A 72,089-nucleotide genomic window follows, 5' to 3' on the forward strand; every position below is an offset into this window, starting at 1 on the left:
ACTGAAAGGCGGGATGCGGTACAGAACTGTGGGGATGGGTGTGATGGAATGGAGTAATGGTTGGGTTGGCTAAGATATCCTGAGATGAAATTGAGGTAGAGTAAGGCTGGGTTGGATGGGGTGAAGTGGAGCAGTGACAGGCTAGGTGTTAAGGAGTTAAGTAATCGCGGTGATATGTGGGATGGAGGAGGGTAATGGCGGGGTTTGGTGAGATGGATTGAGGTAGTGATGGGACTGAGTGGGGTGTAGGGAGATAGTGGTGGGTATGGGTGGGGTGGAGCGAGGTAATGGTAGAGTTTGGTGGGGTGAAGTGGGGTAAAACTGAGGTGAGATAGGTGAAGGCAGGTTTAGGTGACTTGGAGTGGAGTAATGGTGGGTTTGAGTTGAGTGGAGAGTAGATATGGTGGGGTTGGGTGGTGTGGAGATGGGTAATGACGGGGCTGGGTTGGATGGAGTGAGGTAAGACTGGAAAGTGATATAGGGCGGAGTAAGGCGGGGTTGGGTTGGGTGTAGTGGAATTATCGTGGGATTGAGTGGTGTGGAGAGGAGAATTGAAGGGGTTGGGTCGTGTGGAGTGGGGCAGTGACGGGACTGGGTTGCGTGGAGCGGTGTAATGGTGGAATCGTTAGTATGGAATGGGGCAGCTTTGATAGATGATCCAGAGTAGAGTATAACAAGGTTGGATGAGATGGAGTGGAGTAATGATGACAGGTGAGGTAGGGAAGATTATGGCAGGGGGTGGTGGGGCTGTGTGGGGTATTAGCGGGGTTGGGTGGGGTGGAGTGGAGTAAAGTTGACAGATAATGCAAAGTAAAGTATGGCAGGTTTGGGCAGGGTGGAGAAGGGTCATGGTGGGGTTGGCTGGGATGGGGTGGGGTAAAACTGATAGCTGAGGCAGGGTAGAGTAAGCCAAGGTTGAGTGGGTCGGAGCGGGGTAATGGTGGGGTAGGGAGCGGTGGAGTGGGTTCGTTTGCCAGGTGAGGGAGAGTAGTGAGGGGTTCATTGGGGTGGATTTGGGTAATGATGATGATAAGTGAGGTGGCGTAAGGTAATGGGGTGGGTGGGAGGGATGGGGTGTGGTAACGGCAGGGCTGTGTCGGATGGAGTGGAGTATTGGCAGGACTGAGTGACGTGGAATGAGATAAAATTCACAGGTCGGGTAGGTATGTGTATGGTAGGATTGAGTGAGTGAGGTAAAACTAACAGATACGGTAGGTTAGATTATGGCGGTGTTTGGTTGTAAGAAGTGGGAAAATGGTGAGAGTGGGTGGGGTGGATTGGAGTTAATATTGCCAAGCGAGGAAGAATATTAGTGGAGTAGGTAGAGGTTCACTTGGGTGGAGAGGGTTGATGGTGTTGTTGTGTAGGGAAATAGTGGGGTTGGGTCAGGTGGGGTGGCCTAAATTTGAGAGATGAGGTAAGGTTGTTGTTGCTTAGCCTCGGTGTGTCTGGCCAGGCAAATTAGTCAACAGGTAAGTAACTGGTTGTGTAGGGCCGTCCTATGTCCTACAGTATGCTGACCATGTAGAGAACCATCACACCCTTGAGGTTGACAACGCCCCGCCAGTGATGAAAGAGGGTACTTCCCCAAGGCAATGTGCAGTACAATATGAGGAGGTTTGGCTCCCGAATGGACGTTGCAGCTGAATAACCCTAAGCAGGGAACACACTGTCATCATGTGTAGGCTCCTCAACAGCATGTGCATTGGACAGTATATTCAGCTCAGAACTGAGACAACACGAGTTCGCTTCTCCGGTGAAGCAGAGTATGGCACTGTTGGGTGGCGTGGAGTGTGGCCATGGGGGGTTGGGTTAGGTTCAGTGTGATAAGTGTGAGGCTGGGTGTGAAAGCAAATAATATTGGGGATGGAGAGGTGGGGTGGGTACCATTAAAACTGACAGATGAGTTGGGGCTGAGTATGACGAGGATGAGCGAGGTGGAGTGAGGTAATGGCAGGAACTGGTCAGGTGGAGTGGCCTAAACTGACAAGTGAGGCGGAGTAGATTATTACGGATCGAGTCAGGTGGGGAGAAGTGGCGTAATGATGAGGTTCGGTGGGGTGGAATGGGGTAAAGCTGATGGGCGAGATGAGGCAGCATATGGCCGTGTTGTGTCGGTTGGTGTGGGGTATTGGCAGGGTTGGTGGGGGGAGGAGGGTAATGATGGGGTTGGGTGGGTGAAGAGGAGTTAAACTGAGTGGTGAGGTAAGGAAGAGTATGGTACGTTTGGATGGGGTGTAGTAGGGTAGAACTGGCAGAAGAGGTAGGGTAGAGTATGGCAGGGTTAGGTGGGGTGTAGTAAAGTAAAACTGAGTGGGTGAGGCAGGAAAGAGTACGCCGGGGTTTGGTGGATTAGGATTGGGTAATGGTGAGGTTGGCTGAAGTGAAGTGGGGTAGAGTTGTAAGAAGAGGTATGGTACAGTATAGTGGGTCTGGGTGGTGTGTGGTGGCGTAATAGTGAGGTTGGGTGGGGGGGTTGTTACGTAAAGCTGACAGGTAAGGTAGTGTAGAGCATGGAGGGGCTGGGTAGGATAGGATGAGGGCAAAACTGACATACAAGGTATGGTAGAGCGTGGTGGGGGTGGCTGAGGTGGAGTTGGGTAATGATTGTCCTGGTTGTGGTGGGGTGAGGTATGATCTGGATGGATGGGCTGGTGTGAAGTAAAATTGACAGGTGAGGTAGGACAGTGCTGGGTGCGACAGAGTGGGGTCATGGTGGAGTTTGGTGGGATGGAATGAGATAATGGTTAGGTGCGGTGGAGTGGGATAATGGTGGGGGTTAAGTGAGGTAGAACTTTTAAATTAGGTAAGATGGAGTATGGTCGGATTTAGTGAGGTGGATTGATGTAATGGTGGGACTGGGTGGAGCTGAGTGGATAGTAGTGGAATTTTGCCGGATGGAGTGCGGTAATGGCTGGGTTTGGTGGGGTGGAGTAGGGTATTGACAGAGCTAAGTAGGGCGGTGAGTTTGAGTAAAGTGTATCGGGACTGTGTAATGGCGGGATTTGGTGAGATGGATTATGGTAGTGGTGGGGTTGGGTAGGGTGGAATGAAGTTTAATTGACAGGTGAGGTAGGGTACAGTATGAGGGGTTCGGGTGGGGTCAAATGGGGCAATGACGGGGACGGGTGGGATGGAGAGGGTTAAACTGACAGGTGAGGTAGGGCAGAATATGGGGTGACTGGATGGAGTGAAGTGGGATAATGGCAGTCGGTATAGCACAAAAATACCACTTCAAAACGTTTCAGATTGATAAAGTGGGGGCGATCTTAATTTCCCAGGCACTGCAAACACCAGTGATTATCGAGCAGCCAGTGAAACTGTGACACAGGGAGTTACTTTTAATAAGCACAAATATCAAGATTATGGAATAATAGGTTAGTTCTCTTCTGCATTAGGGATGACCATTATACCGACATTGAGTTTTGTAGAATAAGATTGGACGACAAAAAATTATTACTCGACGAAACTTCCTAACCAAGCTGTTTGGTGTATGACAATCACAAGAATTGACTGGCAATGAAAAAACACGCATTAGTAATGTCAGCATAAATATTTGAAATTTCTAAGATTATGTATACTATGTGTATGCAGTTAAATCATAACATGAATTTCGTCTTAGATACGGACCACAATGCATGAAGGTCTACATATCGCGGCAAATAGATGTGTATGAACAAATAAAATCGTGGAAAAAAAATTAACAATCATGTGGATTTGTCCTGTCATATAGTTTATGCCTGTATGTGTGTTTCTTGTTCAAATCAATATTTCTATTTTTTTTTAAATGAATATTTTTAATTTCCATGATCTTGGGTTGAGATGGCTTAGCTTAGCTTAGCTTGTCGTTAGTAAGGTTATGTTACTTTTGTTAGGTTAGGTTAGGTGGCAATCAAGAGATCCCGTAGAGTTAGAAGGTAAATAAAATTGTCATAGTCATTTGCACAAAAAATGAGGCCTCAAAACACTCAAATGAACTAAAAAAAAAAAAAAAACTCATTTTGGAAGAAAAAACCACCAAAAAATAGGAAACGGCAATAAAGGAAATATTTTTGGAGTTAATCCAGAGAAACTACCACCTATATAAAACAAAACTGAATTAGGAGGACAAGCAACGTTACAACAAACTAACCGAAACCGAATTCAGTATTGCCGTAACAAACATGGTAGTCCTATATACACATCGTGGTTTTGGAGAAGATTCTGACGGTAATATTTTTTGATTTGTAGCCTTCAAGTTTGTTGGTACAACCTAAGGAAGGTCAGCAGGATGACTTGTGCAGTTGCTTATGACTTTGGACGTTGCTTATGTTTTATATAGTATATTTTTGAAGTTGTGAACTGGCCTTCCGAACTCCATTGCCATTCTTTAGTTGTTGATTTCCCGGTATCCTCGATCTGTGAGAACGAAGTCATTAGGTACCATAAATTATAGTTCAGTTTCTGTCGTAGGCCCTGTTTAGGAAAAATCTGGGAGCTGGATAAAAGAACCTAAGGTGAAAACTGAAGTTTCACTGGAGTTTTGGTGTTTTCTGCGGCAACGTACGGTATTAGCAATAATTTTTGAGGGAAAAGGTCAAATACATGGTCAGTTTTCAGAAATTGCCTTGTTTAAATAATAATGTGGTTGTAAGTCCTTTGCAATTTAGGTAAAATTACAGAAATACTCCCCATCCCCCCCGTTTTTTGTATTATTAATATAGAATTTATTTCATTGCTTGTACCGTACTCTGGGGGTTCTACCTTAATGATATGCAGCCTTTTTTTTTTTTTTTTTTCAATTGCATCATTCCAAGTTTTTTTTCCTTATACCACTACTGGCAATACCGGTATTTATATAGTTTATATACCAGTACCGGGTACCTTATTACTTCTGCCAACGAAGTTGGAGGAGGTTATGTATTCACGTATGTTTGTCAGCACAGTATCTCCAAAAGTTCATAATGAATTTCAATGGTCAATTTTTGGAAAACTACAATTCTCCATTTTGAAACCAAAAATATCTTTTCTTGCCAATTTTAGTGTGTTTCGAATGAATTTGACCTTCATTTTTGTTGGAAATCACTCGTTTGGGAGATAAGCCTACCCAAGCCTATCTCCAAAACTAGTGATTTCCGGCAAAAACGAACGTCAAGTTAATTCAAATCATACTAAAATTGACCAAAAAAGAAATTTTTGGTTTCGAAATTGAGGATATGGGTTGAACCGTAAACCCTAACTGGGAGGGCTTTGCCCCCCAGACCCTCCCATATTATTAACCTAACCTAACCTAACCTAATTTAACATTAACCAAACCCAGCTTAACCTTACCTTAAATATTGTCGGAGGAGGATGAGGTGGAAAGCTTTGGCTTAGTCCTTGGCGAGTCAAAGGAAGGCTAAAGTTTTGCAACCCGTAGAAGGAAGCTGTGGAGGAAGCTCTCACCCTTCTCGAATGAGTGGATAAAAAGGTAGCTACCAGGAGAGGTATTCGTGGAAGTATTCTCCCTGAATACCTGATCTGATGACCCAAGACTTGAGATCCTCCTACAGCCTTTCAGTATTCTGAGAGAGGCAACCAGTCTCCGGGTCTACAAAGGATGTCTTGTGGCACACCATCTTCTGTTCATGGTCAAGGGAGCTCAACTTCTGGTATGTCCTCTACTCGTCGCTTTGGATAAATGTCCCTGGTAGAATAAATTTCTGGCACAAAGGGATAAGCGTGTCAGCATCGTGCCTCAGATTTACAAGCGGCACGATAAACCTCCATCTACTTCCACACTCAGTCCTGCCAAAAACCCAAATCTGAGACAACTGTCTGCCACGTCTGAACTTTGACTTGCCAAAGCAGCTTTCGTCTATCTTGACGATTTTCCCTTGCCCACCAATGGGCGCTTGGTTGTTAAACCAAAAATCAGTCACTTCACTGCAATACGACCTCCAATTTACACTTGTTTCTGGACTTATGCCCAGGTTTCGCATAACAGTATCATGATTCCAGACTTTTAGAAGCCAGTGGTTTATGAACAATAGCACCTTCCAGGGGTCAAAATGGCAGTTTTCAAGAAAAGTTCCCAAATAATCTGATACACTAAACCCACATGCCCTCCGCTTCTTTAAATTTGTGTAACTCTTAAAATTCTTACAGTTCCACTGATGAAGGTCCTGTCTATAATGTAGGTCACTTGCACACTTCTTACACTTCGAGGAGGAAGGCAGAACACCGTGACTGCATAGGAAGTTCACACTTTCCTGAATATTCTTAAAAAAACGAGCGATGGCCTCGTATTAACTCACAGCACACCCACTACAAGATAACTGTATCGTAGAACAGAATAAAGCAAGGGATGTTTGAAATTTGAAAGTCTCCTAATGCTATCAATGTTTTGATTGGCTCTCCTTTTGGCTAATTTTAATTTCGTTGGCCATGACATCCGAGCATGCGCTGTAATGCAGTGACACCACACTTGGGAGCTGCTGTGGCTGCAAGAAACACCAACACGAGAGTTTGAAACAGAGGGGAGATCCAAGGTAATATTATATAGGATTTTTAGGTTAAATATACATTTCCAAAAACAAATGTTTAGTGGAATAGATTCAGAATAACATGGTCTACAATGTGGTTGTGTCTGATTTCCTGGATTGAGAAATGTAGTTTTCCAAAAATTGACCATTTCAATGAAATTTTGTGGAAGGATGGGCCATGGGTCAAGAAAGAATTGATTAAATTTTTGGGTGAATCTGGACCCTATATATCCCCACCATATAAGTTCCCAGTGAAGTTTTGTGGGTGGGTGGGTCATGGGCCAAGAAAGAATTGATTAAATTTGGGGGCAGATCCGGATGTGGCATTGGCAGAGGTAGCCATGTGTTCTTTGAGTGCTTTCTAGATTCTCCTTCTGGTATAGCGGTATTTTGGTTGCCACCTGTTACAGTATTTTAGTTTCGGTTAAACAAACCTAGTGCTGTTTTAGCCTCTTATACCTTGGACACCACCAAAAGAACAATAATATTAGCACACATTTCTACTGAAGTGCAGGGAAATAGGCTGGGAACCATCATATAACCCCAAAATACCAGTATCTTAAAAATAGAGAGTTTATGCACCTAATCCTGTGCCCTAGTGCGGTATTTAGTAGAACAGTATCCCATGACAGGAGTTCATTGTGCGAGTTTGGTGTTGTAACCCATATTCATGTACAGTACCCTCGTGTCCAACACTGGTGCTGTGTTGGACCAGAACCCGAATTGGACAAATAAAAGAACTTACCTGTATAGGAAAAAATAATATTGTCAGTAAGCCACGGAAAAGTGCTCCTAAAAATAAACCCCCAAATATTTTGATACTATGAATAATCTACTTACTATTAAGGTGAGTTTTGGTGTGCATGTTGGGAAGGACAGGTGTTTTCCAAGCTTGTAGGTAGTCCTACTGACCCCCTGGAGGAGGGTTGTTGGAGTCACTAGGTGGTAGTGGCTGCTTCTCCTCCTCAACCTCACTCATAAAGCCTTCAAAATCACCCACAGAAGCTTTATCGTCATCAGGGAAAGGTGCTGCTCCTGCTTGTTATTCAGCTTCCTCTGCCACACTTCTCTCGTCCTGACGACACTGAAAAAACTTAGTGATGAGTGACTGACTCCTTCGGTTGATATGCTTCCTGTGCAGATCAGCATAATCACACATTTCTCTATATTACTGAGCACCCCTTAAGGGATTATGGCGTCTGGCAATAGATAGATAGATAGATAGACTTCCTGACAACGAATTTCGTTTGGTTCCTTGTTGACTGCTTCTTTCAGGATCTCAGCAGCATATAGAATCTCAATGACATGCTGCATACTCATGGGAAGGTCCGGAGGTGGTGAGTTGGTGCCAGCAGCAGCCAGCCTTGTCTCCTGCTCTACCAGTGCCTCGTTGATTGTTGCGACTCGCCGCATTGCATTCTCCATTGCTGTCTCCTCTCTCCACTGCACTAAGGCTTTCACGTCCTCCTCAGCAACTCCTTCACACCCAGGAATCCTGCGAAGCCGAGATTTGATTCGATGGCATCACAAACACAGGCATTGGGGCCGAGCTCTGCGTGTTTTGATTGGTTGGTGTCAGTAGCACAGGCATTGGGTACCATGTTGGACTGAGTATCACCATGCAAGGAAAGAACACAGATTACTGCCACTTCTTGGGGTTGGTTCCTCATTAGCTGCGAGGCACCGTGTTACAATAAAAAATATCTATCTATCTATTGCCAGACGCCTCAATCCCGTACGGGGTGGCCACAAACATATCGCCTCCACGTCGCCCTGTCCGCCGCCATTTCACTGCCCTGCTCCCAACTCACACCCCCTTGTATGTTAATACCTGTACTGTATTTTTTCTGGTGACCTCGTTGGACCCAAAATGAATTGGACAAATGCGTGTTGGATGTGAGCCTACTGTAATAATTAGGTAGAAATGTAAAAGAATATTAGGTTAGGTTAGGTATCCAAATAATAAGAGGCCAAAACAGCACTAGGTTGTGTACCTGGAACTAAAATAACAGGTGGAACCAAAATACTGTACGCCGGGTTTTGGGTAGACATATAAGTTACAATAGTGCATGATGTTTTTTTTTCTTTTACCTTAACAAAATGGTGCAATTTGCATAAGCCAGTCAGATTGTACTATAGGATGCAATACCTGTATACTCTCTTATTTTCAGGTGATAGCTACAGATTTGGTTTTGTTGTTGTGTTTGTAGGTTATTGCTTGGTCTGTTTCAGTTTCACCTTGAATATTTGGTACCGGTATCTGTGTATTTTTCCAATGTTTTTTCATGTGTTCTGAATGACATTTAACTTTGTTGGAAATAATATCTTTTCAGTTTTTCATCTTCCTGTAGAAATTTTAGTTGAAATAATTAAAGTTAAAAAAAAAGAGTAAAACTACATTAGAGCTTGCATGAATAGAATTTACAGTAATACTTTCACAGTTAACTGTACTGTAACATAATTCTTGTTGTGATAGCAAGATTTAAAAAGTTGTGGAAATATATACTTTTGAATATACTGTGTCAAGTATACAACCTCATCAGTTTTACATGCAAACCTTGGAAATTGGCCACCGACCATGTCGGATTTTCAGGTTGATTCAGCTCCGAGGTCAGTCTTCCACTGATCATTCATCTCACTTAACCCAACCTGATAGCTACCAGTGTGACCTAACCTAACATACCACATCTTAAGCTAACCTAACATAATTTAACATAACAATTTAATCCTATGAAACTAAGTGGAACGATTTGAAGACGAATGAGTTTCAGGACTGAACTGACCTATTGCCTCTTGTAAGATGCTATCACCAACATCAGTAAAGCTTACTTGGTGCTCATTAGCAACATAAATGTAATTTCGGCAGAATTTTGGTGTCATAAATGAGGTATCCAATTATGAATGATAATCTGTGTCAAAAAAATTTTCATCATTTGTTAATGGAAGCCCTCCTGCAGTTTGTCCAAAGAGAATAAAGAAGGATTATTCAGCATAACCTAGCCAAACAACAGAACCTAATAAAGAACCTGGGCATTCTGCCAGTCCAAGCCATTTTTTTAACTCACCCAGATTAACCTATTAGCACACTGCTGAGGTGTGATTGGTTGAAATAATTATGAATCTCATTTTAGCCTAATGACGTAGTGTCATCATGCCTGAGAGTGTGTAAGAATGTTTTTTTTTATTTTTAAATAGCTACTCAACTTTGTTCATGCTAATAATAGATGTATTTGCTCTGCTTTGAGGAGATCCCTAGGACTAAATAAATTAAAACCTCACACCTTTATATTGTTGCCCTTCAAAAAATATTTTCTTTATGGCTTACCCTGTGGTAGACATGTGGATAGATTGATACTATAGTGCTGTTTTGTGTTGTGCCTAGTATTAGCCACCATTGATTGTGGCAAGCAGCAAAATACATACAGTACTGTCACTGGCTGGTGCTTGCAGTTTTAAGCTTTCTAAAAGTATATACTGTACATGTAATTGAACATTCCATGTTTAAGGGTTTTTAAACTTTTTTGTCAGAAGTACTAATTTCATCCCTGCATACACTTAAATTGTAGATTATATAGTACCCAGTGTCATTGTGTGATAGAATAGTTACAGAAAGTAGAGTAGCTGTGGTCTTGATGTTACAGGTGCCTTCATAATCATTTAAGACTTGCTCTGCACTGAGTTGCTTGACTGTTGTGTTGCAGATGATGGTTCATCCAACAATTCTGACTCGGATAGTAGCTCTGGGTCAAGCAGCAGCAGTAGCAGCAGCAGAGCCAGCAGTAGGGCTGGCAGTAGGTCCCCATCAGGTACAGTAGCCATTTGTGCTGTTTTCAGTTCTTGGGAGAACAGTTTAATGGGTAATGTATTGTTATAACACCTGTTTATTAGTTGCTGTGTATATATTATTTAACATTAAAAACTCTGTTCAGTAGCATGTAATTTTCCCTTGGACATGATACTGATTTTTAATTCTTTGTAGAGAATGAATGGACTTTGTATTTTGGATGTAGATACACCATAGTTTTGACAGTCATCATGCACTCACGATGTAGTGCTGCTTCTTCCTTCACCTTAATCATTTTTTCTGTGTCTGCCCTCTCTCTTTGTATTTCTCGTGTCTCTCCTGTCACTTTTTATTACTCCTCTCCTTTTCAGGTGGATTTACATTGAGTGACAAGCCAAATTATTTACTGTAAGCCAGGAAATCATTTACATTCCTGAGTGGTAACCATATAACCAACCCTTATGTGTTCCCTGTGTGTCAGCAAGTGGGTTGGCGGAGGGTTAGTGCCCCTCCCTGTAAAATAACTAACTCAGAGACAAATGACCACCCCTTACAGGATTATGGTGTCTGGCTATAGGTGGATAAGTAGTGAATAGTATGTTAAATGGAGTAATATATTACTGTATTACTGGTTTACTCGGTTGTCTGTTAATCTAGCTGAGGGGTACCATGCAATAGGATCCTGTGTACATAGAGACACAGTTTCCCATTGTAAAATTTGATCTGTCTACCAGCCCCCAGTCCTGGCCCCCAGTTGCATAAAGATTTCGTTATGAAGGGTTAGCGCCCCTCCCCATCAAACAACAAACTCAGAGACAAACGACCACTTCCTAAGGGATTAAGGTGTCTGGCCATAGGTAGATAGTAAATAATCTGTTAAATGGAGTAATGTATCATTGTATTACTGGTTAACTTGATTGTGTTTTAACCTGGCCTAGGGGTACTGTGCAGTAGGGTCCTGTGTACATAGGAACACAGTTTCCCATTGTAAATGTTGATCTGTCTACCAGCCCCCAATCCTAGTCCCCAGTTGCATAAAGGCCTCGCTGTGATCCCCAACTAGAGTACAGATATGGTTCTTATGGGCATAGGCTATACTATATACTTAATATATATACTATCTATCTATTGCCAGATGCCTCAATCCCGTTTGGGGTGGCCAAAAACAAATCGCCTCCAAATCGCCCTGTCCCCTGCCATTTCACTGCCCTGCTCCCAATTCACACCCCCCTCTCTCATATACCTCTCCACCCCATCGCTCCATCTCATCCTCGGCCTCCCCCTCCCTCTTCCCCCCTCCACCTCACTCACATCACACCCCCCTCTCTCATATACCTCTCCACCCCATCGCTCCATCTCATCCTCGGCCTCCCCCTCCCTCTTCCCCCCTCCACCTCACTCACATACACTCTCTTCGTCAGTCTTTCACCCTCCATCCTCTCCACATGGCCAAACCATATACTGTGTATATATATATATATATATATATATATATATATATATATATATACACACACACACACACACACACACACACACACACACACACACACACACAGAGTAAAACCTCGATAAGTCAACCCTGCAGAAGGCAGAATTTCCGGTAGGTCGAACTCTGACTGAGGTGTGACTTAATGTTTATTCAAAGGGTTACATTTAGTTTATTATATTCCAAGTGTTACATTTTAGTTTAATTGATTGTAAAGCGAAGTAAATAAGTGCTGAACTTTATGTAGTTGACTGTTGCACCCTCCACCCATGCAACTTCCTATCCGATCCTAGCCTATGACTTGCACTGAATTGTTTTTATTGTTTATTGTTATTGCTTTATAAATGCTTCTTTAGTTTAGTGTTAATAAACTAGGAATCACATTTAATTTGCAGCTATTGGGGGGGTGTAATATATATTTTTTTGCAGTTATTTCCGGTTAGGTAGAAAATTCAGTTAGTTGAACTACCCTAGAGCCTCATGTAGTTTGACTTATGAAGGGTTTTATATATATATATATATATATATATATATATATATATATATATATATATATGTGTGTGTGTGTGTAGAATATATACATGTACAGTATAGGGTAAAACGGGATAAGTTCGCCAGTGGGTACCGGTAATTTCTCTGTGATGCCAATAATTCCAAATGAAAGGCCCGTAGCTCCCAGATTATTGCATGCATTTGGCTTCTGTTGGGCTTAGGTTTTAGAGGAATGCCGACCTAACAAACTTATGTGAAGTTTTGATCCATTGTACAAAAGAAATGGCATTGGAGAAATGAAATTGTTTACCGAAAATTTTCAGCAATTATTGCATCAATAAAAACTGTAAAAAATCATTCTATTTTCCCATTATTTACATGTTTCAGATCAAAAGTGGTTCAGAACTGTTTGCATTGTTCACTCACACACACACACATGCATGCACGCACGCACACAACAAAACGGTACCCTGCTATACACTTGTGCCATGGGAGTACCCCTGACCAACTCACCAACCATGAAACAATCAGTGAAACAGTGGTGGATGCCATTGACGAAAAGTTTGCCCAATACATGGCATAGGCCTTACTGTATGGGAACCTAGGTTACCTAAGCCTATAGTCGCGGCGCATGAGTCTGAGGTTCTCATTATCGTACCCTGGCAACCTACCATTCAAAAGTGTGTCCGATTTCGTATCATATTATACATGAATTATATTATTATGCACGAATATACTGTACACGAATATTATTTTACACGAACGTATTATACATGAATCGCATGCATCTAATATTATACACAAAATCAGATGCACCTTTGAATGGTAGGTTGCCAGGGCACGATAATAACAACCTCCGAGTTGCGCGCCGTGACTATAGTTATAATCAGTTGTGTATGATTATGTAGTGTGGTATTATAACAATAAAAACAATAAATGTTATAACAATACTGTAAGATAAACAACTGGGCTGTGGTGAAATTACCCCGTCAGGCAGGATAATTTTGCCATGAGACCTTTTTTTTTTTTTTCTCCCCCCCAAAAATCTGGCTTGGGCTTTTTTTTTTTTTTTTTTTTGAAAAAAACAATTATAGGTATCTTTAGCAGAAAGACTGAATGCAATAAAAAGTACAGTATTCCAAGTGTGGCAGTTTGTATCTAGCAAAATCCCCTGATCTCAGTGAAATTACCCCGTTTTTGTTTTTATTTTTGTTTTTGAAGGCTCCAGCATGCTTGCATACGTTGGGCTTGGTCACCTAATGGCAGCTGTCCATACTGCTCGATCTCTGGCAGCTTCCCTGTTTAATCCCTTAACCCTACGGTCACACTCAGTGACCTGAGGTCACACTCATTGTGGGTTGTACCCTATACAGTATACACTGTATATATAAAATGAGTATGTATGTATGTATTAGAAAAATGTATTAGTTATTTATGTGTCATCCAGACTTTTTGTTTCCCACCTAATGATGAGGTGAGTTTTACATATACTGTATATACTTTATGCAGTGCCAGTATGTAGCACAGTATTTGCTAACAGTAAGCAACTTCCAGGGAACCGCTCTGCATCCCCCAGCAGTAATCGGAGTGGGTCAAGAGGTGGAAGCCAGACCCCTGACAGGAGCCAGGCCAGTGTGACTTCTCCAGGCAGTCCCATTAGCAGAGGCAGTGTCACCCCTAGGAACAAGATGAATACCTCACCTCCTGGCAGCCCGCAGAGTTTACCACGGCAAGGTAGCAGGTCTCCAGCAGGCAGTCAGCGTAGCAGGAGTCGCTCTCCTGTGGATAGGAGAAGTAGGTCAGGCACTCCACAGAGGAGCCAGTCTGGTACTCCACGAAGGAGCAGGTCAGGCACCCCTCCAAGAAGCAGGTCAGGCACACCACAGAGGAGTAGATCAGGCACACCACACAGGAGCCGATCAGGCACCCCTGCTAGCAGCCTCACTCCAGCAGGTTCACGAGGGGACAGTCGCTCCCCTGCTAGGTCCAAAGTTAGGAGTACTACACCAGTGGACACCAGGAGCCAGAGTCAGTCACCTGCTAGATCAAGGAAGGGCAGCCATTCACCCCCAAGATCTAGATCTGGCAGTAGATCACCTCCAAGATCAAGGAGTGTCAGTCGGACACCAGGAAGGTCCAGAACTGGTAGCAGATCTCCTGGCTCACATTCTAGAGGCACAAAGTCACCAGGATCAAAGGCAGCTAGTCAGAGTCCTGCTGCGTCACGTGGTGGTAGTAGGAGCCCTGTTGGTTCTCGTGGTGGCAGCAGAAGTCCTGTGGCGTCTCAGAAGAGTGGTTCCCCTGCTGTGTCTCGTGGTGGCAGCAGGAGTCCTGTTATGTCCCATGGTGGCAGCAAGTCACCAGCCAGTATCAGAAACAAGAGGTCACCGACTGGTAGCAGGAAGTCCAGGTCACCATCGAGATCTAGATCACGATCACCAATACGCAGTGATTCTGAGGCAAAGAAAGGTACCATGAATTTAGCTGTAGCTAACTGTAATGTGTAGACCTTTTACAGTGACGTCACAGAAATCATGTGGTTTTGCTTACGACTCCATATTGGACGGCAATCTCCTCGCAGTAATGGCTGTCCAGACGAAGCTGTCAGAGATTGAACTGTCTGATATATGCAGAAATCTGGATCAGTGCCACCAAGATCTGTACAGGAACAAGATAAAGTGTTTGAGGCTGGACGCCTACACCATATCTAGGGAGAAATTCATCCGTTTCAAGTACCATACGGGAGACTGAAACCAGATCTCAGATATGGTATTCTCTATCACTATTTGGTGAACACCCTGTGAAAGTTCACCGGGGAATCCCTCAAGGTAAATATGTGTAAAATATCTAGCTGAAATTGACATACAATACATGTAAATCGTCTGGGTAATCAGTAAATTATTGACGTGGGGCCAAGGGGGGAGGGATTGTATGCAGTGACTGGGAATCGAGTAGGTAGTTGATGAATGAATGGAGGGTGGGGGCGTGGGAGTGGGGGAAGGAGGTGGAGGGAGGGTGGGGGGTTTGAATGGAAGTGGGGGGTGGGATTAGGATTGGTTTGGGGGGTGGGGATATGGGGGGTGTGGGGGAGGGTTGGGGATGGGTGGTAAGGGGTGGGATTGGTAGTGGGTGGAGGGGAAGGGGGTTGGGTGGTGATGGGGGGTATTGTGGGGGGCCTGTGGAGGGGAGTTGGGGGGCATGGGGTGTGTGGGGTTGGGGGTTCAAAAGTGGGGGGTAGGGGGTTGTTGGGGGGTGGGAGTGAGGAGTGGTGGAGGATGGTGGTGGGGTGGGGGGGGTCGGTGTGGCAGTGGGGGAGGTCAGGTGGCAGTGGGAGGGTGGTGGGGGTGTGTAGGTGGGGTGGGGGTGGGGGTGAGGTGGTTGGGTGGCAGTGGGGGGGATGGGGTGGGGTTGGAGGGGGTGGGGGGGTGGCTTACCTGATATGAAATGCCCACTAGAGTCGGGTGTAGGCCGTCGGCTGCCAGTTCTCCCTCTGCACAGCAGCTATCCACTTCTGTTGCCTTTCCTCATTGGCTGGAAACTGGCAGAAGATTATCCCACTTCCACTTTTCTGCCATGTCTTACAGCCGAAGGCACAACGGTGGAATACCATTGTGGAATCTGCAATTCTCTCTCCCTAGATGTCCAACAATTTGCCGTCCAGTATGTTGTCATAAAGAAAAGTCACATGACCTGTGACGTCACATGGAAAAGATCTTTTGATTTTGTGTAATTCATGAAATGAAAACAAAGTAGTTCTTAACATATTATCCTTAGGATGAGGCATTTCACAAATTTATTTTAGAGTGTAGGGACTTTCTAACCTGGTGCAGTTAGCCGTTTTGTAAAATCATAATATGACCTTGCCGTAATGTCAACAGATATACCAAGTTTGTTTGACCAGTGCCAACTTCATGTTCAGAATCAGTTTATGAACTAGATCATATAGCCTACAGAGTGTGATATGGATGTTACAGATAAGAAATGAATTTGCATAATGCACATGAGTATAATCATTTGTTGTGCCAAAGACAGTAGCCACAGTATGAGAAAAATGTGTACGGTATTTTAAAGTATGAAAAATTTCAGTTTAGGATTGCTTTATTGGTGATACTACACTGTAACTAGTTTCAAAATGAGAATACTTTGAAATGACTTTTTGTTGTGTTATTGAAGATTTCTTTAATGATACTTTGTGCAGGGGGGAGTGATGCTGAGAAGACTAAAGGCTCAGATGATGATAGTGATGTTGAAATTGGAAGGTAAGGCTGAAAATTATTTCTTCATGGTTTGTTTTTGGTGTACATTGCCTGTTATATTTTATCTTTTTGATTACTGATTATTCTTATATTTTGTCCTACATTGACTCTTATACCATCAGGTATTGACAGCATGCAAACTTTATTCTCCATTTGGACATTTGATTACTCTTTTTTCATATTTCATTAGCATCATCCCCACTCACTGCACACACATGCCACACTAATACATACACATCAACAGTGTAGGGAAGCTGTTGGATGACCCTAGAAAGGCAGTTGCTTGTCTGTGGTTGAACAGTGTAGGGAAGCTCTGGGATGACCCCAGAAGGGGAGTTACTTATCTGATATTGATGGGTCTGCTCGGTCAGACAGACTAGGGATTAAGGAACATCGGATCACCAGTTTCGCACATTTATGGGATGAGAAGATACCAACCACAGCCCATTAGACTCACTGGAGATATGAATCACAACAGTTTCTTATAGAGCCTTGCTTAGAATCTCTTCACCCATGTCAGTGTTGCAAATTGGGTTAGTATGATGATGATGATGATAATAATGATGCAAGGTTATAATAAGTTACAGCCAGTCCCACATTAACCCTTTTGTGATGAAGGGAATAGGAGACCATCCTACTTCCCTGCCAGCTGGGTATTTATGTATGCAGTGTATAATAGACACCATGTTATTGTGAATATTGTGACTATAATGTAGAAGGAAGTCCATAGATAATGAAGTTACTGTGTCGTAAGACTTTGTAGTTACTTGTAGAGAAGTGTATTTTAGACTTGTGGTCGAGCGGCTTTTATATCTTGTAGTAGTTTCCCCACCAGATGTCATGTAGTGACGGGAGAGGTAAAGAATAGTATGGGACTATTTTTATTTGTCTTGGAAATATTAAACAGGTATAATAGTATAAGTCCTGGGTAGCTACCTCCCTGTCTCGCTATCTCTCTCTCTCTCTCTGTTCTAAGGCTAATCTCCGTCTCGACCTCTCTCTAGGGTCGCTTGTCTCCTTCTCAACTCTCTTTCCTAAAATCTGGTATAGCAGGGGTGTGTCACATGTGTTCCTCGTGGGTGTTTGTTCACGAGAGGACTGCTGACAGCTAACTGCATCATCTCCTTACTGGCCGCTGTCGTCAGCTTTCCTCAGTGTAAGCATGTTTAGCATTGCTCGATTCTCGCAGACACAACACCTTCTCATCATTTGACTTCCTGCTTCTATCTGTCTCTCTATCTATCTATTTATCTATCCATCTAGTATGATTTGCAATTATAATATGGAGACCTACCACAACTGATGCTTGAGCTAATACATTATGGCAATAGGTAATCATCTATTTCACTAGCCACCCCTCTGATATCACATTTAAACACACTTCAACATTATTAAAAACAAGAAATCATCATCATCATCATCACCGGGACCTCCTTTCCTACCCTAGGGCAGGGTGAGGAGTAGCAGTGTCCAGATAGCCCAGATTTGCCCAGTCCAATGGACCACTCTTCCATTCACTCATCATTGAAGCCCATGGAATCATGGCTCTATCGGATATGCCAAAAACATTCACCACGTTCAATAGCTTCACATAAACGTATCTGATAGAGTCAATCCGAATGCTGCCACATTAAAAAGGGTGCCAATCCCTGGTCATGCACTTCTCCGCACAAAATTTATCCAGCCAGTTTGATCCCTTGTCAGTCCCTTAGCCACACCAACTTCCATACCTCTCTTCCTCACACACTTATCCACCATATCCCTCCACCTTCTTCTAGCTCGCCTCCTCTCTCCATCAGATTCACTTAGATATGCCTTTTTCACCACTCTATTGTCATCCATTCTCTCCACATATCCAAACCATCTCAGTACACACTCTTTGAATCTGGTGTCCACAGACTTCCTCACTTCGCCTCTTTCACGAATCACATTATTCTGTATTGTATCCACTCTCTGCACCCCACACACATTTCTTAGCAGTTCCATTTCCACTGCTCTTACTCTTGACTTTTCATTTTCATGCCACACCATAATCTCACATTTATATGTTATATTTGGCACTAACACCCCTTTATGTAAGCCTTGCACAGCTGGACCACTCAAGCCTCTGTTTTTTATCAAGGCGTTCATAGCACCAGCCGCATTCCTTCCCTGTGTCACTCTATTCTCCACTTCTTTTGCATATTTTTTTCTCTTTTCTGTCACTGTACCCAGGTATTTGAACTCTCTCACCAATTCCAGTCTCTCTCTGTTCACTGTAACATCACACTGGGAGTCACCATCTCTCTAAATAACCATCACTTTACCCTTTTCTACATTTACTCTCAAGGCTGTACGCTCACAAACATCAGCAAAACTCTGCACTAGTCTACCAAGCTCTTGTCCAGTATTTGCAACTAGCACTGCATCATCAGCATACGACAAATTTGAGATATTCCATCCGTTACCATTGATTACCAATGCCATCCCTCTCTCCATTACTCATGTTTTTACTTCTCTCATCACCCCATCCATATATATACCGGTAAATATATATATATATATATATATATATATATATATATATATATTGAACAACCATGGGGACATCACACAGCCTTGTTGCACACCCACATTGATTGTGAACTATTCACTTCGATGCCCATTTGCCCTCACACATGCCTCACCACCATCATAAAAACTCTTGATGGCACCTAGCAGCTTACCATCTTCACCGTACGTGTGCAAAACCTTCCACAATCGTTTTCTTTTTACTTTGTTGTATGCCTTTTCACAATCCATAAATGCCATAAACACAGAGCCCATCTTACTGTCTTTCTGCAAATATTTGATCTACACATCCTCTACCACTCTTAAAGTCATCCTGTTTGTCACTCACTAGGACTTCAGACATCTGTCTTACTTTCTCTATAATAATTCTTCCACATACCTTCCCTGCAACACTCAGTAGCCTTATGCGATGATATTTCTTGCAGTCATTTCGCTTACCTTTATTTTTGTACAGGGGTACAATCACTGCCTTTTTCTACTCTACTGGCACAATTTCAATCATCCATGCCTTCTTACATATCTCCAACAAGCACTTCATTCTGCTCTCTCCACTTCACTTAATCCACACTTACAAAATTGTCCCATCAACAACTCATGAAGTTCTACTAAACAATGATGGAACCATCCACATCTGGAAGGAAGAAGCAAGCAGTCTATTAAATTACAGTCAGGTCTTGTTATATGATTGTTCATATATGTGATAAATCAGTAGAATGATGAACTATTTGTTTTACCCAGTTTTGCGATAATGATATAGAAATTCGTTATTACGATAATTGTGGTGACCACATATGACAATCCTGTGCATACACAGTGCTGCCTTTGCAAGCAGTCAGTCTGATGTTTGAGCCAAGATGGTCATCCAATGTTGGTATTCACTATGATCGTTTCCCTTTTTTTCCATTTTGTGCATGCAAGACCATTGAAACACCATTACTAATGGCCACCCATTGTTGGTATTCACTATGATCGTTTCCCCTTTTTCCATTTTGTGCATGCAAGACCATTGAAACACCATTACTATTGCAAAATAAATGAAGGTTTATATCCAAGGGATGGTTGGGGTTGATTGCTCATGTAATGCTACTCAGGGATGAGTGAGGCTGGTCACTCTCATCTTAACCCATCATGTCCCGAGGTATTTTCGAAATTTTTTTTTTTGGCTAAAACCTCCGCTTTTGGTGAGAAACATCGAAAATTCATAGAGAAATCGCTCACCTGAGGTTTAAAACACTCGATCCAGGTAGCAGTACCTCCTTACCTTACTGGGTTTTCTAGCAGGCTGGCACCAAAGAAAATGAGTTCTGTGGGAGGGTAACTATTTCACACCACTCATAAACGGTATTTATTTATTTACTTGGTACGAATTTATATGTAGTACGAGAGTATATTGGTTTTCAAACAGTAATATTGGCATTATAAGCATTGTTTCACTCACTAACTCATCACCATACCTGACATTTTTTTGCCACATTACCTGATCATCATTTCAGACTGTTTCTTCCTCTAATGCTATGTAAACTTTGTCCTCCACATTGTCATCGATTGGGGAATCACTCTGGCCCTGAATGTCTTTATTGACCAGGTCACTGGTAACAGGTGAATTGCCGAGACAATGGCGTGCGGTGGGGGGGGAGGTTATGCAGTGTAAGGCATTGTCCCTGCTTGGCATCTTGTAGAGGAATAGAGGAAGGTGTCCCGTGTATACATACGAAAAATCACGCGCGAAAATTGAAAACTGTGCAAATTATGAACCTTGCAATTGCGCAACGTACCAGTACGTCGTCGGGACTGACAAATGCAAAATGTTGCAACATACCCGTACGTCGACGGGACGCCTCGGGTTAAATGTCGAGACCAACTGCCTAACCCCGGGCTCCTACGCTCCTCATGGGGCAACGTAGAATTGGATAATGGATGGATGAATGGATAACATTTTGTGTGTGAAATACCTGTACCAAAACCTGAGACATGGAAATCATGTTTGGCAAGGATGCTATCCATAGTGGAAAGTGTGGTGCTACTGAGGGTGCCAAGGGGAAGCCTAAAAGTTTTTCTTTTTTTTCCCCTCCCAATCCCCACTGAACCCATGTTCCATTGACTTCACTCTATGATATATCGTTATTCAGTGGGTTTTCACATGATATAATCTCTCTGTACAGCGACCCGTGACTGTATTATACATCAATCAGCCACAACAACACAAATTGTCAGAACAGACCCATTACAAAAAAGATAAGAAAAATCAAAGGAAACACACAAACACCACCTCCATCCACCTGTCATCAAGTACAGCAAATCATCAAAACTACAAGAAGCTTCAAAACAGTGGGTCCTAATCATTTTTCAAGTATCCACATAAAATATCTTAGTCCTGTAAAAATAATTGCCCTTATTGAAAACTTCAACTTTTCCAGCAGTAAATGCCCCAGCTGAAATTTCAGTTTCTGGACTCACAGCCTGATCCTTAATATCTGTAGGAAAGCAGCCATTATCCCTATACTCAAACCAAAAAAAGCTCCCAATGATGCCACATCATACAGACCAATGTCCCCACTTTGTATACCGTTGAAAATCATGGATAGGTTAATCTTAAATTGTAAAGAACACAACTTCCACACCCTTCTGACTCCCAACATGGATTCAGACCTAAACACTCAGCCACCATCCACTTCTCCCAGTTAGCTCACTCATACTTGATGACTTGATTAAGAAACAGTTGCCTTAGAGAACCACCCTGGCAGCTATAGACATAAACAAAGCTTTTGACGTAGTACCAAAACACATCATAATCAATATTTTTATCATAAATATGGGAAAAAATAAAAGTGGGGGGCCACCTGTCAGGCAGAAATCCCAGGTACTTTACCAAAGCCAAAATTCTAAATTTAGAATACTATTCATTACTGGTACACAGGGCTCATTTCTTTCACTCTCTTTCTTTAACTTTTTCCACTATGACCTACCAGCCCTTCTCCCTTTGGCAACAGTACACTCTCATACTGATGACTAGGCAGTAGCATCTGTTCACTCCAAAACTCAGCAAACAGCAGCCCATCTCCACCTACACTTATGCTTACTGGAAATTTGGTTCCAACAAAAAAGAATAACTGCCTCACCACCCAGATCAGCCATTACTTTCACCACTTCAGTCAGACACAGATCTCAAACACATCCTTAAGTTTCCCAACTTAACCAACCACTCCTGCTGGAAAAGCATCCCAAAATTCTTGGACCTACTTTGGCCACAAACATGACTATTTCTCATTATACGAGTAACATTATTGTAAAGTCATTATGCAAACTCACTGCCTTGGAGACACTAACAGGCACCACCTTTGGTCAACAGAAAGAATCTCTGAAAGCTCTCTACAGTATTAGCAAATCATTAAAACAATCATGAACTGGGCTAATGGAGTCCAACCTTGACAAAAACAAATGAGGATCAGCTTAAAAATAATAACAGGATTCACCAAGACCACAAATAGAGAATCTTTGCATCAAGAGACAAAAATACTCCAGTTGAAGATCATATGAATCTGCGAGGCACACTGTTTATTGTTTCCATACCACAGCATGCTTACTTACCTCATGCCCTACACTGGCACAACACAGACAATCTCTCATCATAACCTCAATAAAAGACCTCTAGGAGTGACCACTTGAAGTGATTGGCTTCCTGTAGTCCATGACTGTTCTCTGTCAGATGAACCTGGGGTTGCAACAAAAACAGTGTCCTAGTAATTTACAGTATACTGTACTGGCTTTTCTAGTTTGACAGAAATATATATAAATTGTTATTAGCATGAATGTAAATACAGTATTTATGCAAAGCATTGAATTGTGTTTCCCAGGAAGCGTCAGAGAGCCGTGATGAGTGATGAAGAATCTGATGAAGAGCATGCCAAACGAGCCAGATCTGAGGGAGGCAGATCAGAAGATGAAGATGGTAAGCAGATGATTGATATTTTTTGTATGAAAGATCAGAGTTAAACTCTTGACAGAATTTCTAACTAGCATACTAACCAACTTGACAGTCTTGAGCTATAACAGAATGTAATCACCCTATTCTTCCACCGAGCCTATCCGAGTTCAGATGCTTGATACTGCCCCTGTATTATAGTTTCCACTTTTTTTTTTTTTTTTTTTTTCACATTTACCTGTTAGGTTCTTCCCTGAGTGCTGTAGCTAAACTGATATATTGCTGATTGTAGCATTTTTGTTGATATTGAACCAAATCCAGTATTTCCCCTCATCACAGGCAAATTGGCTGTGAAACAGTGCTAATATACAGTTTATTCAGAATGTTTATAAATGTTTAACCTGTCTGTGTGCTAATGCTGATTATATGCACAGTCATGTAGCTTAAATGAATTACCAGCCTTGCTGCATACCACACCCCATAAGAGTGTGTGTTTGACATTGTTTCTTTGCCAAAGGCGACAACACACTTGCTAGGTAGCAAGGGACCAGTCGCTGAGAACAACTGTCTATTGTTGTTTGAATTTTAAACTGCTTACAAATCTATTAAATATATCACTTTTCAGAACATTTAATAAGATGTACAAGGATAGATTTAATTAAAAATAGGTTAAACATAGGTAGCTAATAGAGTATGGATGCATGCATGAATTACACTAGACCCTTCCTATCACAGGCTAATTGGGGTAAAGTCTGATCTGATAAAGCCAATAATCCATTACCCTGTATAGCCGATGGTCCCCCTGATGTGGGAATTCACACTTATGTTTGAAAATAAATGGGTACAGTAGCATATCCTAGTACTAAAAATGAAAACTACAGTATACCCATCGTACACTAATTTGTCCCATAATTTTGCCATGGTTATTTCAAATCCTTGTCATTGCACTTCTTCATGACTAGTACAGTACTGTATTACTATTGTCTGTTATTGCACCTTAGCAGTCACAATGGGGAGAGGGCAGTTTCAGACAGGTTGGAGTAAAAAGGGTACGAAACAAATGCATTTTGACCCATTATGCCTTATTTAATGGACATTGTTTGTTATAGCCAACAGAAGTTTGGGCTTCGTAATGTTTGTTAAATCCTATGTCCAGTCTATTGAGGTATGTTAAATCAAGAGTCTGTTGTATAGTGCAGTAAATATTGCATGGAGTCAGTATGAAAGTGTCTGTGGGAGTTGTGTAAATACTAGATTTAAAAGACATCTTGTGATGGAAAGCTTGCCATAGGTACAGGAGTCCAGTTAATAACCAGTACATGAGAAGATGCATTTCTGATTTGTGTTTAGAAATGTTCACCATCGTGTATACTTTTATGTTAATTACTGTACATACCCGGTACTATAAGAAGGAAATTGGTTCCACTAAAGCTGGCATATTTGCTGACCATCATATATCAACACTAGTCTTAAGCTCAATCATGAAGTACCACATACTTGTATAATCCTCTGACAGCCAAGTTATTATAGCCTATTTGATCTGATCTGAGAAGAGACGTGCCTTGAGCTTTTGAAAGCTGACAGCTGATTGGTTGTCTGGGTGCATTCATTATTAATGATGTATTTTAAATTACTTCAGTGTATGGGTTCCAGTAACCATTTGATGATAAGAATGCCCCAATAAAATATTACCGTATATATAGTTATTTGCATACATTAATTTAAAGATGGGGGCATACAAAGTTTATCGGATGGCCATAGATACGTTTGAAATTTTGAATTCTCCAGACAAAACAAAACACGTCAGGGTTGGCAAAAAAAACACTTTATTTGAAAATGCCCAACCCACCTGTTTTTTTTTTTTTTTTTCCTTTTTTTTTTTTTTTTCACAAAATAACCCGAAAAAAAACAGGGAAAGGTGGTTTATTTCAAAGTTTACCATAAAACAAATAATAATGTTTATCCCTGATTATGGACAGCCCAATTAAATGATAATTTTACACATTGAGAATTTTACACAGTGAGTTGAATGAGGGGGATGATCACATTTTGACTTGTTTGTCCGTTACCCCTGTGCTGCCAGCTTCACTGAAGAACATGCTTCAGCATGAGAGCACAACTTATGAGTTGACAGAGAGATCAGTGCACACTACACAGTAGTAGGAGAAGGACTCATTTTCTTTGCTGCTACAACACAGTAGTAGGAGAAGAACTCATTTCCTTTTGCTGCTACAACTTTCTTTGGTAATTTTCCATTTACTTTGTGAAATATACAGTATAAACGTCTCTTAGATAAGCCGTTGGCTTATCTTCAGCTAAGTATTCTTCTTATGAGTGAAAAATGACTTCCATTAGTGAATGTACTCATCTTAACAGTAATAATAGCCTTGGGGTAACAAATCAAAGTCTATAAAATAGACCTATACACTCAGCTCTCACATAATGTGGGACCATTGTTCCTGGAAGCTTCTGTTTTATGAGAATTCTGTGTTATAGGGCCATGTGTTTACATGTTAAAGGGTTTCATTGTACCTAAGCCTGCCGCAAGTTCCAACTTTGGGGCAATTTTCATTTTTTTTTTCAGGATATTTACCTACCTAATAAAGACTTCATTACATACAAATGGGAGGATTCCTCACCTTGAATGGAAGAGGCTGTGGGTTTGGTGGGGGGAGGTGGAATGGGATTCCAAGACAGGGCAGGACTCCTACTGTTCCCTAGCACGGTCATCCTTCCGTGCCGGTTCCATAGAGTCGTCTTCTGAGGAAGAAGATGATTCCTGTATGTCCTGATTCCTCTTTTGCCTCTCTTCTACTTTCTGCACAAACCCCTCAAAGTCAACTGAAACATCAGCCATAGCATCTTCTTCTGGTTGTTGTTGCTGTGGAATCTCTTGGTGAGGAAAGTAGCGGTTGAGGAGAATCTGGTGACATTGGCAGATTTTCTCTTGCTGGAGGTCTTCATAGGCTTGCGTTGCATGCAACACAGTGTCCAAAGTTGCAGCTTTGCATACCTCATCAATTTCATATATCAGGAGCACTTCTGCACCAGCCAAGATATTGTTGATACGAGCCATCGACACAGCTGGTGCGGTGGTTGGTGCCTCTGCCTGATTTTTTTGGTCCTCTGCCTCCCGATGTTCCCGATCTAACTCGTTGATTCGTTGCATGGGAGATCACACAATGCCCATGTGCAGCCAGAGCATGGGGAGAGGGTGGGTTCAGCTGGGGCAGGAATGCTCAGTGGACTGTAACGACACCCCGTGCAGACACTTAATAGCAGTATGTCATAGGCTGATGCAATCCGTGCTCTGTCCGTCACTTGCCTTGTTCTTTGAATTCCAACCATAATTTACTGTAATGCCTCGAGCTGCATTCTATCATTAGGTGAGTAGTATTACTTTGAAACATATATTGGGGCCTCCCGCCGTGTTATGTCCATTGTCACCACGTAGTCAGGTCCTGTAAAAAATGAGCAGCTTCTTCTGACCGCGTTATATCAGTTTTTTCCGTTTTCTGACATTTTTTGGACACAAAATGGCTCCTCCCATGTTATGAGAGGCTCGCACACTCTGGTCATGCGTTATGTGCATGCTGACTATATTTAAAATGTAGCAGTGTTTATAATAAATTTCTTTAGATGATTGAGATTTGGTAATGAGACAACCCAACCTGGCATATGCCTAACCTATCTTAAGTCTGTTCTATCTATCTATTGCCAGATGCCTTAATCCCTTATACGGGGTGGCCACAAACAAATCGCCTCCACGTCACCTTGTCCCCCGCCATTTCAGTGCCCTGCTCCCAATTCACCTCCCTCCCCCCTCCCTCATATACCTTTCCACTCCATCCCTCCATCTCATCCTTGGCCTTCCCCTCGCTCTCTCCCCCTCCACCTCACTAACATACACTCTTCTCATCAGTCTCTCTCTCTCCATCCTCTCCACATGAACAATCCACTTCAGTATGTTTCTCCTGACGCTTCCTATCACATCCACACCACAACGCTCCTTCACATCCTTATTTGTCAGTCTGTCTCTCCATGTGACTCCACAGGCTTCTCTCAGATAACTCATTTCCACTGCTGTCACTCAACTTGTGTCCCTCCAACAACGTCCAAGCTTCACTTTCATAGGTTAGAGGTGGTATCACAATACTGTCATGTAGTAACTTTTTCACTTCCAAGCTCACTTCCTTGTTTCTTTTCACTGCCTTGAAGGAACCAGCAACCTTTCTTCCATGTTGTACCCTTTCAAGCACTTCACCCTCCAAACTTCCATCCTTATTCATCACTCTCCCCAAGTACTTAAACGTACTCACATTTTCCATTTCCTCTTCATCCAAACTTACTGTATATCCACTGACTTCACCTCACTCAAAGACCGTAACTTTACTCTTCCGTACATTCACCTTTAGAATCCGTTTCTTGCACACACTCCCAAACTCATCCACCATGCCTTGCAGCTCCCCTTTGTCTTTACTTAACAACACAGTATCATCTGCAAACAACAGTACTATCTTAAGTACAGATTATATAAGTACAGATTATATACCCTAATACTTACTAAGCAAAACCATATCTATCAAAAGCAGACTTACTAGTAATCCTAATAATTTACAAAATTAGCTAATGCTGGATATAAAGTTTACGTTCACCAGATAGTACCCTAAGGAAATTTATCTTTAATTTATCTTTCTTTCCTTCATTCTTTCCTTGTCCTTCTGCCTACGGGTGACTTTACACTCCCCCTTCTGTCTTTCATTCCTTCGTTCTTTCCTTTTCCTTCTGCCTGTGGGTGACTACACTGAATGACAAGCCAAATGGTTTCCTGTACACCGGGAAACTATTTACTACGCTGGATGGTAACCACATAACCAAATTTTGGCACCTGCTGGTTTAGTAGGTAATTATTGTGCTCCAATCGGATTGAGCTGGTGAAGGTTTATATCCAAGGGATGGTTGGGGTTTATTGCTCACGTAATGCCACTCAGGGATGAGTGAGGTTGGTCACTCTCATCTTAAATGTCAGGACCAACTGCCTAGCCCCGGGCTCCTATGCTCCTCATGGGGCAACGTAGGATTGGACGATGGATGGATGGATGGATCAAACTACAGTATTCAGATTTGTTTTCCTCAACCTTAAGCACAGTTATCCATGTTTATATTAATTTATGTTAGCTACGCTGAATAATGGGGGCGCTCACCATCCACTCACTCGTTGTAGTGCTTCTTTGGGTGTCTGCCCTTTCCTCTTCTGTCTTTCTTTCCTTCACTCATTCCTCATCCTTCTGCCTACAGGTAACTTTACACTTCCTCTTCTGTCTTTCTTTCCTTCATTCTTTCCTCTTCCTTCTGCCTATGGGTAACTCGACACTGAGTGACAAGTCAGATGGTTATCTGCACACCAGGAAACCATTTACTACTCTGGATGGTAACCATATAACCAAATTATGGCACCTGGTGGTTAGTGGGTAATTAAGGTGCTCCAATCGGATTGAGCCAGTGCAGGTTTATATCCAAGGGATGGTTGGGGCTTATTGCTCATGTAATGTCACTCAGGGATGAGTGAGGCTGGTCACTCTCATCTTAAATGTCAGGACCAACTTGCCTAGCCCTAGGCTCCTATGCTGCTCATGGGGCACCTTAGGATTGGATGATGAATGGATGGATGAAATACATTATTTAAAAGGAAAACATTAAAGTAGGTAAATTTTTTTTTTTTTTTTTTTTTTTTAAAGTGGGTTTTCCTGAAAAAAGTCAGGTGGGCAAAACCAGGTCACCCACTTTGATGCCAACCCTGAAACACGTCCACATAAGTTTCATGACCACCTTGATTTTTCCCACCTTTTTGTGCAAAATAAGGTAAATTATGTCATTATTGCAACATGTAAAATCTCCATCCATCGATCATCCAATTCTACATTGCCCCAGGAGGAGTGTAGGAGCCCGGGGCTAGGCAAGTTGGTCCTGACATTTAAGATGAGAGTGACCAGCCTCACTTATCCCTGAGTGGCATAACATGAACAATAAACCCCTAACCACCTCTTGGATATAAGCCTTCTCCGGCTCAGTCCGACTGGAGCACCGTAATTACCCACTAAACCACCAGGTGCCATAATTTGGTTATATGGTTCCAGCATAATAAATAGTTTCCTGGTGTACAGGAAACCATTTGGCTTGTCACGTAGTGTAGAGTCACCCATAGGCAGAAGTAAGAGGAATGAATGAAGGAAAGAAAGGCAGAAGAGGGAGTGTAACGTCACCTTTAGGCAGAAGGATGAGGAAAGAATGAAATAAAAAAAGAAGAGGAAGGAAGTAAATAAGGAAGGAGGAGAGGAAAGGACAGACATTCGAGAGCAGCACTACATCGAGTGAGTGGATGATGAGCAAAATCTAACCTAGTAAAACATTGGAATTCCAAAAAAAAACTACTTCAACATGGGTGCAGAATCTATATCACTGTCACTTTTAAATATCCCACAGGCCATACCTTGTCACAGCTCTGTTGTAATTTGTAATCATCATCATCATCATCTAATCCTGTGTTGCCCCATGAGGAACGAAGGAGCTTGGGGCTAGGGATGTTGGTTGTGACATTTAAGATGAGAGTGACCAGCATCATTCATCCCTGAGTGGCATTATTAGAGCAATAAACCCCAACCATCTGTTTGAAATAAACCTACACAGGCTCAATCTGGTTAAAACACCTTATTTACCCACTAAACTACCAGGCACCATAGTAGTAGTGGTAGTAGTAGTTGTTCCCTAAGCAGTCTGGCCAAACAGCCCAGAGTCCCTAAGGAACGCCATGGCCAAGGCCTGGCTCTCCCACAGATCTGTCAAGGAGTATCTGTTGTGTTGTTGGCACAGGCAATTGTGTGCAGTGCAGTCTTCGGGAATGTACTTAATAGTATGGGATGCTGTATTGCATCCTGGACAGGCATCAGTGACGGAGTCATCCAGCCTCTTTTGATAACTCAAGGGGGATAGAGGATGCCTGTAGTTTTGCTATATGGTTGCCTCCCAACTTAGTAAATGGTTTCCTGGTATACAGCATACCATTTGGCTTGTCATTCAGTGTAGAGTCACCCATAGACAGAAGGAAGAGGAAAGAAAGACAGAAGAGGAAGGAAGGAAGGAAAGAAAGAAGAGAGGAAAGGGCTGTTACCCCCATCAACCACCAAAGTTGTAACTAGATATTTGAAACTAAAAAGATAGAAAACTTACTGATGATGTGAAAGTAGAGAGCATAATGCAAACTGATTCGAAAACAAAATGCTTTCAAATAAACTTTAGTATTTTTCTGCTTAGTCAAGTGGGACATCCCATGAGCAGCTTACCCCTCTGTCTATTATTCATGAAAATTCCAGGAATATTTTATATTTCATTGCAATTGTGATGTTTTACTAGTTATATTATACAAAATTATCTTAATTTGCCTGAATATGAGAAAAAAAATCAAGGTACAGCACCTGTCAAACCTTATCTGGACATGTTTTGACTTTTTTGAGAATTCAAAATTTCTCAAGTATCTAGGCCATATGATAAACTTAGTAAGGCCCTGTTTTTAAATTAATGTGTAAGAAACAGAATCTAAAAGTGAATGTAGGGAAGAGTAAAGTTATGCTTTTTGAGAGAAAAGAAGCCACTGAATGTACAGTGAGGCTGGATGAGGAGGAAATGTAAATTTTGAGTGCATTTAAGTACTGTACTTAGGCATGGACCTTGCAAGAGGGGAACAAGTCAAGAGTGAGAGCAGTGGAAATGAGTTACTTGAGAGGAGCATGTGGAGTGACGTGGAGGGACAGGTTGACGAATGAAGAAGTGAAGGAACGTTGTGGGGTAGATGTGGATGTGGTTGAGAAGATTAGGAGAAATACAGTGAGGTGGTTTGGACATGTGGAGAGAATGGAGAATGAAAGACTGACTAAGAGGGTGTATGTAGGTGAGGTGGAGGGAGGGAGAGGGAGGGGTAGACCGAGGATGAGGTGGAGGGATGGAGTTGAGAGGTATATGAGGGAGGGGGGGGTGAGTTGGGGGGAGGGTAGTCAAATGGTGGGTGACAGAGTGACTTGGAGGCGTTTTGTCTGCGGCCACCCTTTGCGGGATTAGGGCGTCGGGCTATAGATAGATAGATAGATAGACTTAGGTAGTGTGATGAGTGAGGATTTTTTATTTTATTTTATTTTGATAATGAATGGAGGAAGGAAAAACAATGGAAAAAAAATAAGTCCATGTGCCTAAAGGCATCCTCCATTCATAAAATACTTAAAACAATTGGATTTAAAATAGAGAGTATTAAATGTATGTGGGAAGCAACTCTCAGGAAGTGAATTCCAGAGAGTAGTAGTTCTGGGGATAAATGAATTTTGATAAGCAGAGGTTCTGCTTTGTGGGGGAGAGAGTGTGAGTTCATGGGCACTCCCAGCTGCCCGAGTATTTCGGGAGAAAATGTGAAGGGGAGGCACAATTGAAGCCAGTTCGTTAGAGCACTTACTGTAAAAATATCAATAAAATTGTGCTAAAGAAGCTACACCTCTACGTACTGATAACGGAGGAAGGTCCTGCGTTATGGCAGGATTATTGATTAATCTAATGGCTTTATTCTGAATTTTGTCCAACTGCCTCAATGCAGCCGCTCCACATCCACTCCACAGTGGTGAACAGTATTTGATCTGAGAACGCACATGGCTTTTGTATATTGTGGCTATCTGCTCGTTAGTGAAGAACTCATGAACTCTGTACATAAGTCCCAGTTTTTTTGGAAGTTTATAGGGTGAAGTGCTTGAAAAGGTACAGCAGGGAAGAAGGGTTGCTGGTTCTTTGAAAGCAGTGATAAGGAACAGTGAAGTGAGCATGAAAGTAAAAAAGTCACTGTATGACAGTACAGTATTTTGATACCAAACCTGACGTATGGAAGTGAAACCTGGACCTTGCTGGAAGGGCACAGGTCAAGAGTGAGGGCAGTGGAAATGAGTTAATTGATAGGAGCACGTGGAGTTACGTAGAGAGACAGACTGACAAATGAGGAAGTGAATGGAGCATTGTGGTGTGGATGTAGATGTGATAGAAAGCTTTAGGAGAAATACATTGAGGTGGTTTGGCCATGTGGAGAGGATGGAGAGCAAGAGACAAACGAGGAGAGTATATGTGAGTGAGGTGGAGGGGGGGAGAGGGAGGGGGAGGCCAAGTATGAGATGGAGGGATGGAGTGGAGAGGTATATAAGAGAAGAGGATGTGAGCTGGGAGCAGGGTAGTGAAATGGCATTGTACAGGGTGACATGGAGGTGATTTGTTTGTGGCCACCCCTTACGGGATTAAGGTGTTTGGCAATAGATAGATAGATAGAAATAATTATCTATACAAATTTATTTTGGCAGTCGTATCATCAAACGGTTACTGAAACCCCTATAATAAAAATAATTTAAAATGCGTCGTTAATATTGAATGCACTTGGACAACCAATTGGCTGCCAGCTTTCAAAAGCTGATGGCTCTGCTCTTCTCTGATCAGCTCAAAAAGAGTATACAGTAGTTAGCTGTATAATGTGTGAGTTAGATGCATGCAGTGGAATAATAGGCAAATTTTTCTTGTGCTTTACCAAAAGATGAACCACACCCATTCTTCAAGATTGAGCATTAGAAAGCTTCTCTTTGGTATGGTATAGTGTCCATTTCCCTATCAGTGAATAAGTCTCCCCCCCTCTTTTTTTCCTCTCTCGCTTATTGTTACTTGTATTATCAAGGTAGTTTGTATAACCGGGTGGCTCATCTTCCAAATTATACAAACATCCCACAACTCTCTCCCTATCCCCTAAAAGGAGGAGGAGGAATTGCAGAAGGGCAGTTTCATTCTGCATTGCACTGGGTTTGTATCCCATTCCTTATTTTTGTCAGCTTCATACATTGCATTCTCAGTAATTTATCATAACCATTCATCATCATCGGTCTGTCCTGCTTCCTCCTACCTTCGAACTCATTGTTATATTCCACATTTACCACCCTGTGTATATCCATTTGCTCCCTGTGTGAATATGTATCTAAACACATTCTCTTTTAGTCTTCGACTTCACTTTTAGTCTTTGAACAGTCATTTGCCTTTTCGTGTTAATCCACATCATTTACAAGTCTGTGACACATCAAGATACTATATTGTGAATTTGGTTAACCAGAATATTACTATATTGTGATGGTTTAATCTCCTAGCTATGTAAGCTTAAGCTAGGAAATGCACCATACTGTAGAGCATACTGACATGTACACACCCACTAGTGACCAGTGCGTATGTCATCGTGAAACAAACAAATGACTGTAGACTTGCATGAGGATGATCATATAAGCGAAAATTGTGATCATATATCAATGAGTGAGGATTTGTTTAGGATTGTAATCATCATATAAGTGAAAATTCTATCATATAAAGAAAAGGTCCTAACTTTTTGTCAATGTATAAGCGATTCATTGCTTACCAGTTCATCATACAAGAAGGATCTGTTGTACAAAGCTTGCTCTGATGTTTTAGTTCAGCAGAATATGTACTATTTCACCTTCCCCTCTCTGCATGTATACCTGCATTTGCTTCCCATTCTAGATACAGACTTTCCATTTCAGTTGGGGCAGCAGACTTGTTTGGTGATGCCGATGACATTAGTGATGACGAAGATGACGTAGCCAAGGCAGGTGAAGAAGGTGAAAAGCGGCGCTCCAGGTCCAGATCACGCTCAAGGTCAAGATCTAGGGACAGGTCCAGATCAAGATCTAGGGACAGGTCCAGATCAAGATCAAGGGATAGGTCAAGATCAAGGGATAGGTCAAGATCAAGGTCTGGATCTCCAAGGCTTGTGGTGCCTGAGGTAAGCCTGATTAAGGGAGGCATAAGAAGTTACAGTATGCATTTTATGTTGTAGCAGCTCCACATTATTACAGTGCTTTGCCATAAACTGAGTCAGATTATGGAGTCATGATAATAGGCTGTAAACCCATATGGCACAGTGATGTATTACAGTCACCTCATAGGTGTAAGTAATGTATGCTTGACTAGTTTAAGTAATGTATGCATGACTAGTTTTTCTTTGTAAGATGCATCAAGGCAGTACAGTATTATATGGACATCTAGATAAGTTTTTGAAATGGCAAAATTTTGTGCTCATGCCACTGCCGAATTTTTTATATCTTTGATTCAGCTTTTTCTCATGGCTTTGACATTCAGAATCCATGAAATAAAATGATGTACTGTTAAGTTATGTACATCTGGACACTAATAAGTGTGGTTGTGTATAAGTAAACAAACTTGCTAAAGTTTTTATTATACTGTAGTCAAAAGAAAATTGTGTCATGCCACTTGCGTGATATTAATGATCACTTTGAAATTGTGATTAATTTGCTTCTCTCCTACGTTCCTCATGGAGCAACATTGGATTAGATGAATGAATGAATGAAACAATTTCCATTTCCATAGGCTTTCCACCTGTGTGTGTGTGTGTGTGTGTGTGTGTGTGTGTGTGTGTGTGTGTAAGTTTGCTGCAGGATTATTAATTTCCAAGATCCAGTTTTGGTGTTCTTTTTGGCATTTTTGAGCAGTTGGGTTGCAAAGAGAAAAGCCTTTTCAGTAACAATTATTACCTTCAATAAATTTGCCCATGATGTGTGTAGCTTTAATAGTCTCTAAGATAACTGCATTTTGGTGCTCATTTTGGTGATTTTTGGCTTATTTTCAGGAATGTGGTTGGAGATTTTTTGGATATCACCACTTACATCTCTATAAACTTCCCAGCGATGTGTCTGGGTTTTTTGTATCTTTAATAGCTCCCGAGATAACCCAGTTTAGGTGTTCGGCACTTTCAGTCTTTTTTCAGTTTTCCAGTTTTTGAAAATAGGTTAACTTAAGAAACAGCAGTTGCTTTTTTATAAGCCTTCCAACAATGTAGGTTCATTGGAGCTTCAATTGTTTCTGAAATAACACAGTTTTGGTGTTTGACTTGGCTTTTTTTTTTTTTTTTTTTTTCCCCCCAGTATGATGGGAGTTTTTGAGAAATGTCTCTTAAATAATGCCTACAGTAATACTTTTTCATGAGCTTTCAGATGATGTATACAGTATATGTAGATCTTCTGTAGCTTAAGTTTCTCAGATAGTGCTTTTGGTGGGCAGTTTGGCATTTTTTTGCCTTTTTCAGCAGTATGGTGACAAATTTTGAGATAATCCACTTTCATAACCCCTGGTACTTTTTCATAAGCTTTCCATAGATGTACATAGATAGTACAATTTTGCAGCTTTGCTGTACCAGCTTACATCCACTGCAAATTGACTTAGGACCTACACACAGAATTGCTAGTGGGAGTGTATGTTCCTGTCACTCCGAGCTTACACCTCCCTCTTTTTTCGTGTGCATTACTGTTTGCCCTGTCATTTTCCTAGAGTTGAGTTGTCATGCTTAGAAAGTACTGCTCAAGGGATGAGAGGGTCCATATCATTGCATGGAGGCAGGATAATGTCCATGTCAACACGATTTGTGAACGTACTGGATCCGCAAAGTCAACCGTTATGAAGATCCCTGCTGCAGCGTGCAGCCTGCCACCTTATGTCGTACCAGAGCACAAGCATGGTGGTGGAAAGAAGAGGACGACTTCCAGAGGTCCAGATACGGTTCTGAAGAGGGAAGTAATCAAGAACCCTCGACTGACAGCAGCAGAATTGAAGAGAATGCATCCCCAGCTGTTACAAGACGTCTCAATTCGAACTACTCAACACTGCTTGCAGAAGAATCTGGGTTTGCCAAACCGCACCACAGCCAAGAAACTGCTTCACACTGACCGCATGAAGAAGCAGCGCATTCAGTTTGCCAAGAAATATGCACACTGGACATTGGATGAGTGGAGAAAAGTTATGTTTTCCGATGAAAGCACATTTCAAGTGTTCCAGGCGCATTCTGCCAAGGTCCATCGCCCTGCCTCGCTTAGTCAATATGACCCTACTTACACGGTGCCGACTGTTAAGCACTCACAATCAGTAATGGTATGGGGGTGTTTCTCAGGTGAAATGGGAAGGGGAGGCCTCTACTATCTTCTTAGGAACTTGATGATGAATGGTGGCTGGTACATTCAAGTTCTGAAAGATCATTTGTTAAACTTTTTTGCTATTCATGGGTTTGACTTTTTCATGCACGATTCAGCTGCATGTCACAAGTCAAGGAAGGTGACAAAATGGCCTCAGGATAATTGGATTGAGGTCCTTGACTGGCCTGGCAACAGTCCGGATCTAAATCCGATACAAAACTGGAGGGCAAAGATGACGAAAATCATGGCAGAGAAGAAGACACCCAATCTGGACAACCTCAGGACTGAACTGACAAATGTTTGGTGCAAAGAAATATCCTTAGATTACATTAGAGATCTAAGTGATTCCATGACAAAACGCATCCAACTGGTCCTGAAAAACAAGGGAAACATGGTTTCATATTAATGAATGGCATTTTATGAACAAACATTGTGATATGCTATGATTTCTGTGTTTTTTAACACCTTGTGGGAGGAGGTCCTAAGTCAGTTTGTGATAGCTGTACTGCATGTCTTAAAGTGTTCTAACTTACTTGCTCAGATAATTACAATTTCAAAATGATGGTACAGTACTTATGTCAGTAATCGAGATGAAGTACAAACCAGGATAATAATTAACAGTGCCTGCTGGAGTGGAGAATACTCTGAGTTATTCATCATTCGAGCTGGGCAGTACAAAATTTTTACTCCTGGTTGCACTCTGTAGTAATGCATTTTCCAGCTGTGCATCCTATGATGAAGTTGCATTCACAGTGCATGTACACTGTTCAGTAGAGATTATAGCATTGACTGCCATCTATATATATATATATATATATATATATATATACACACACAGTATATACTGTAATGTAATTTTTAAAGTTATCATGTCCTAGAATATTAGTGGCTTTTGTAAGAAAGCTGGTCACCTGAAGTCTGATAATCTGTTATCTCTGATGGAAGGATGAAGAAAAAGAGGAAGAAGGCCCCCCACCAGAGACCAGGATTGAGGCAGAAATTCCAAAGATCAACACAGACCTTGGGCGGGACATCCACTTTGTCAAACTGCCTAATTTCTTGTCAATTGAGACGCGCCCCTTTGATCCTGAACTCTATGAAGATGAGATTGATGAAGAGGAGACGTTGGATGAAGAAGGTCGTGCAAGGTAAGTTGGTGAGCTTATGACAGACCAGAGAGTGGTAATAGGAGCATTGTAATTCATTGTTTGTTATTTTTTGCATTGTTTTTGTTATTAAGACTGCAGAGTACAAAAAGTTGCATTCCTGCCTGTGAAGCTGATTTGCAAGTTTCTCCTGATACTGTATACAGTACCTTTTGTATGGAAAAGCTGTGATATTTTCTAGCACATCCCAGACTTTTAACAATTACTGCTCTTACTGTAATTACATATCATTCTTCTGCGCTGTTTATTTATTTATTTATATATTTATTTATTTTTAGTGTTTACCCTGTCAGTAAATTCTTTTCCTGTTTCATTTTCGTTTTGCAGACACCATATTCATACATACCCATACATTGAGTTTTATTGATGCTTATAAAAGCAGGAGCACTGAGGATAAGGTATGTCTATCTGTCTATTGCCAGATGCCCCAATCCCGCAAGGGGTGGCCACAAACAAATTGCCTCCATGTCGCCCCGTCCCCCACGATTTCACTGCCTCTCTCCCAGCTCACACACCCCTCTCTCATATACCTCTCCACTCCATCCCCCCATCTCATCCTTGGTCCTCCCCCTCCCTCTTTCCCCCTCTACCTCACTCACATACACTCTCCTCATCAGTCTCTCACTCTCCATCCTCTCCAAAAGGCCAAACAACCTCAGTGTGTTTCTCTTAACGCTTCCTATCACATTCACATCCACACCACAATGCTCCTTCACTTCCTCATTTGTCAGTCTGTCTCTCCATGTGACTCACATGCTCCTCTCAGATAACTCATTTCCACATCTCTCACTCTTGACTTCTGTCCTTCCAACAAGATCCAAGCTTCACTTCCATACATTAAAGTTGGTATCACAATACTGTCATGTAGTAACTTTTTCACTTCCATGCTCACTTCCTTGTTTCTTATCACTGCTTTCAAGGAACCAGCAACCTTTCTTCCTTGTTGTACCCTTTCAAGCACTTCACCCCCTAAGCTTCCATCCTTACTCATCATACTACCCAAGTTCTTAAACACACATTTTCCATTTCCTCCTCATCCAACCTCGCTGTACATTCACTGACTTCACTTCTCTCGAAGACCATACCTTTACTCTTCTCTACATTCACCTTTAGATAAGATATGGTTGTATATATTTATTATATTTTTTAATGAACTGTAATTGTATTTATCCTAGGTAGTCTGTCTCCTTGTGCCCAAGTGTCCTCTGATAGGCATGAAGATGGCATATATTGCACAGCACACCATCACTGTTGGGATGCTAATGTTAATAGTTAGGGCTTGTGTGTTCAGGTCGTATTGGTAGCTCCTGTTGAAGATCATTAGCTAATGACTCTCTTACTTAAATTCTGATCCTTAACCCCCTTAAGCCAATGATATGTCTTGTAGTCATCTTGTAGACAGCTTTATTCAGCATGGGAGACACTGAATGGTGATTGTTAGATACAGTACTACCTTAATCAGTTCCCTAAGTGCTAATAGTTGTACAGTATATACCTAAATCTTCTGGTATGCTCAAGATTGTGACACATGGAGAGCTGCAATTGAGTGAAAAGGCCTACACATTTTAGTCTTGTTTATGATCTCTAAATGTAATGTAATTTCCATCCATCCATCCATCATCCAATCCTACACTGCTCCATGAGGAGCATAGGAGCCCGGGGCTAGGCAGTTGGTCCTTACATTTAAGATGAGAGTGACCAGCCTCACTCATCCCTGAGTGGTATTACATGAGCAGTCAACCCCAACCATCCCTTGGATATAAACCTTCACCAGCTCAATCCGATTGGAGCTCAATAATTACCCACTAAAACCACCAGGCGCCAAAATCTGGTTATATGGTTACCACCCAGGTAGGGGGACCACTGATGCCATATTCATTGTTCGACAGCTTCAGGAAAAATATATTGGTAGGAGAAGGGATCTTTATTTTGTTTTTGTTGATTTGGAAAAGGCCTTTGACAGAGTCCCTAGAGAGGTGGTGAAGTGGGCAATGAGAAAGCTTGGCTTGGAGGAGTGGCTGGTTAGGGTGGTTATGGCCATGTATGTGGGTGCTCACACCCAGGTGAGAGTGAATGGAGATTTGAGTGATGAGTTTTCCGTGAATGTTGGTGTGCATCAGGGGTCAGTCTTGAGTCCCATGTTGTTTATCATGGTACTTGAAGCCCTTTCACGTGACTTTAGAAACGGACTCCCGTGGGAGTTGTTGTATGCTGATGATTTGGTGTTGATTGCAGAGAATGAAAGGGAGGCGGAGGAAAGCTTTAGGAAATGGAGAGATTGTATGGGACAAAAGGGTTTAAGGGTAAATGCAGATAAAACAAAAGTGATGATATCTAGGGTTGGTGGCGGTACTGTCAAAGACGAGGGAGAGTGGCCATGTGCAGTTTGCCACAAGGGCGTGGGAAGTAATTCCATCTTGTGCAGTGTGTGTGATAAATGGGTGCATAAGAGATGTAGTGGTATCAGAGGTAGACTGCGAGATAATGCTGATTTTATGTGTACGGCGTGCCGGGGTGAGCAGGTGGAGATCGTCAGACGTGAAAGGATTGAACTTGCTGGTGAATCTCTTGAGTGTGTGGAAGAGTTTTGTTATTTGGGAGACATGTTGTGTGCTGGAGGTGGGGCTGGAGCTAGCTCTGTGGCTAGGGTGAGAAGTGGTTGGAAGAAGTTCAGGGAGCTCTTGCCTCTCCTGACATTGAGAGGGCTCTCCCTTCGTGCTAAGGGGTCTTTGTATGTAGCATGTGTTAGGAGTGTAATGCTGTATGGCAGTGAGACCTGGGCAGTGAAGGAGGAAGACATTCGCCGGCTCAGACATACAGAAATGACAATGATTAGGTGGATGTGCAGTGCGTCCCTGCGTCCAAGGCCTGGAGGGGCTGGGTTTACAATGGAAGAGTTGAGAGGTAGGATGGGACTGGAGTGTATTGGTGTTGTGATGAGGAGAGGTAGATTGAGGTGGTTTGGACATGTGGAGAGGATGGTGGATGATAATTGGGTGAGGAAGGTGAGAAGTGTTAATATTGGGGTTGTGGTTATGAGGGGTAGACCGAGAAAGACATGGGACGAGGTCATTAAGTGTGACCTTAGGGTTAAGGGACTGAACATGGAGGCTGCAATGGATCGTGCAGCGTGGAGAGCCGCCATTAGGTGACCAAGGCCGACACATGCAAGCATGTTGGAGCCTTTAAAAAACGAAACGAAAAACGAAACGAACCCAGCTTAGTAAATGCTTTCCTGGTGTACAGGAAACCATTTGGCTTGTCACTCAGCGTAGTCACCCACAAGCTGAAGGAAGAGGAAAGAAGGAAGGAAAGAAAGACAGAAAAGGGAGTGTAAAGTCACCCGTAGGCAGAAGGACAAGGAAAGAATGAAGTAAAGAAAGACCGAAGAGAAAGGCAGGAATGAAGGATGGAGAGGAAAGTGCAGACACCCGAGAGCAGCACTACATCGAGTGAGTGGATGGTGAGTGCCCCCACCTACCACAATTTAATTTGACATAAGATCCCTATGCTAAAGATTAAAGTGTTCCCTGCCATAGTCATGATTAGTCTTGGGACCTTTTAACCCCTACCCTTCCGGTTTTTTTGGGCCCCCCTCACCTCCTGAAAACCTGTTTATTATTATTATTTTTTTTCTCAAACATTCCCTTTTGGTGAGAAACTAACGAAAATCAGCAAGAAAATTGCTCCCGTCACCCCCAAGTGCTCCTAAGGTGGGTCTCCCCTCACCTCAGCCAGGTGTTCTGTTAACGGGCCAGTGCGGCTGCTCTGTTTTCTACAGTGGGAAGGAGGAGGGTAACTAATCAAAACCAACCTAAATACATATATTTACATTTACTTGCTACAAAAGTACATATACATCAACAATATTGTGGTATATATATATATATATATATATATAAAATGGGTGAAAATAACATAGGTTCATAATGGTACCACCCATAAATCACCGATTTGTGGCACATTTGACTAGCTGATGCTGTTGTTTCTACTAACATACACTAGAGGAAGGTCTCATGCGTCTGCCTGCCACAAATCACTTGCGAAATTTTAAAAATGTGCACACAATGTGCCTTGCAATTGCGAATCGTATGGTGTACGATGACAGGTCAATGGCGGCTCCTATGGACCCTTGTATGAAGTATGATGACGGGAGGGTACGGGTTAATCAGCAGTCTACTCTTCTACTACTTGGCTGTTCACTTGTGCATTGTGCCATTGTCATCTTTAGTTTTCAAAATTTAAATTACTTTCCAGTTGTACTTGGCATTACAATTTGTGTGTGCCAAATGCCATTCAGGTTGACAAGATAATTTGTTTTAGTGGAGTGAATTGAATAGTTTACTGCTGCTCAGCAAAGATAGCCTTAGTCTAGAATTCTTCTTCAAAAGGCATTATGATTGAAGGAATGCCATGCCAGAGCAACTTTCTTACTGTGGTGATTATGATCATTATTGTTACCCCAACTCGTAATTTTCACCTTGAGGTGAGACTGAACCCAGAAACAAAGAAAGGGACTCTGCACACATGATAGTATTTACACAGCTATAGTGATTCATGCTAAGCAGTGTTAAGAGAGTTAAAGAAATTACCCAACAAACATTGCAATTTCAGGCTAAAACTGAAGGTTGAGAATACAATGCGGTGGCGTACTGTGTTTGACTGAGAGGGCAACGAGGTGAAGGAGAGTAATGCCAAGTTGGTTCGCTGGTCTAATGGATCCATGTCTCTTCACCTTGGTTCTGAAATCTTTGATGTGTACAAGCAGCCTTTGCAGGTTTGTTGGTGAAGTTAATACATGTTTGGTTTTATTTATCATACATTGTTCTTGCTTGTCATCTGTGCAAAGCAGGTAAGGAAATTCCCCTATTAGTTTTTGTAAAATGCTACTATGAATGTAGACTGGTACAGTGTCCTGTCCTTAAAGTGTCTTGCAAAATGATGTGTAGCCTCAGGCCCCTGTTCCCTGAAGGGTACAGTGTGAGATTGTTATTTTTTTATTTATTTATTTATTTATTTATTTTCAACCATCTGCCCTGAATACTGTTGTACCATATCCATCATCCAATCTTGTATTAAGGCCCCCCCCCCCCTTTTTTTTTTTTTTTTTTTTTATATGGAACATTGGAGCCAGGAGTGAGGCTACTCATTCGCAACACTTAAAATGAGGGTGACCAGCATCACTTGCCCCAGAGCGGCATTATGTGAGCAATAACCCCCAGCCACTCAGCGGATGTAAGTCATAATGAGCTAGATCTGGTTGGAGTTCTTTAATCCAGTTGACTGCCAGGTGTCATTAGGCTACATGGTTACCACCCAACTTAATAAATGGTTTCCTGAGACACAGGAAACCATTTGTCTTATTACATAATGTACAGTCACCCAAGGCAGCACTAAGTGAAACTCATGCCCATTGAGATAGAAGTCAGTGCTGTTCCTGATTCCCAGCCAGTCTGGCAGCACGACTCTCCTCAACTGTGGTCAACGTCCCCTGTGAGATGAATCCCTACTTTGATCTTAGGCGGTCTCCTGTACACTCATCCGCTGCTGCCAGGGTAGCATGCTTATTCCCCAAATGCCAGGCTATTATAACACTGTTATCACCTGGCAATTTCCCGGAAATTGCTTGTTTTCAAACCTTAATATCATGGAGAGTGTAGCACTTAGGGAAACAAAGACCATATTACTAGAGACGTACCGTTACCAGAATTTTTACTGATGCCGATACCACAAAATTGAACCGATACCGATATTAATACCGATACCGATACCAGTGCAATGGAGACCAATCTGTTAAGCTGTTGCACATACTCGTACAACTTTCTTTTTTTCAAGTTTGTCATTAAACTACTATGCACCTTGTACTCAAAATAATGTGATACTGAACAATTGGATATTACCCATAATTGATTTTTCATCCCTATAAAACATCCAAATTCTATTTAACAAAATAACTTCCAGTGAGTGATATACTACGCACTAAATTGCTTTTAAGTACACTAAATTGCTTTTAAGTATCAGTAGTATCGGCAGAAAATCAGCCGATACTAGTTCTGATTCCGATACTCTTAAAATGGGCTGATACCACTGATGCTGATGCCAATACCAGTACATCAGTACATCTCTACATATTACTTACCAACTCTTCCTCTTGTGAATGAAAGTATCCCCAGGTCTGTAGGTTGTTGCGTGGTTGAGTAATGACGTGGGGAAGAGAACTAATTTTCGTCGCGAGAGCTGGACGTTTTCATGCTTCTGCCTGCGGCACCGACTATGGTTTTGCTCTCGACGTGATAACTTCTCCACTGCTAGATAAACTAGACTCCGTTTGATCCGAGGCATGCCTTATGGCACTATCACTGAGCCCTATCCAAGTATCCTTGCAAAGAGGCTTGGTAGGGGTGGATGATGCAGTTTGCTACAGGCGGTGCAGACAGAATCAGACAGATAGGAACCTGAAGGCATCATTGTACACCTTGCAAAAGCACACGGGCGAGACTGACTCTTGCCAGTGTGCTGTGGAAGGACTCCCTCCCTACCCTTTGGTGCCGAGATGAAATGGCAGCTGGTTCAAATGATGGTGGGAATTCAGGAAGACACTTGCATGTACAGCCACTACCTGGTGGCTGTGTGGAAGCCAGATTGTGATGTGTATAGACTTTACCCGGTGGATGGGGGTTAAAGATATCCCATCGTTCAGCAGGGTCCTCAACAGTACTGAGCACATCGAACCAATTTGAGACTGCCACTGCATTCTTATATGTACACTCCCCATCCATGAATTTCTCAAGATGGAACCTTTTTTTGTGACATCTTGGGAATCTCTCCTTTCTGATTTGTTGCCTTAGAGTAGCAACAAGTCTGTGATCAGCAGCAAAGAACTCTGTACTCCTGAAAACCCTGCAATTGTGAAGGATCCTCCAGTGAGTACTAACAAGAATGTGATCAGTCTTCATAGCAACCCCTCCGGTATTGGGATACCAAGCCCAACAGTGAAGATTTGGCTGCGAAACCAGGATCCAGCAGTTCTTAACTTACGGTATTTTGCAATATCCAGAAGGTAAGAACTATTGGAATTCATGGTTCCAGAGCCATGGGGACCTGTCCAGTCCCTGAAGCCCTCGCTGTCAGTGCCAGTAACTACATTAAAGTCACCCAAGATCAGGAGTATATTTCGCGAAAGGCACAGTTCCACAACAGGGTCAGTTTTGGTGTAGAATAGCTCTTTCTCTTCTTGTTCACTTATTTCAGTTGGAATATACGCTGCAATAAGAGAGACGAAGCCCAAGGAGTACTTCAGGCTCACCAGCATTATACCCTCATCAACCGGAGTAACGCTGTCGACACAAGAGATAGTGATCAGCAGTTGCCACAGCAACACCTCTAAGATGGGCACCATTGTCACAGCCAGACCAGTAGTATGTGTAACCATCACTACTGATCTCACCATGTCTGGGCCACTTCACTTCAGAGAGTGCAGCCATCACGACTCCCAATTGCCCCAACTCTCGTGAGAAAAAAGGCAGTCAATCATCCTTTGAAAGTCATAGAACACTCCAAGCCCCCACCCGCGGTGTCTTCCGAATGTTAAACCCATGTTTGGAACCTGGAGCCCGCGTGTCCTCTGCGCCACCATGGTACGAATCAAAAGGAGGATCTGGACTAGGGAGTCCCCCCCACCATCTGGCTTCTGGGGTCTCATAGACTTTACCCAGCAACCATCATGGTGGGTGCCAGAATGACGGCTCCAAAAGCCCTGCCAGATCGACATGGAAGGGAGGACCCCCTGGCAAAACAGGGTCAGGGTCAGGCAGTAAGCACTGACCCCTATCCCTCTGCCCTCTTGGTTGTTTTTTCTTTACAGGGAGGGGATGCAAACCCCACCCCAACCTCCCAAGTCAGGAGAGCGCTCACCACTAACCTGTGGGCATGGGCATGGAATCACAGGTTTTATATCAGAGGTTTCCTTCTCTTAGGTGGATTGCCAACTAAGGTTAACGAGCTCCACCTACCCTACAAGATGGCTGTTGGCATAAAGTGCTCATCTGCCGTTTGGCAAGTTTTGTTTTTCATTCTTCAAGGTGTCTGCTCACCTTCCTCACTGACCTAGACCAGTGGGGGTGCTGGTTAATCGCTGATGATCTGACCATGAAATAGATAGTGCTGGATCACATGGTACCAGTAGCAGAACAGTGTCTGACCTGACAGTATATGAGCAGTAGACCCCAACCAACTGTCGAATGTAAACCATCATGGGTCACATCCAGTTAGAGCATCTTTATCTGTCAGACCACCATGCATCCTTTTAATATTTGGTTACTACCCAACATAGTAGCTACTGTAAATGAGTTCTTAACCTGTGGATTGCCAGCCACAGCTCAGGCTGTGGTGGCCGTGCATCACTGTAACAACTCGACCCCTACGCAAACTTACACATGGCGCTGTGCAAAGACGGAGAGAGAGAGAGAGAGTGAGATCTTTTTCTTTTCACCAGATGATGCCCTGGATGTTTATCTTCAGGTTTATAATAAAAAAAAATAATAATAATAATTTTTGATTTTTTTTTTTTTTCTTCATTTTTTCACAACTCCCATACATAAACGTATGCATGGCCCTACGCAAAGACGGAGAGAGAGAGAGAGAGAGAGAGTATTTTTTTCACCAGATGGTTCTCTGGACGTTTATCTCCAGGTTCATAATAAAAAAAAAAAAAACTTTTTTTCTCTTCGTTTTTTGTCACCACGGGTTGGGATAAAAAATGGGTAATTGAGCAATCCATGGGTTAAGTTAGAGGATTAGAGTCATGTAAAGTTAGTTGTACTTTGAGTGGGTGGATATTGGATGCTTCTGTGTACTGCACAGATTTGTCTGTCATAAAAACCTTCCATGTTTCCTTATGGATTTTCTTGCACTTAATCTGTTGATGTTTGTAGTGATACATTACCCATATTAGAAATTTCTTGTTTAATTTTCTTTTAACTGTACTATCTAATACTATATATTTTTTTCCTGTGTATTTTTTGTTGGAAATCACAATATAATACACTTTGTGGTGTAAGAATTACCAAATGCAGTGATTGTCTCATACTGGTCTAAGCATATCTTACTCCTGGTAATTTCTCATTCATATTCTTATCAGTATTTTTAGTCCTAGTTTATGCATATCATATTGTTCAGCTTAGCAAGTAATTGATGTGGAAGCATTGTCAGGCTTAAATATAACAGTTATAGCTATGTCATACACATGTATCTGTTATGCATCTTATAACCAACTTCTTACATTGCTGTTAATTGCAGGGTGACCACAATCATTTGTTCATCCGACAAGGCACAGGTCTTCAGGGTCAGGCCGTATTCCGCACCAAGCTGACCTTCCGTCCGCATTCCACTGACTCGTTTACCCATCGCAAGATGACTCTTTCTCTTGCTGACCGTTCACAGAAGACCAGTGGTGTCAAAGTTCTGTCTAATGTTACCAGGGACCCAGAGACCAGCCGTGCTGAGAGTATTAGGGTAAATGGCCAATATTCTGTGCTTACTTGTTTCATGTATGAATGGGGCACCTAAAGTTTTATTATAGCTGTCTACATAGTTCCTCGTTCACCAGTTTAAATTTGCCGAGGAAGGGCTTCATAATACTAAGCATACATCCATCCATCATTCATCATCCAATCCTGTATCGCCCCATGAGGAGCGTAGGAACCCGGGGCTAGGCAAGTTGGTCCTGACATTTAAGATGAGACACTGTTATTTAATAGGGGTTAAGAGGAGTACCTTATTAAATGCGACACTGTCCATCCATCCATCCATTATCCAATCCTACATTACCCCATGGAGAACGTAAGAGCCCGGGGCTAGGCAGTTGGTCCCGACTTTTAAGATGAGAGTGACCAGCCTCTCATCCCTGAATGGCATTACATGAACAATCAACCCCAACAACCCCTTGGATTTAAACCTTCACCGGCTCAATCCGATTGGAGCACAATAATTACCCACGAAACCACCAGGCGCCAAAATTTGGTTATATGGTTACCACCCAGCATAGTAAATGGTTTCCTGGTGCACAGGAAACCATTTGGCTTGTCACTCAGTGTCAGAGTAATATTAAGCAGAATGTCCATACCTGAGCGAAATGAAGTGCTTGTTGGAGATGTGCAAGAAGGCATTGATGATTGAAACTGTGCCATTAGAGTGGAAATAGTCTGTGATTTTACCCCTGTACAAAAATAAAGGCGAACGAAGTGAGTGCAAGAATTTTTGTGGCTTAAGTGTGTTGAGTGTTGTAGGGAAGGTATATGGAAGAATTTTTATAAAGTAAGAGAGATATCAGAAGGCCTAGTGAGTTATGAACAGGGTGACTTTAGGAGTGGCAGTGGATGTGTGGATCAAATATTTGCAGTGAGACATAGTGGAGGAGGCTTGTGATAAAGACTATAAGATGCTTATGCCATTTATGGATCTGGAATAAACATACAACAAAGTAGACAGAGAAGGATTGTGGATGGTTTTACGCATGTACAGTGTAGGTGGTAAGCTGCTATGGTCCTTTCACCGCAAGAAGTCCGTTCAGGGTGGGGCCCACCTGGTGAATCACCTCTAGCGATGCTGCCAAATCAACCGTAGTACATGCCTCTCTCTCTCTCTTATTTCCCATCTATGTGCTATTTGAAATTGTTTTTTATATTCTGTATATAGTAAAGGAAGCTATATAGTACATTGAGTATCACTTTTTAGAATTATAACAACGATTTGAATGAATTCTATGACACGTGGCAGTGCTTTTTTCCCATGTTGCCACGCCGTAGAGTTGCCAATTTGACCACCAATTAACGGATTATCACCTACCCCCATCCCACCTGTTTCTCTCTCCCTCTCTCTCTCTTTCTCTCTCTCTCTCTCTTTCGTCAATATAACAGAAAGTTCTGATGACGAAGAAAATTATGATTAAAGATCAGAGAGAGGATTAGGCCTACAGGGGAAACCTCTTAAAAATAAAACGTGTCTAGACTTTTACCTCATAATTGGTGTGGAAAAAAAATTGGAAATAAATAATATATATACAATATATATACATATATATATATATATATATATATATATATAGAGAGAGAGAGAGAGAGAGAGAGAGAGAGAGAAACAGGTGTGATGGGGGTAGGTAGGGAGACAGAGTGATAATCAGATAATTGGTGGTCAAATTGGCAACGTCGCACTCGGGGGAATTCCAAATTCTGCCACACCCTGAACGGACTTCTTGCTGCGAAAGGACCATAGATGCCATTAAGAGTTCTCATGATCGTAATGAGGTATGCGTAAGAGTAAATGGGCATTTAAGTGAATGGTTCACGATCAGAGTGGGTGTGCGACAAGATTATGTGACGTCCCCATGGTTGTTCAATACTGTATATACAGTATATGGATGGGGTGATGAGAGAAGTAAAGACACGAGTAATGGAGAGAGGGATAGCATTTGTAATGAATGAATGGAATACGGTATCTCAAATATCATGTAAGCTGATGATGCAGTGCTACTTTGCAGATACTGGACAAGAGCTTGGTAGACTAGTGCAGAGTTTTGTAGATGTCTGTGTGCGTTGTGCCTTGAGAGTAAATGTAGAAAAGAGTAAAGTGATGGTTATTGAGAGAGAAGGTGGCTTGCAGTGTGATGTTACAGTGAATGGAGAGATACTAGAATTGTTGAGAGAGTTCAGATACCTGGGCACTGTGATGGAGAAGAGAGGAAAATGAGCAAAAGAAGTGGAAAGTAGAGTGGCACAAGGATGGAAAGTAGCTGGTGCTATCAAGGCCTTGATAAGAAACAGAGGCTTGAGTGTTGCAGGTGCGTGAGGCTTACATGAAGGAGTGTTAGTGCCAGCTTTGATATACTGGTGTGCAACTGTGGTGTGGTGTGAAAATGAAAAGTCAGGAGTAAGAGCAATGGAGATGAGACTGCTGAGGAATGTATGTGGAGTACAGAGAGTGGTTAGGATACGAAATAATGTGATTTGTGAAAGATGTAGAGTGCAGAAGTTTGTGGACACCAGAATCGAAGAGAGTGTACTGAGATGGAATGGTCATGTGCAGAGAATGGATGACAATTGAGTGGTGAAAAGGGTATATCTGGGCTAATTTGAAGGAGGAAGGAGGGGAGGTAGGCCAAAAAGAGGGTGGAAGGATATGGTGGATGAGTCTGTGAGAAGATAGGTATGGAAGTTGGTTAGGCTAAGGGACTGACAAGAGATCGAGCTGGCTGGATGAATTTTGTGTGAAGATTTGCACTACCAGGGATTTTGGGTCGGCGTTGGTCAACTAATGGTGGCTTTCCGTGGTTCTTGATCTCTGGCAGCTTCCCTATTCAGTCCCTTATCCCTGAGGTTGCACTCACTGACCTCGTCCCAAGTCTCATTTTTGGTCTACCTTTGACAACCCTACCCCTAATGTTAACACTTCTCATATTGTGCGCTCAGTCCTCTCCACATGCCCAAACTATCTCAGTCTACCTCTTCTCATTCATTCATCATCTAATCTTGTGTTGCCCCATGAGGAGCATAGAAACATGGGGCTAGGCAAGTAGGTCCAGAGATTTAAGATGAGAGTGACCAACTTCACTCATCCCTGAGTGGCATTACATGAGCAATGAACCCCAACCATCCCTTGGATATAAACCTGTACTGACTCAATCTGACCGGAGCCATGTAATTTTCCACTAAACCACCAGGTGCCATAATTTGGTTATATGGTTACCACCCAATGTAGTAAATGGTTTCCTGGTGTACAGGGAACCATTTGGCTCATCACTCAATGTAAAGTCACCTGTGGACAGAAGGAAGAGGAAAGAAGGAAGGAAAGAAAGACAGAAGAGGAAGGAAAGGAGAGAGGAAAGGGCAGGCACCTGAGGGCAGCACTACATCGAGTGAGTGGATGTTGAGCTCCCCCACCTACCTAATTCAACACCAGTACACTCTAATCCCATCCTACCTCTCAAGTCTTCCATCGTAAACCTAGCGCCCCTAGGCCTTGCACTCAAGGACGCACTGCACATCCACCTAATCATTGTCATTTCTGTACGTATGTGCCTGCAAATATCCTTTTCTACTGCCCAGGTCTCACTACCATACAGTATTACACTTCTAGCACATATCACATACAAAGATCCCTTTGCATTGAACTTCTTTCAACCACTCCTCACTCAGGCCACAGAGCTAACACCATATTTGTATACTGTGTGTGTGTATATATATATATATATATATATGTATACTGTGTGTGTGTATATATATATATATATATATATATATATATATATATATATATTTATACTGTGTGTGTGTATATATATATATATATATATATATATATATATATATATATATATATTGTACTCTGCATTTTTTGATGCATGTTTTCACCTGCAGAGGGATGAGGACAGGCTGAAGGCATGTATGAGGCGAGAGAGCAAGCAGCGGCGGGTGAAGGAAAAGGCATCCAACCGAGGAATGTCAGCAAATTACTTAGAGCCAGATAATTATGAGGATGACGATGAAGGAGCAATCTCCATCTCTGCCATTAAGGGCAAATATAAGAAACAGAAGAATGGTGAGTTTTTAACTGGCGATTGTATTTAATATGAATGTCACGTCATGTCATAACTTTACCTGTATTAAATGTGAAAAATATTTGTTTGGTAAATAATATAGTACAGCTGATAGAAAACCTCCAGTTAGAAGTTATTGTTTTGTTTGTTAATCTTACTGTACTTACAGATTATGGTGTGGTTAATTATGCTGTATAACCATATAACCAGGGTTTCTGGCAGGGTTTAGTGTCCCCCACATTCCCCTATCCAAAATCACTTAATCATGGCAGTCATTTCAGAGAACCTCAGAGGGCCCAATACCTGCCCAGGGCTCCAACCAAATGGGCAGATTTGCATGGCCATGTGGAATGTGAGAAGTGTGAATGAGGAGAGCAAGAGGGTGGAAGTGGTGAATGTGTTCAAGAGTGCGAGATATGCTGTGATGGCATTGTGTGAAATGAAGATGAAAGGGTGTGAAATGCAGAAGTGGGAGGGTGTGAAATGTGTAAGATCGGGAAAGAATAGGCGGGGAAGATGCAAGGAAGGAGTTGGCTTGTTGATGAATGAGGTGAGGCAGAGTGGAATGAGAGACTACAAATGTGTCAGCTCGAGGTGTATGTATGTGAAGTTCAAGTTTGAGAAGGTGAAAGTGGCAGTGATTGTAGCATATGCACCGTGTGAGGACAGGAGTGAGAAAGACAGGTGTTGGGATGAGCTGGATGAAGTAATGGGAGAAATGCCTAGGAGCTGTAAAGTCATCGTAATGGGGGATATGAATGGAAGAGTAGGCATGGGTCCTGAGGATGACATAATGGGTTGTCATGGAGTACCAGTAGAAAATGATGATGGGAAGCAACTAAAGGATATGTGTCAGGAGTGGAGGTTGTGCATATGTAACTCGTATTTCAAACACAAAGATGCACATGAATGTTCATGGTATAGAGGTAATGGGGATCGTGTTGAAAGAAGCCTGATTGATTACGTGCTTGTAGAGAGGTCAGTGATGGGAATGGTTGCTGATACGAGGGCCATGAGAGGACGATATGGAGTCTGTCAGATCACATGATTGTGGTATGCAACATCAAGCTGAGAGGAGTGAGGTGGATCAGGAGAGAGAGGAGCAGTCAGGAAGAAAGACTGAAAGTTGAGAACCTGAGAATCAAAGAAATGGCAGATGATTACAGGACCAAAGCAGAGGAGGAGTTAGAATCAGTGAATTGGAATGAAATGGATCTGGACAGCCTGTGGAATGCACATAGGGATTGCTTAGGTACAAATGCTAAAGCGGTGTGTGGTGTGGCAAGAGTAACAACAAAGAAGAAAGGTACGGCCTGGTGAGATGAGGAGGTTAAGAGAGTGGTGGAGGAAAAGAGGGAGAAGTGGCTAAAGTGGTTACAGGACAAGGGTTCAGTTGAAATAAGAACTGAATATATTGAGAGCAAGAAGCACGTAAAGAGGCTAGTGAAGAGGAAAAAGGAGGAGGTAAATGATGATCTAGGAAGAAAAATGAATCCTAACTACTCTGAAAATAGGAAGTTATTCTGGAAAGAGGTGCGGAATTGTAGAAGTGAAAGAGGAAAGAAATGTGATGGTGTGAAGGATGTAGGTGATAGATTACAGTGAGTCCTTGAAATATGAAAACTCGAAGTACAAATTTCCGATGGTACGAAAGCGATGAATGTAGGACAAATTCTATAATATGAAAGTATCTGTCTTGATGGTATGAAAAGCGATACGAGAGGAGATATGAAAAATTCAAAATGGGCACGCTGCACAATGCCGCGCTCGCTTACGGTGAGAAAACGAACTAACCCCTCTCCGGTAAAACACATTTTCGCGTGCTTTCCAGTCGAGCCACGTTTGTCCTCTCCTCTCAGCTTCGCTGTACGTTACACAGTTTTTTGCTGTTCTTCCTGTTTTTGTATTTTCGCCATGCCTCCTAAGCGCCCTGCATCATCTTCAGCATCTGGGGAACCAGTTGCCAAGAAGAAACAACACTGTACTCTGACTCTGGAGAGGAAATTGGAAATTATTAGGGTCCCACCATGTGACTTAGCACCATATCAACGACACGAATCTCCAGCCTCAGCACAGGTCAATGTTTAACTGTACAGTGTACTAATACTACAGTAATTAGTTGTATGTTTTATTTTTTAATGTCTGTACAATAGTATGGTACTGCATACGTGTATTGCATACTTCTAAATAGGAGGGGGTAAAGTTTAAGTGGGGGGTCCAATGGGATCCTGGAATGCATCCCCCCCTTATATGTATATTTCAATGGGGAAAATCGTTCCGATATACAAAATTTTGGATTACGAAATTTTTTTTTGGTCCCTATCCCTTTCGTATTTCGAGGACTCACTGTATTAACCCCTGGGGATGAAGTAAGGACCAGATGGAAAGAATATTTTGAAAGCTTGATGAATGGAAATAGAGAGAGCAGTGCGGCTGTAAACATGATTGGTTTTGGGGGTGTGCAGAGAAGGAATGAAGTGCCAGGAGACATGACACTCACACAGATGAAGAGTGCTGTGAAGCAGCTGAAAATGGGAAAGTAGCTGGGGTTGATGAGGCAAATGCAAAGATGCTTATATGTAGTGGAGAGAGTGGAATGAAGTGCTTGTTGGAGATATGTAAGAAGGCATGGATGAGTGAAACTGTGCTTGCAGAGTGGAAAAAGGCTGTGATTGCACCCCTGTACAAAACTAAAGGTGAACAAAGTGAGTGCAAGAATTATCGTGGTATAAGTCTATTGGGTGTGGTAGGGAAGGTATATGGAAGAATTATTATACTGTAGATAGTGTAAGAGAGATATCAGAAATCCTAGTGAGTGATGAACAAAGTGGCTTTAGGAGTGGCAGAGGATGTGTGGATCAAATATTTGCAGTGAGACAGATAGCAGAAAAGGCTTGTGAGAAGGACCATAAGGTGTTTATGGGATTCATGGATCTAGAAAATGCATACGACAAAGTGGACAGAGAAGGATTGTGGAAAGTTTTGCGCATGTACGGTGTAGATGGTAAGCTGCTAGGTGCTGTCAAGAGTTTTTATAATGGTAGTGAAACATGTGTAAGGGTTAATGGGCATCTAAGGGAATGGTTCATGATCGGTGTGGGCATGCGACAAGGTTGTGTGATGTCCCCATGGTTATTCAATATATATATATGGATGGGGTGATGAGAGAAGTAAAAACACGAGTAATGGAGAGAGGGATGGCGTTGGTAATGAATGGTGATGGATGGTATATCTCAGATTTGTTGTATGCTGATGATGCAGTACTGCTTGCAAGTGCCGGACAAGAACTTGGTAGGCTAGTGCAGAGTTTTGATGATGTCTGTGAGCGTCGTGCCTTGAGAGTAAATGTAGAAAAGAGTAAAGTGATGGTTATTGAGAGAGAAGGTGACTCCCAGTGCGATGTTACAGTGAATGGAGAGACTGGAATTGGTGAGAGAGTTCAAATACCTGGGTACAGTGATAGAAGAGGGAGGAAAATGTGCAAAAGAAGTTGAAAGTAGAGTGCAATGAAGGCCTTGGTAAGAAAGACAGGCTTGAGTGTTGCAGCTGCACGAGGCTTACGTAAAGGAGTGTTAGTGCCAACTTTAAGATATGGATGTGAGACTGTGGTGTGTCATGAAAATGAAAAGTCAGGAGTAGGAGAAGTGGAGATGGGACTGCTGAGGAATGTATGCAGAGTACAGAGGGTGGATAGGATGCAAAATTATGTGATTGGTGAAAGACGTGGAGCGAGGAAGTCGGTGGACACCAGAATCGAAGAGAGTGTACTGAGATGGTATGGTCATGTGGAGAGAATGGATAACAATAGAGTGGTAAAAAAGGTATATCTGAGTGAATTTGATGGAGGGAGGAGGCAAGGTGGGCCAAGGAGAAGGTGGAGAGATATGATGGATGAGGGTGTGAGGAAGAGAAGTTAGGAAGTCGGTGAGGCTAGGGAACTGACAAGAGATTGAGCTGGCTGCATGAAAGCTGTGAGGAGAAGTACATGGTCAGGGATTTGGCACCCCTTTTTAACCCCTTCCTACGTGGTGATGCGTTAGGGTCTTTCCTTGTAAATACGCAGTGACGCCTTTAGCGTCATAAAACCATAAAATATTCGCCCTCAGAAAAAGTTTTCGGTCAATTTGCGTCATTTTTGGAGGCATCATAGTTTCCGCAGCTATTGTCAAAAGTAATGAGTTGGCAACAGTGGGTCCCGATACCCGCGAGAGAGCAGACAGGTTTTACAGTACCAAATGAGTTGTGAGTGGGGAAGCTAGTGCGCCGTCTTGTCCCTTTAAATCTCTCCTATTTTCCCCGTCCCGGCTGTGTGACATATTTCACCATACCAGTGGTGTTTATGTATAGTTTTTAGGGACTATTGTGATTAGATTTGGTGTTTGCAATAGGAAATTAGATGTTTGCGAAGCGTTCCTAGCTGTTATCAGCCGTTGGCCCTATGAAGATTGTGCTACTGTTCCTAATCAACTACACTGCCTCTACCGTGCACCAAATGTGAGTATTCAACTATAAAAATAGTGACAGTGAATTGTGTGACTATAGTGTGCATATCTACTGTACAAGGAATTGGTGAAATATGTGCCGGAGCTTAGAGGGAGGCAGGAAACCACCCTACAGCCACGGCATGGCGTGGGAACATCGTAGTTTTTTTCATTTTTTTCGAAAACTATGAGATGTAGGAGAACGCTGATTATATCATGTGAAGGCCCATGAAATTCTGCATAAGGTGATAAAATAAAAACATAACACTGCCAAGAAAAGTTTTTCACTAGAGCTCCCCGAATAAAGTTTGTTGTCTGACGGAAATAGGTTTTCCTTTGTCAGTTATTACTCGAAAACCATACCTCATATCAAAATGCTAACTACCCCATTCGAAAGCTAATAAAATTTTCTTTCAAATGATGGTATGACATGTAGAGATAGCTTAGTAAACATTTGAGCTATGATGTTGGGAAGTGAGATGAATGTTCCCAAATGTTTATTCACACCGCCCTAATGTACATATTGTGTCTTTTTTTTTTTTGCGTATCATGTAGAACAGACATTGACAAATAAGAATATATAGGTTTTGTGGCACAATAAATATGTTTGGGTGGGGAAAATAAGCCGAAAATACACTTTTTTGGAGTGTGCGGCAGGCAGCAAGGGCAGGGGAGAAAGACAATGTGTTGTTGAACATGAAACTTATTGATACTTACTGTGAACGAAGGGTTAAGGCAGCAGTGTCCGGATTGACTCAATCAAGTATGTTTATGTGAAGCTACAGATCGTGGTGAATGTTTTTGGCGTATCCGATAGAGCCAGGATTCCGGGGGCTTGAATGATGAGTGAATGGAAGCATGGCCCATTGGATTGGGCAGATTTACGTTGTGTGGACATTGCTACTCCTCACCCTGCCCTAGGGTGAGAAAGAAGGTCCGGATGATGATGATATGAATGATAAGTCTGATTCTTCCATTAACCCAGAGACATTGTTAGGGTAAGAGAAAACCTTATGATGTAGCCAGTCAGGGGCTTGATGACACCTAAGAGAATCTCTGCAGCATCGTGTATATTTGATTAATGACTTTCTGAATCTCTGAGTAGCATTGTTTAATTTCCTTTTTTGCAGAACGTGCTCCTATCTACTCATCCGATGAAGAATCTGACATAGAGACGGACAAGGCTAAGCGGCTGGAAAAGGCTAAGCATGTCATCAGGGACTCGGAGGAGGAGAGCGGGAGTGGCAGTGAGACAGAACCGAGTGGCAGTGATCAAGAAAGCAACAGACAGAAAAGTGCAAGCAGAAGCAGAAGCAGGAGCAAGAGTAATAGTCGTAGCAGAAGTCAAAGCAAGAGTAAGAGTAGGAGCAGGAGCAGGAGTCAGAGCAGAAGTAAGAGCAGGAGTAGGAGCCGTAGTAGGAGTAAGAGTAGAAGTCGTAGTCATAGTAAGAGTTCTAGCAGGAGCAGGAGCAAGAGTAAGAGTAAGAGTCGAAGCAGGAGTAAGAGCAAGAGCCGTAGTAGGAGCAAAAGTGGTAGTGACAGTGACAGTGGGAGTGGAGGGGGTAAGTCTTCAGGCAAGTCTGGTTCAGACTCGGATAGTGAGTAAATTGCCAACAAGTACTACAGAACATCAGATCACTGTCATTACTGGCAAGTATTTCTCTTTTTTTCTTCATTAATTTTGCCTAAGTAGCCATACAGTTAAACGTATTTGAAATTTTTGTAGTTCAGGAAGTACTGAAGACAGTTAGTACTACAGGTATTAAGAAATTAAGTAGTAAATATCGTTACAATATCATAATGATTTGCTGGTATGCTAATATTTTATGGAAATTTTCTAAATGGAGGCATGAAATTTTGGACACACATACTTGTGTGTGTGTGTGTGTGTGTGTGTGTGTGCACGTGCGTGTGCATGTGCTCATGTGCAAACGTGTGTGTGGGTAATTGTGCTGTATTTCAAATGATTATGTCAATCATATTAGATGTCAGACTTGAGGTCAGCAGAGTGTAAACCATTACCATATATTGCTAAGCCACACAAGGACTCTTTGATACCAGGTTTGATTCCAAATGAAGTGCACATGATTGGTGATGACCATATAATACTGTACTTCTGTTTGTGATAGTTGTGGTCTCTCTATCACATTCTTAATTATGATATCAAGTCAGTCTTATAATTGTAAAGATGTTCCCTATATTACAAACTGTACATTTCATGTAACTGTTTGAATGTTCTTATACATTAGGTTATAATATACTGTAATGATATTTGTTAACTCTGAGTTTTGAGGCTTCCCTCAGCTGAAGAAAGTTTTTATCCTTAGCCAGAATGGAATGCCTAAGTGACTGTATTCCATTAAAGGTTAACTAATAGAGGGTGTGAATTGTTTGAGTGTAAGGGATACCTGTTTATTGAATAGCATTATCTGGCATGAGTCACAGTAGGTACGTATGTGGAACGCTGTTCCTCATGGAATTTATATTGAAATACTCTGATATGGTTATTTTGGGGACATAGTATTTAAAGTTTTGTAACTCTGATGCTGTTTTGTTGATAAGGGACCAAGTGTACGTGGTTTCCTAGTAGTCTAAAATTCATTTAAAGATTTTGTAAATGCTGCCTCCACTCACTTGATGTAGTGCTGCTCTCGGGTGTCTGCCTTTTCTTCTCCTTCATTCTTTCCTTCCTTCCTCTTATGGCTTTCTTTACTTCATTCCTTCCTCGTCCTTCTGCCTACTGGCAACTTTACACTCCCTCTTCTGTCTCTCCTTCCTTCACTCTTTCCTCTTGCTTCTGCCTATGGGTGACTCTGCATTGAGTGACAAGCCAAATGGTTTCCTGTACACCAGGATACCATTTACTAAGCTGGGTGGCAACCATATAACCAAATTATGGCACCTGGTGGTTTAGTGGGTAATTACGGCACTCCAATGGGATTGAGCCGGTGAAGGTTTATATCCAAGGGGTGGTTGGGGTTTGTTGCTCATGTAATGCCACACAAGGATGAGTGAGGCTGGTCACTGATCTTAAATGACAGGACCAGCTTGCGTAGATCCGGGCTTCTATGCTCCTCATGGGGCAACGTGGGATTGGATGATGGATGGATGGATGATAAATGCTGCCAGCAAAAGTAAATTTGCTTTTAGCCAAAATAGATCATATACAATAAGATATAATTTCTGTGTGAAAAATATGGTAAACTGTGTGAGACTATCATTATCATTCATCATCATCCGGACCTCCTTTCACACCCTGGGGCAGGGTGAGGAGTAGTATGATACCGTCTGTTTGAAAAATGAGCATATCCTGATAAGTACCCTACAGTTTCTACTGTGTGTGACATAGGGAATTAACATTTTTAAAAAACTTTCTGGGCATAGGCGTAGCAGCTTGTTCCCTGAGGCCCTTCAGTCCTCCTATGCACCACCCAGCTCCACATGTCACCACTTTGGCACTAACACCCACAGTTCACATTGAATACACGCTTTGGCTGTGCTATACAGGAATGGTATATTTGTATTAGAGTAGGCATTTCTACAACAATCACAGGCTGCACAGCTACTATACCCACAGACCACCTATATCAAGAAACCAAAGTCCTCAAAGTCAAGGATCACCTAGACATGAGAGGCACCCAGTTTCTTGCTGCAGCCTCCACAAACCCACAACATGCACTATACTACATGGCAGCACATCCACCCACACCAAGGAACATCAAAACGACACCCAGCACACGATACCATACACAAATACTGTCATCTCTCCCCCCTTGCCCACCTCAGACCAGCTTCCAGAAGCATATCCACGCTCAGATCACTTGCCGCTCCATTCAGTCACTTAAAGACAACACATAGCTGCATGCACGGCCTCCTGTCATCCACCCTTCTTAATCCTATCTCCCTCGTGAGGACAGGGTCCACCTGGCCAGGCTGAAATGTGGGCACCATCCAGCCCTCTTATGCTACCAGAAGAGGCAGGATGACTCCGTCGCTGATGCCTGTCCAGGATGCAACACAGCACCCCATACTATTAAGCACATTATGGAAGACTGCATTACACACAATCACCTACGCCAACAACTCAACATACACTCTTTGAGATCGCTGTGGGAAATCCCGGTCTCGGCCATGGTCTTCCTAAGGGACTTGGGGCTGTTCAGCCAGACTGCCTAGGGAACAACTACTACTACTACTACAACATGTCAGTGTGTATTATTCTAGATCAATAAAGTCTTTTAATTAATTTCAGTTACTTAAACTGTTCCCTACCTTGGCCAGGACTCTTATTCGCGTCCATTAGGACAGTAGACCATGTCTCTAATGACTCGGCCACCACTTCCCCCAAATTGATAAATATTTCAGGACTGTGCCCTGTGATTGCTTGGGGCTCTATCAAAGCTTATAGTAACCTCTTGTTCTTGATTGTAATGTGTTCAGTCATTCGAAAATGAATGGGTCTTGATTTTGCCTCTTTCATATACTGTGGAAGGGAGGCAGCTTGCAGTCCTATGGGCCCAGGATTAAATCCTGGCTGGGACAAGGAACAGTTTAAGGATTTGAATTTCATAAAAATCAGACTTAGCTGATCTACCATAAGACCTTCTGACATGTGGTAAAAATACTGTGCCTACGCTAAACCAGTACGCCAGTCCTGTATGAGACAGCCCTAGCATGCATTCAGTATGGACGGTGGGTGTTAGCGCTGAAGTTGTGGCATGTGGAGGTGAGTAGGAGGAATACTAGGACCAGAGATTTAAGTTGAGAGTGACCAGCCGCACTCATCCCTGAGTGGGATTACGTGAGCAATAACCCCAACCACCCCTTGGATATAAACCTTCACTGGCTCAATCCGATCGGAGCGCTGTAATTACCCACAAAACCACCAAGTATTGTATGGATTTTGACTTCTGTTTTTAAATTTGAAGAAAATGAAAAGGCTATATGGGTGTGTTTTAGACTTCTGTTGCTGAATTTGTAGAAAATGAAAAGGCTATATGGGTGTGTGGGATGTGAAGTGCAGTAATGAAGTAGCGAAAAGTGATACAGGTTATACATGTATTCAGGGAAGGAAAATATAGCAGATTCATTATCCTTTTTTTTTTTTTTTTTTTTTTTTTTTTTTTTTTTTAACAGGAGTATAGGGGCCTGGGGCTGCCTTACTCAGTCCCATCATATTAGGCAAGGGTAACCAGCCTTGCTCATCCCTGAGGGGCAGTATGTAGGTAATAAACCTCAACCACCCCTCAGATTTAACCTGTAGACTGTGGCAATAAGGTCAGCTTAGCAACCATTGCAAAATGACTTCAGATGTGCATTGTTTTAATTTTTGAAGGCTCCAACATGCATGCATTGGCCTTGGTCGCCTAATGGCCATGCTGCTCGATCTCTGGCAGCTTCCCTATTCAGTCCCTTAACCCTGAGGTCACACTCAGTGACCTCGTCCCAGGTCTTTTTCAGTCAGCGCTTCACTGCCACACCCCCAACATTAACACTTCTCACTTTCTGTGTGTGTGTATGCGCCAACGCAAGATCGTGCTAGAAGAGTGAGAGAAGAGTTCTGGACAAATGTAGAAGTGTGCATGGAAAAATTTGGAAGGAATGAGAGAGTGTTTTTGATCGGTGATAGGAATGGTAAAGTTGGGAATGTGAAGGTGGATGAAATAGTTGGTGAGTGGGGTGTGCCTGCTGAGATAGATGAGAATGGGAGTGTGTTAGTGGACATTTGTGCTGGGAGGGGGTTGGTGATAGTCAATACCCTCTTCAGGCATAAAATGATCCACAGGTATACATGGCGAGTGATGAGAAGGGTGGGTGGTGAACTGAATGAAAGGAAGGTAATGATTGATTATGTGTGTGTGGATGAAAGGATGCGAAGATGTATAATGGATGCAAGAGGTTATAGAGGATGGGGGAGTGGACTTTCTGACCACTACTTGGTGGTGGCCAGAATTAGGATTCAAGTAAGATGGAGGAATAGAAGAAGGGAAAGACAAGAGGAAGGAGAGTGGCAAGGTTACAAGAGGATGAGAAAAAGGCAGAGTATAAGAGAGAAGTGGAGGAACGATTGGGCAAATATGAATTGGAGCAGATGGGAGACGTGGAAGGTGTGTGTAGGATATTTACAGAAGAAATATGTGCTGCATGTGATGTGGTGTGTGGAAGGAAGAGAAGACGGAGGGGGGTGCAAGGAACAGCGTGGTGGACTGAAGAGGTGAGACAGGCTGTGGCACAAAAGAAGAAAGCATACAATGAATGGATGAGAAATAGGGGCGTGGAAGAAGTTGAGAGGCGGAAGAGAGTTATATGTAGAAAGAAAGAGAGAGGTGAAAAGATTAGTAAGAGAAAGAAGAGCGTGGATGAGGAATTTGGAAGGAATTTGAGTGTAAAGTGGAGGGACTGTAAGAAAATGTTCTGGAAAGAGGTGAAAAAAGTAAGACAGGGTGGAAGTGAAGTTAGCAGGGGAGTGAAAGATAAAAATGGTAGATTACTAGTGGAGAAGGGAGAAAAAGTGAGCAGATGGAGAGAAGACTTTAAGGAATTGTTGAACATAGAGGATGGAAGTAATGCGAGTATAAGTGGCTGGGGAATGGCTGGGAGAAGGAGGGAGGTAAGAAGACAGGAAGAAATCAGTAGGATAGAAGTTGTGGAAGCAATGAAGAAAGTTAAATTGGGGAAAGCCCCAGGAATTGATGGAGTGTGTGGTGAAATGCTGAAGCATGGGGGAGAGATAGTAGTAGAATGGATGTGGAAGATGTGCAGATTGGCCTGGGAGGAAGGTAGAGTCCCGGAGGATTGGAAGTCAGGTGTAATTATTCCCTTGTACAAAGGAAAAGGAGAAAAAGAAGTGTGTGGTAATCATAGGGGCATTTGTCTTCTTAGTATAATAGGAAAAGTGTATGGTAGGATACTTATTGACAGAGTTAGAGAAAGAACAGAGAAATTAGTTGGAGAAGAACAGGGAGGCTTTAGGAAGGGAAGAGGTTGTGTAGATCAGATATTCATTCTTAGATCTTTAGTGGAAAAGTTTCTAGAGAAGGGAAAGAAGTTGTATGTGGCTTTCATGGATTTGGAGAAAGCATATGACAGGGTGGATAGACAAGGATTGTGGAAAGTGTTAAGAATATATGGAGTAGATGGGAAGTTGTTGAATGCTGTGAAGAGTATGTACGATGGTGCGAAGGCTGCAGTGCGTGTGGATGGTGAACTAAGTGAAGTTTTCTCTTTGAAAGTTGGGTTGAAACAGGGATGTGTCATGTCTCCATGGTCGTTCAATCTGTACATGGATGGGGTAATAAAAGAGGTACAAGGTAGGGTAGTGGATGTTGGAGTGGCCCTGGTGAGAGAGGATGGTGTTTGGAAACTCCCTGTACTGTTGTTTGCAGATGATGCTGTGTTGTTGAGTGAAGACGAAGGGGAGCTGCAAGGCTTGGTGGATGAGTTTGGGAGAGTGTGTAAGAAGCGGAATCTAAAGGTGAATGTAGGGAAGAGTAAGGTGATGGTCTTTGAGAGAGGTGAAGTCAGTGAATGTACAGCGAGGTTGGATGGTGAGGAATTGGAAAATGTAAGTACGTTTAAGTACTTGGGTATTGTGATGAGTAAGGATGGAGGTTTGGAGGGTGAAGCGCTTGAAAGGGTACAGCAGGGGAGAAAGGTTGCTGGTTCTTTGAAAGCAGTGATAAGAAACAGGGAAGTGAGCATGGAAGTGAAAAAGTTGCTGCATGACAGTATTGTGATACCAACTCTAACGTATGGAAGTGAAGCTTGGACGTTGTTGGAAGGACACAAGTCAAGAGTGAGAGCAGTGGAAATGAGTAATTTAAGAGGAGCCTGTGGAGTCACGTGGAGAGACAGGCTGACGAATGAGGATATAAAGGAGTGTTGTAGTGTGGATGTGGATGTAATAGGAAGCGTTATGAGGAACACACTGAGGTGGTTTCGCCATGTGGAGAGGATGGAGGGTGAGAGACTGACGAAGAGAGTGTATGTGAGTGGGGTGGAGGGGGGAAGAGGGAGGGGGAGGCCGAGGATGAGATGGAGGGATGGGGTGGAGAGGTATATGAGAGAGGGGGGTGTGAGTTGGGAGCAGGGCAGTGAGATGGTGGGGGACAGGGCGACTTGGAGGCGATTTGTTTGTGGCCACCCCAAACAGGATTGAGGCGTCTGGCAATAGATAGATAGATAGACTTTCTGTACCCAGTTAGCTTCCCCTATCCTCTCCACATGCCCAAACCATCTCAATCTGCCTCTCCTCATCACAATACCAATACACTCCAGTCTCATCCTACCTCTCAACTCTTGCATTGTGAACCTAGCCCCCTCAGGCGTTGCACTCTAGGACGCACTGCACATCCACCTAATCATTGCCCTTTCTGTACGTTTGAACGAGCGAATATCGTCTTTTTTTACTGCCCAGGTCTCACTGCCATACAGCATTGCACTCCTGACATGTGCTGCATACAAAGATTCCTTATTGCAGATGGAGTGCCCTCTCAGTGTCAGGAGAGGCAACAGCTCCCTAAATTTCTTCTAACCATTCTTCACTCTAGCCACAAAGCTAGCACATGCCCCACTTCTTGTACATAACATGTCTCCCAAATAACAAAACTCTTTCACACACTCAAGAGACTCACCAGCAGGTTCAATCCTTTCATGTCTGGCAATATCCACATGCTATCCCTGACACACCACACACATGAATTCAGCATTATCTCGCAGTCTACCTCTAATACCAGCACATCTCTTATGCACCTTCTTATCACAAATACTGCAGAAGATGGAATTACTTCCCACGCCTTTGTGACAAATCGCACTTGGCTACTCTCCCTCTTCTTTGATAGTACTGCCCCCAGCCCTAGGTGCCATTACTTTTATTTTATCTGCATTTACTCATAGGCCTTTGTGCCCCATACCATCTCTCCACTTCCTAATCTTTCCTCCGCCTCCCTTTCATTCTCTGCAACCAACACTAAATCATCAGCATACAACATCTCCCGCGGGAGTCCATTTCTTAAGGCACATGAGAGAGCTTCAGGTACCATGATGAACAACAAGGGGCTCAAGACTGACCCCTGATGCACACCAGTATTCCATCACTCAAATATTCTTTCACCCGTACCTGAGTGTAAGCACCCATATAGGCCTACATGGCTATAATGACCCTAACCAGTCACTCCTTGATCCCAAGCTTTCTCATTGCCCATTTCACTACCTCTGTAGGGACTTTGTCAAAGGCCTTCCCCAAATCAACAAAAACAAATTACAGTTCCTGTTTCTTTACTGTGTATTTTTCCTGAAGCTGTGGAACAATGAGTATGGCATCAGTGGTCCCTTTGTCTGGTATAAACCCAAATGTATCTCATCAATATTCATTCTTTCTCTAATCATACCTACTAGAACTCTCTCCATTACCTTCATTATCTGGTCTAAAAGCTTTATTTCTTCATTCCAGGGCATCACCTTCCCCTTGTATGCATTTACAGTTACATTCTTCAGCCAATCATCTGGGACAACACACTCATATATAATCGTATTTATCAGGTCAGTGACTAACCTCACTCACTCCTATATCACCTGAGGCTTTCAACATTTCAGCAGTCAACCCAGATACACCTGCTGCCATCCCCACCTGCATCCTGCCTACTGCCCTGCTCACAGTAGCATCATCATCATCTGGAGATAGTATAAAACACTTCCCCGTGAAATGTTTTTGTTCAACTCCCAATATTTCTCTCCATCTGTCTATCTATTGCCAGATGCCTTAATCTTGTAAGGGGTGGCCACAAACTTATCACGTCAACTGGTCCCCTGCCATTTCAGTGCCTTGCTCTCAGCTCATATACCTCTGCACTCCATCCCTCCATCTCATCCTTGGTCTCCCCCTTCCTCTCCCCTCCTCCGCCTCACTCACATACACTCTCCCTGGTAGTCTTTCCATTCCATCCTCTCCACATGACCAAAGCAGTGTATTTCTCCTACCGCTTTCCATCACATCCACATACACGCACAACACCCCTTCACTTCCTCATTTGTCAGTCTGTCTCTCCATGTAACACCACATGCTCCTCTCAGATTACTTATTTCCCCTGCTGTCACTCTTGACTTGCGTCCTTTCAACAATGTCCAGGCTTCACTTCCATATGTTAGAGTTGGCATCACAATACTGTCGTGCAGCAACTTTTTTACTTCCATGCTCATTTTCCTGATTCTTATCACTGCTTTCAAAGAACCAGCAACCTTTCTTCCTTGTTGTATGCTTTCAAGCACTTCACCCTCCAAACTTCCATCCTTACACATCACACTACCTAAGTACTTAAATGCACTCACATTTTCCATTTCCTAATCATCCAACCTCACTGTACATCCAGTGGCTTCATTTCTCTTGAAGACCAACTTTACTCTTCCCTACATTCACCTTTAGATTCCATTCTTTCACACTCTCCCAAACTCATAATACCAAGCCTTGAAGTTCCCCTTCGTCTTCACCTAACTATACAGTGTCATCTGTAAAGGGAGTTTCCAAACGTCGCCCTCTCTCATATTACAGCTGCTCCAACATCCACTGCCCTATCTTGTATCTCATTTATAACTCCATCCACATACAGATTGAACAGACATGGAGACATGACACACCCCTGTTTCTGTCCAACATTCAAATAGAAAAATTAACTCTTTATCCACACGCACTGCAGCCGTATCCCCCTCATACATACTCTTCACGGCATTCAACAACGTCCCATTTTCTCCATATATTTCTAATATTTTCCACATTCCCTGTCTATCCACTCTGTCATATGCTTCTTCAAATCCATGAAGGTCACATACAACTTCTTTCCTTTCTCTAGAAACCTTTCAACTAAAGATCTAAGTATGAAAATCTGATCTATGCAACCTCTCTGCTACCTAAATTCTCCCTGTTCTTCACCAAGTACAGTAATTCGCTGTTATTTTCCGACTCTTTCAATAGCTCTCCTACCATACACTTTTCCTCCTACATCAAGAAGACAAATGCATGTATGGTTACCACACTTCTTTTTCCCGTTGTCCTTTGTGCAGGGGAACAATTATACCTGACCTCCAATCCTCCGGGACCTACCTTCCTCCCATGCCAATCTGCACATCTTCCATATCCTTGCAACTACAGTACTATCACTCCCCCATGCTTCAGCATTTCACCACATACTCCATCAATTCCTGGGGCTTTCCCCATTTTGCCTTTCTTCATTGCTTCCACTACTTCCATCCTACTGATTTCTTCGTCTCTTCTCACCTCCCACTATCTCCCAGCCATTCCCCAGCCATTTATTCCTCGCATCACTTTCGTTCTGTATATATAACAGTTCCTGAAAGTGTTTTTTCCGTCTGCTCACTTTTTCTCCCTTGTGCATAGCAATCTACCATTCTTATCTTTCACTCACTGCTATTGTAGCAGCCATGGCTTAGTAGGTTAAAACGTTCTGACCGAAGGGTCGGAGGTTCGAGTCCATCCAGGGGTCATTGGTAGACATCAGGAAGGGCATCCGGTCATAAAATGCTACACCTTCTGCAACCAATGTCCTCTACCCAGGGGCAATGCCTTAGTCGTTATTGAGAAAAGGGAACGCGGCGTAAAAAAAATAAAAATAAATAAAAAAAAAATTATCATCCTATCTAACTCTACCTCTTTCCAGAACATTTTCGTACATTCCCTCCACTTGACACTCAAATTCCTTCCAAGTTCCTCATCCACTCTGTTGTTACTCTCTCTTACTAGTCTTTTCACCTCTCTCATCCTCTCTACATATAACTCTCTCTTCCATCTCTCAACTTCCTCCACGCCCCTGCTTCCCATCCACTCACTATATGCTCTCTTCTTTTGCATCACAGCTTGTCTCACCTCTTCATTCCACCATGCTGTTCCTTGTGCCCCCTTTTGTCTTCTCTTCACCCCACACACCACCTCACAAGCTGCACAGATTTCTCCTGTGAATATCTTCCACACACTTTCCACCTCCTCCATCTGCTCCAAATCATATTTACCCAATCGCTTCTCTACATCTCTCTTATATTTTCCTTTTTTTCATTCTCTTGCAACCTTTCTTTCCTCCTTGTATGGACAGCTACTGTCCTTCCCTCCTCCTGTTCCTCCATTGCATTTGAACCTCGACTTTCACCACCACCACATGGTGATCAGAAAATCCACTCCCCCAACATCTTTATGTTCATGATCCATTACACACCTTCTCATTGTCATCCAAACACACATAATCAGTCATTGCATTCCGTTCGTTCAGTTCTCCTCCCACCCGTCTCATCACTCGCCCTGTATATCTTTGGATAATTTTGTGTGTAATGAGGGTATTGGTATCACCAACACCCACCCCGCACAAATGTGCACTAGAGCACTGCCATTCTCATCCACTTCTGCAGGCACACCCCACTCACCAACTACTCCATCCATCTGCCTTCACGTTCCCTACTTTTTCATTCATATCCAGTTAGAAACACTCTCTCATTCCTTTCAAACTTTTCCATGCACGCTTCCACATTTGCCCAGAACTTCTTTCACTTTGTGTGCACGATCTTGCGTTGGCGCATACACACACACGCAGTTGCCTTCATTTGTAGCTCTACATTCAATCTCACCACACAGTCCTTGAGCCAACTGATTCTCCTTCCATCTCTTGCACACAACAGTACATACCTTTTCTTTTGCCCCCTCATTCTCACCTACTCCCAACATTTGTGGAGTGATTATGGTCGGGAATTTCCCAGTTGGTAAGAAACCGGCAACTAGACAATCGGGTATCACTCCCGTCAGAGCCTATAGTTGCGTTTTCGCTGGCTGCTTTGGAACGGTTTAGACTGGTCTCAGGTCTGGACTCATAAGTGGTCGCAAGAACCGGCTAATGTCGGCCCGATCCTGTCCGAGCCTCCTGTTGGTTGCAAGAATGATTGGAAGTGGCCTAGAAGAATGTCACTAATGCCGCATTTTCGTGAGGCTTTTAAACCGGTATCTACCGGTTTAGACCGGTCTTACATCTGTTCTGGCGAGACAGACCGGTACAGACTGGTCGAAAGCAGTCCTGCTCCAGAAGCTACAGTAGCCCGGGCCAGACCGGTCTGCGCACAAACGTATGTGCGTCAGCAACAGCCAAGAAGGAGGCAAGGAGCTTCCGTGCCAGGGTGTAAACATTAATAGTCAACAATGGTGGAATTGGGAATAAAGTTTATTTTAAATTAGATATTTAGCGCTAGTAGAAGCCCGTGATCATCCAAGAAGGGACCCAAATAAATCTCACCATGAAGAAGAGGCTTTGAATTGCTTTAGATAGCACGAAATAAAATTACTAATGCATTAATGGCCAAAATAAAATTCGAGGGGAAGCAGAAGGATAGCTCAAAATTTGTCGAAAAAATACAGACTCAGTCATCTTCAACTTTAAGTGTATTCTGTGAACCTTTAAGGCAGGTTTCAGACTAAATTGTTTGTGAATTCGGCAAGAATCTATAAGTTAGTTAAATCATAAGCATGACTTGCCACTTGCAGCAATATTTTTCATCTCTGCTTTTCTTCTCATAGACACTGTTGGCCTTGCATTTGTTTTTATCATCAAGAACCAGTTTTTGTAGACAGGTTTGAGCCTTGGTTACAAAAGCTGTAGATCAGAAAGTGCATGAATTTTGTTTGTAGAAGCAACTGTTCTTTTTTTTCCTGGGCTTAACCTTGAGCGTGGGAATGAGGTAATAGATAGGCTATTGTCACATAAAATAGCATGATACTGCTCCTGTGAGAAATTTCGTGGTGTGCTGTTAAAAATCCTGCACATAACGAGGTAAGTCGCACTCCATGGGGAAAATTATTGTGAGTCCCATTTGGTTGGAGTACCTTGACTCGCAAGGCTACCAGGCATTCTTTGGTTGTATTGTTACCACCCAGTGTAGTAAATAGTTCCCTTGGTTGCAGGAAACCATTTGGCATCTCATTCAGTGTAGGGTCACCTGAAAGCAGCATTATATTGAGTGAGTGGATGGTGGGTGCACCCACCTACCACAGTTGTGCAAAATGATGCTGAAAATGAGTAAATTGGATGATTTAGAAGCTGCGATGTGTAACTTCGATGTGAACACTCGCGGAGAAGGTAAGATTGAACCTGGTGAATGGAAGAGAGAAATAAGTGGCTGTGCAGATTGGTTGAAGTCGCATATACACCGGTATGATGCTTATATATGACATTATGAACGAGGCTTGTAGATGACTATGCACTTCATCATAAGTACCGAAGAGAAAAATATGTTTGCAGTCCTTTTGCATGTGACAAATGAAACCATACTCTTGATGCCTCAAAAACGTAGTTCTTACACATGTCAGCTAGGCACAATCTTACACTTAACTATTCATTTACTTTCAACATTACACAGCTCAGTCATTCATCTTCACTTAATGTTCTTGGTGTTTTCATTCATTCTTCGTCATCATCATCATCATCATCATCCAGTCGCACGTTGCCCCAAGAGGAGCGTAGGAACCTGGGGCTAGGCAAGTTGGTCCTGACACTTAAGATGAGATTGACCAGCCTCACTCATCCCTGAGTGGCATCACGCGAGCAACAAACCCCAACCACTCCTTGGATATAAACCTTCACCGGCTCAACATATTTTAGGAGGATCACATTATATTTATAGCAAAAGCAGCTTTGTAGAGGTTGGGTGTGCTGAATGACTGTATTTTTTTTTTTTTTTTTTTTTTTTAAGTAGCCCTACTCAACTGCTAACTTTGTACAGGGGCCTTGTTTGCCGTTGTATGGAGTACAGCTATCATGTGTGAAGGGGCTTCCTATATATAGAGCCTCTAAACAAGGAGTCAAAAGCCATTTCTCTCATTAACTCTCCTCCGCCCATTAGCTGTCTTCAGTTTTACTCTGCCACAGTGTTGCATCTCTCTCTTCTGTTGCGTTAGTTTAGTCACAGATTTGTTTTTATTCTGCTTATTTTACTCCCACACTGTGATAGACACACAACACCCATCTAGTGACTTTCCTTTGTTTTGTCCAGCTTTCTGATCATAGAGTCAATCTGTATTCTCAGTCTTTCAGGTATGTAATTGGTCAACTATGGAAAAGTCTTGCTTAGTTTGTCTTTCCCACTGCCTATAATCTCCAGTCTTTTAAATGCAGTGAGTTCAGGCATTTCGAAATGAACAGATCTTGCATTTGAAATGAGTGAGTGCAAGCTGTAAGCCTTTCCCATTTTTTTTTTTCCTTTCGATAGAAAATAAGAAAACATGTCTTGGATTTGAACCATAGTGTTCATGCCTTATGATTCAGATAGAAAAGTTAGTATGGGACCTCGTATTGATTTAATGAGTTATGGTGTTTTGATGTTCCTTGAGAAAATACAGTACATATGAATGACTGCTAAATGATATGTGCTGAGGAAGAAATTTGTGTGCAGTTACACAGTGTAAGCACAAGGAGATGCGTGAAGTACCATGCATGGTATCGACTCAGAAGTGTTATGAACTGGGAAAGAAACTGGATTCGTATTGTATATGGTGGGTGGGGTATCCACATCCACCCTTTAATGTATTGTTACCAATAAGGCCTAGTTTCTTGTAAATCCGGAAACCATATGCAGTACTATGTTGGGTAATAATCGTATAACTACATGATGCTTGTAGGTTTAATGGGCTAAGGTGTTTCATCCCGATTGAGTCTGAAAGTTTATATCCACGGGGTGGCAGGAGTTGCTCATGTTATTCCGCTCAGTGATAGATGAGGCTGGTAACCCTCAACTTAAATATTGGGACTAACTGCCCTAGCCCGGGACTCCTGCACTTCTGATGGGACAAATAAGGATTTGATGATGATGATGATGGTAGAATGTATCGTTCATCTATCGTTTATAAAGGTCCAACATGTTTGCATGCGTCGGCCTTGGTTACTTAGTGGCTGCTCTCCATGCTGCTCGATCTCTGGCAGCCTCCCTGTTCACTCCCGTATCAATGAGGTCACACTTTATGACCTTATTTCAATTCTTTTTCGGTCAGTCTCTGGTAGCCCTACCTACAACGTTAACACTTTTCACTTTCTGCACCCAGTTGTCATCCCCCATCCTGTCCACTTGCCCAAACCATCTCAGTCTATCGCACATCATCACAACACCAATACACTCTAGTTCCATCCTTCCTCTTAACTCTTCCATAGTAAACCTAACCCCCCCAGGCCTCACATTCAAGGTCACACTGCACATCCACCTAATCATTGTAATTTCTGTAAGTTTTAGCCTGCGAATATCCTCTTCCCTTACTGCCCAGGTCTCTGCCATACAGCATTACACTCCTAACACATGCCGCATACAAAGATCCCTTAGCATGGAGGGAAAGCCCTCTCAGTGTCAGGAGAGGTAACTGCTCCCTGAACTTCTTCCAACCCTCCTCACTGTAACCACAGAGCTAACTCCAGCCCCACGTCCACCACGTAACATGTCTCCCAAATAACAAAACCCTTCCACACACTCAAGAGACTCACCAGGAAGATCAGTCCTTTTACGCTTGACAGTCTCCACATGCTCTCCATGACACACCGCACACATGAAATCAGCATTATCACGCAGTCTATATCTAATGTTAGTCACATCCAGGTGGAGTTGAGAGTGAGTGGTGCTGGGAATTTAATGCTTAGTGAGTATGATAAGACAAGGAAGAGTCATCATGACCTTTTTTTCCACCCAAGGTATGGTGTGAAGTAGGATACAGAACAGTGAGAGAAGGCATGAGACAGGGGAGACTGTCAACAGCATGCTCAGTGAACTGTGCCAGACACT

General features: G+C 42.6%; 1 protein-coding gene across 1 annotated transcript; it reads left to right on the forward strand.

The window, feature by feature from the left end:
* The first annotated feature begins 4,163 nt into the window (after positions 1 to 4,163).
* Atu (Another transcription unit) lies at positions 4,164 to 57,660 on the forward strand. Its single transcript, XM_080270816.1, is given in 11 exon segments — positions 4,164 to 4,209; positions 10,205 to 10,309; positions 13,823 to 14,737; positions 16,467 to 16,527; positions 22,929 to 23,023; positions 33,607 to 33,848; positions 36,994 to 37,196; positions 41,829 to 41,991; positions 46,512 to 46,727; positions 50,627 to 50,807; positions 56,417 to 57,660. Coding segments are annotated over 11 exon segments (2,703 nt in total). The 3' UTR covers positions 56,893 to 57,660.
* Positions 57,661 to 72,089: the final 14,429 nt, after the last annotated feature.

This window comes from Coenobita brevimanus, chromosome 43 (assembly GCF_032717465.1).
Source record: "Coenobita brevimanus isolate Jiangsu-jjx chromosome 43, ASM3271746v2, whole genome shotgun sequence".
Lineage (NCBI taxonomy): Eukaryota > Metazoa > Arthropoda > Malacostraca > Decapoda > Coenobitidae > Coenobita > Coenobita brevimanus.